We start from the raw sequence: 68,519 nt of genomic DNA on the forward strand, positions 1-68,519 counted from the left end.
TGCTCTCCTGAGCTTAGGGGTTAGATCAAGCTGTGCTTCTGTCCCTTGCAACCAAAACAGTGCTGCTTGCCAGACCAGAGAAGTCGATGTGCTAGCCTGAAGACTGCTATAAACAACTAGACTCTGAAAATGCTTGAACAAGGGAATCACGTGATCGTTCACAAACGTCTAGATTTGAGGCTGGGCCAGGAAGCAGCCTGTATGAAAAGACTAGAGGTGCGGGAGACTGACTTGCTGAATTTTTTTTCCTTGAGATATACATAGCCCAGGCCGGCCTTGACCTCTTGATCTTTCTTGCTTCAGCACTGAGAAGCTGGGATTATAGGCACAAACCACCATACCAGGGCCTTGATTTGCTGCATTTTTGACATGCCTCAAGAAGCAGCTGACATACCTGAATCTAGGTCCCAGGGGGACAAATCCAATTTTGAAGGAACTTAAGGGGCTGCTCCTGCCATCCTCTGCCCCCTCATTGGGGACTTGGGTCCAGCATTCCCTGGATTGTTCCATTGTCTTGCCTTTGGCTGTGTGCAGCTCTGATGCTTGCTCTGGGGCCCACTCATCACTGGATTCTCCTGCCCACGTGTTAGCTGAAGGGAAAACTGTCCTCTCCCTACCCCAGCCCACTCTCCTTTTAGGACCCAAAGCACGGTGCTTCCTCCTTCTTAGCACTTCCTTAGCCATCCCCACCCTCGCTGAACGTCCTCCGAACTCCTGCCACATCCACTGTCCAGGCGCTCGCTCAGAAGAGGTGAAGTTTTTCAGTTAAGATTATCAGTATTAGTTTGGGCAGTACCAAGTTTTGAACTAAGGGCTTCATGCTTGCTAGGCAAGCGCTCTACTGCTTGAGCCATGTCTTCAGCCTTCCCACTCCCCGGCCCCAACCCCTTATTTTTCAGATAGACTCGCTTTTTGCCCAGGCCAGCCTGGACTGAGATTCTATTTTACACTTACCAATAGCTGGAATGACAGGTGCACACCACCATGCTCAGCTATTGGTTGACATGGAGTCTCATGAACTTTTTGCCAGGGCTGGCCTCAAACCAAAATCCTCCTGATTTCAGCCTCCCAAGTAGCTATGATTACAAGAGTGAGCCATTGGTGTCAGGTTCAGGATAATTCACAATTGCCAATAGTAAAAGCAACTGAAATGTTCATCATGAATGAATGAACAAAGTATAATGAGATATTGAATGGATGCCTTGAAAATTGCTATAGTTCAATGGACTGGGTTCGGTGGCTTACACCCATAATATTGGCTATGGGAGAGGAAAAGATCTGGAGGCTAGCTTTGGCCAGCCCAGGAAAATGTTCCAGAGACCCCCATCTCAACCAATGGCTGTGTGTGGTGGCACAGGACTGGCCTCCCAACTCCAAGGGTAACATAAATATGAGGATCACATTCCAGGCTGGCATGGACAGAAATGCAAGACCCTATCTGAAAAATACCTAAAGCAAAAGGGCTGGGGGAGTGGCTCAAGTGGCAGAGCATCTGCCTAGCAAACACAAGGACCTGAGTTCAAACTCCAGTACCAGCAAAAAAAAAATCCACTAAAGTTTAAGCCAGGCATAATGGCACATACCTGTAATCCCAGCACTCAGGAGGCTGAAGCAGGAAGATCAAGAGGTCAAGGCCAGCCTGGGCTACGGAGTGAGACCATGTTTCAAAAAAAACCAAAAAGGTTTGGATAAGTGTCACTGAAAGGCATGTTTGTCCTTGGCTTGTGGTGCTGTTGGGATGTGGTGAAGCCTTGGAGAGTAGGTGGGACCTACTGGGAGGAAGTTAGGTCATTGGGGACACACCCTCAAAGGGGACTGTGGGAGTTGGGTCTCTTCCTCCTCCTGTCTTTGCTTCCTGGCAGCCATGGGGTAAGCAGCTTCTTCCACCACGTGCCCCTCACCCTAGGCCCAAAAGCAACAGGGCCAACCTGCCACGGATTGAAACCTCCAAAACATTGAGCCAAAACAAACCTTTCTTCTTTCTGAGTATCTTGGGTGTTTTGTTACAGTAATGAAAAGCTAACTAGCACCAAAAGGAAGGAAATTCTGACACGTGCTATAACACAGATGAACCTTTTTTGTGACACATCATTTTCTTTTTGGTGGGTTCAAACTGGGATTTGAACTCAGGGATTACAGCGTGAGCCACTTCACCAATACTTCTTGGTGTTGGGTTTTTTTTTTCTTTTCTTTTGAGATAGGGTCTCACACACTATTTGCCCAGGCTGGCTTTGAACCGTGATCCTCTGATGTCTGCCTCCCGAGTAGCTAGGATTACAGATGTGAGCCTCTGGTGCCCAGTTAAGGTATTTTAAATATAAGATATGGAAAATAACAATGCAGAGGCCCCTGTACCATTACTCAGCTTTAATAATTTTTAATAGTTTTCTCATGCTTGCTTGAGATCTTTTATAAGAATCTTTTTTATTATATAGCATTCAGTACCTACAATATTACGTATTCATTGTATGTAAGATTAAAATACACACACTCCAGGACTCACCGCATTCCCAACCTCAGTCTAGGCCTTTGTGCTTACCTTGGACTCTACTTGTACTCTTCGCATCGTGCCCTTATCTCCTCCTACCTGCACCCGCCTCCCCAAGAAACGTCATCTTGACTTCTTTTTTTATTATTCTCTCATTTCCAAAAGGAAGCCCGAACTATTGCTGCCTTCAGAACATAGTAGCTTCATCAGTCATGTGATTTTAACCTTCCATTTCCATGGGTTAGGAATTCAGGGGGTTCAGTGGGGAGATTCCTTTCTTTCACACAGCAGGTGGGTGGGTCTGGATGGTCCAAGTGGTCTGGAGCCTTGGTGGGCAAGGGCTGAAGAATGTCAGCCGGGACTGTTTCGTTTCCTGGAGCCCAGTGGTACAGTGATGGACTCTGGGGAGCCCAGATTCTTATCTGTTGGCTCAGAACTGAGAGAGAAAGACAGAGAGAGAGAGAGAGAGAGAGAGAGAGAGAGAGAGAGAGAGAGAGAGAGAGAGAATGCTAAGAGAGCCAAACAGAAGCTATAAGGTTTCTTAAGACTTCACCTTGAAACTTCCCTGCTGTCTGTAAGTGAAGCAAGGCTCTAAGGCCAGGCCTGATTCAAAGGGAGGGGAGCAACCTCCACTGCTTTGGGAATTAGGGTCTTACTATGTACCCCAAGCTGGCCCAGAACTCGCAATTCTCCTGCCTCCACCTCCGGAGTGCTGGGATTGCAGGCATATGCCCACAGCCCGAGATGTGAATTACTTTTCTAGTATCTTCCAACAGTGACTATTGAGTTTGTTTCTAGTGTATCTTTTTGGTGCAACAAAATGTTCCAGGTTCTCCTATACTTCTTTTTCCCAGACCTTGAATTAGCCACTTCTCCAAGGAGGCCTGGCGCTTGCAGTGGGAAATGATGCTTCAAGGTCGCGATCAGACCTTGCATATCACATTGCAAGTCACAAGCTGTTCCTTCCTTCTGCCTCTTACTCCCTCTGTCCTGCTCTGTGCTTCCCTAGCGCTCTGACTCACTGGGTCACTCACATTGTGCTTGTTCTGTACTGTCGGCCCCTCAAGAGTCCACACAGTGTGGTTGTGCTGTTGTTTTCCTGTTTCTGCTCACTGATGTACCCCCTCACACTGGTGCTTAAAACAGTATCTGGCTCATGGCTGGCATTCAGTAGCTAGTTGTTGAACTTCTGAAAGAATTGCATAAGCTCAGACTCAACTGGACCATACATTTGAGCTCATATATGCCAAATGGCCTCGTCACAGTAACAGAGGGTCTTTTGAGGGGACAGACTTTCAAATACCAATTCAATCTCTTTAAGATGATTGAATTGTTTTCAGATTTTCAATTTTTCTTGGTTCAACTCTGCTAAGTTTTGAAATTTAATTCTATAAAACTTTTATAATATTCTTTTTACCTTTTTTTTGTAGTGCTAGAAATGGAACCCATGGCTTTGTTTATGCTAGGCAAATGCTCTGCCACTAAGCTACACCCCCAGATCCTTCTCTTTAAAAAACTTAGTTATGAGCCGGGCATTGGTTGCTCATGCCTGTAATCCCAACTACTCAGGAGGCAGAGATCAGGAGGATGGAGGTTTGAAGCAAGCTCAGGCAAATGGTTCCACGAGACCCTATCTGAAAAACCCTTCACAAAAAAGGGCTGATGGAGTGGCTCAAGTCCCAATATCGGGAAAAAAAAAAAAAACCCTTAGTCATGGACGTTTTGGAAAATTCACATAAGAGGTGGACTTCAGTGGCTCACGCCCGTAATCCTACCTATTTGGGAGGCTGTTCAAGGCCAGTCTAGGCAAATAGCTTGTGAGACAACATTCCCAAAATAATCCCAGCAAAATGGAGTGGAGGTGTGGATTAAGTGCTGTAGACAACCTGCTTTGCAAGCATGAAGCCCTGAGTTCAAATCCCCAGGCCCACCCCTCCCCCCAAAAAATACAAAACACAGAAGAGAGCGTAGTATGACAAACTCCATATCCAGCATCAACAATTGTCAGCACGTGCACATTCTCGTTCTTTCTATACTTACCAAGTCCTTCCTATCCCACTGGATTATTTACATGGAAATCCCAATTATCCTAGCATTTTATAATAAACACCTATGTACGTTTAAAAGATAGGAGCTCTTTCTTCTAGTGTTTTTTCTTATGATCTTTGAAATCTCTATCACCTTTATAGTTACATGCCTTTTCCTTTTTTAAAGGGGGGTTCTGGGGGAATGGAACCAGGGCTTCACACATGCTAAGCGCGCGCTCTACCACTGAGCTACACTCCCAGTCCCCTTTGCATTTTTTTTTGTTTTTTGCAGTGCTGGAGCTTGAACTCAGGGCCTTCACCTTGAGCCACTTCACCAGCCCAATTTTTCTGAAGGGTTTTTGAGATAGGTTCTTTTGAACTATTTAGCCAGGCTGGCTTTGAACCACGATCCTCCTGATCTCTGCCTCCTGAGTAGCTAGGATTACAGGCATGAGCTCCCCTTTGCATTTTTAAATACTGTTTATGTCTTTTCTTATTTCCTTTTTTATTTTTTTTGGCAGGACTGGGGTTTGAACTCATGCCTTCATGCTTACAAAGCAAGCACTCTACCACTTGAGCCACACCTCCAGTCCATTTTGCTCTGGTTATGTTGGAGATGGGGTCTTGTGAACTATTGCTCAGGCTGGCCTTGAACGTCCATTCACCTGATCTCAGCCTCCTAAGTAGCTAGGGTTGTTGGCTTGAGCCACTGAGCCACCAGCTCCTAACTTCCTTTTTAAACCTTTAACTCTGACATAAGTTTAAACTTCATGGAAAAGTTGCAAAAATAGTACAAAGAATTCCTGAATATCCTGCTCCCTCACTTACTAGGGTTGCCATAAGAAGCACATCCTTCATATATAAAAAAAAAAAAAAGACCAGAAACCAAAATGCTCCAAAACTTGAAAGTTTCTGAGCACTGACATGCCACCACAAGTGGCAGATTCCACACCTGATCTCAGGTGACAGGTTGCCATCAAAATGGAGGTGTATCAAAAACAGTATATAAAATGTATGCGGAAGAAGCATTTCATGTTTAGACTTGGATCTCAGCCTCAAGATATCACATGGTATATATGCAAAATCTGATAAAATAGAAACCGCAAACACTTCTGGTCCCAAGCATTTCAGGAAAAGGGAGCTCAATCTGTATGACAGACTGGGTGGCTTAAATGATAAACCTTTGGTTTCTCACAGTTCTGGACATGGGGAGTCTGAGATGGAGATGTCAGCAGGATTGGTTTTCCCTGAGACCCTCCTTTGCTTGCAGTTCTCACAAGGTCTTCCCTCTGTGTGTGTGTGTGACTGTCTCTTAGCTTCCTCTTCTTACAAGGACACCAGCCACATTAGATTAGCATCCACCCCAATGACCTCATTTTAACTGAATCACCTCATTAAAGACCCTATGTTCAAATACAGTCACATTCCAAGGTACTGAGTTAGGGCTTCAACATATGAATTTAGGAGGACACAATTCATCCCATAACAGTGAGTCACTGGAAAAATTTATACCACAAGGTAGCAGCTTATATTAAAAGCAAAGAGTTATTGCAGATGAAGAAGATAGCCTTCTTCATCTGAGATAAAGCCACACAGGACTTGCTCTTTCCAGCACCAATCTAGAGGGCATGTTCAAAACGCGCTGTCCAGGGAAGTGGGTTCAGAGTCTCCTGGTCTGAGGCCACTCACGTCAACACATCCTGCTAGCAGCTGGCCATGGAGACTGAGACTCAAGACCCCTACAGTGAAACCAGGTTCACGTACATCATCAACCTTATCTCTGTGCAAAGCCACCCTAGGACAATGGTACAGCATCATTTATTACTCCAGATGTACAAAATGCAATGCTCAATCCATCTGTGACATAAAGAATGCTCTGAAGGCAGTGTTCGGTGTTCCCAGGGGTCGGTTAAGGGTCCCTGGGACACATGCAAGGAGCAAGCCTGCAAGCCTGCCATGCGAGCTCTCTCCTCACAACAAACCAAACACCAGTGCTAACCCCTGCCACTTGACAGGCTGGATGAGGGAGTGAGGGATAATTAGGAATTGGGTACCATTTTGCCTTACCTTTAAATAGGATTTATTTGTATTAATGGAAGTTATTCTTTTCCACTTATTTAATGGCAGTACTGGGGTTTAAACTCAGGGCTACCACTTGACTCACAACCATAGCCTTTTTCTTCTTCTTCTTCTTTTTTTTGCTTTAGTTCTTTTTCAGGTAGGGATTCACATTTTCGCAGCAGTTGGCCTCAGGCCATATATATATACATAAATATACATATTTTTATATCTGTGTATATATATACATGTGTGTATGCATATGTGTACATACATATATGTATATGACAATGAGGAAAGGGGAGAAGGCAGGCATTTGGAGCACATTAAAATCCCTCATTTTAGAGCAGAATGTGGTGGTGCACACCTGTAATCCAGCGTTTGGGAGAAGAAAGCAGGAGGATCTTGTATTCCAGTCCAGCCTGGGCTGCAATAGTGAGACCCTGTCTCAAAAGAACAATACCCCCCCGCCAATTCCTTATTTTCAGCTCCAGACTGCAGAGGAAATATCTCACTAAATTCTTTTCTCTCAGGGCTAAATACGCAAATTATCTATTTCATATCATTAGATGTTTCGTGGTGCCAGGGATGGAACTCAGGGCCTTGCACCATCTGGACAAATGCCCTACCACTGAGCTCCATCGCCAGCCCTGTCATTAAACTTTTTTAAGGTGATTTTGGTTCCCCCTTAAGAAGGCTAACCCTGTCTAACAGGTTTTTTCTTTCCTCTTTCCTGATTACAAGTAACAGATATTTGTAAAAGGCAATTAAACAATGCAGAAAGGAATGCTGTGTGCTAGGAAGTCCAAATCTTGCAGACCGGAGGTTGGGGAGAGAGGCAGGGCCAGGGACCACACATTCTCTCTCGGGCAGCTTCCTGCATCTTAGCAGCTGGGTGAGGGGGGCTGAGCAAAATGTTGCCATGGATAATTTGGCCCTATCAGACTGTCTTGCTTACTGTTTATGTCCTTGACTTATTTTTCTAGGAAAATACCTTTGAATGTGCATTTTGTTTCATTTTCAAATTTCTGGCTGTAGTAAAAAGTCTTTTTGTCAAATGTGTTACCTTTTTTCCTCCAAATCGCCGTCTTCTGACTTTGTGGTGTTTTCTGCCACTCAGGAGTAACTTTTACCGTATGGCCAACTGTGCCTCTGTTTCCACCACTGATAGCCTGCTTAGAAAGGCCTTTCTGCCCGCTTGCATTTTCCTGATATTACCATGGCTCAATTTTATTCTGTCATGTTTAAACTTTCAGGGTACCCACAAATTTGGGGCGGCAGTAGACATTTATTTAGTGCTTACAATGTGCCTGGCTCTGTGCCATGTGCCTTACACAGAACACCTGTGGAAAGCTCAGTCCTTCCAGAGGTAGGTGCTGGTGGGAGTCTTGTTTTCACAGGTGGAAAACACAGGGACAGGAAGGCCCAATGCTTGCCTAGGGCCACACAGCTGGGGAAACTCAGTTCTTCTGACGTTACAGCCTACACAGGGCTGGTGTAAGGATTTGAGTCGTTATATGTAAAGTTTCTGGAATAGACTAGGTGGTCAATGGGTGGTATGGGTTTTAAAATTATTACTGCACAGTCCTCATAAACATGATTTCTGGTGGCTGTATATATTATTTGAAAATATGGTATCTTTTAAAGTATATTTCTAAACTATTTCTTTTGAGACAGGGTCTCACTATGTAGCCCAGGCAGGTCTTGAATTTGGGACTCCTGTGCCTCAGCCTCCCATCCATATGCTGGGATTACAAGCATGCAGCACAGGGCCTGGCATAAACCATTACTCCTTCACAAGTATGAAAGGCCTTTAGGGTGCAGTGAGAATAAATAATATCTTTAAGAAAGAGCTGTGGGGCAGAGGGGAGAGATGGCCCAAACAATGTATACACATATGAATAAATAAATAATTTTAAAATAAACTAAGAAATTTGATGAAAAAAAAAAAGAGTTGTGGGCTGGTAGAGTAGCTCAAGTGGTACAGCGCCTGCCTTGCAAGTGCGAAGCCCTGGGTTCAAACCCCAGTAAAGCCACAAATAAATATATAAGATTATTAAATATATTAGGTAAATATATTAAATATTAAATCTATTAGTTAAATATATTAAATGTAAATATACGTTAGTAAATTTTGGAAGGACATGCACCAACATGTAAAGAGTGCTCATTGAACAATGGAAATCTAGGGTTTTAAAAAAAATCTTTGTCTCCACATTCTAGTTTTCTAGAAATGTTTATTTCCTGATAAAAATAGGCAAAAACCCACAATATGAACAAAATAATATAAATATATATTTATGTGAGTTTATTTATTTTTCTAAAGGCTATGAATGGAAGGAGAGTGTGCAGTACCTACAGGGTGGAGGTGATGTAGGGTCAGAGAGAACTTTCTTGAGGGTGGCTCTCAGGAGTGGAAGAGGACTTTCTTTCGGTGACCCACCAGGAAGACCATGAGGCTAATAGGAAGGGTGAATGGAGAGGGAGAGGGCGGCTGTCAGGAGCAGCAGGAGTTGAGGGGGAGCAAGGCCTGTGGGGAGGCAGCAGACTTACGTTACAAGGTATATTCTGTACTCATATGACTGCATGAAACACAGAGAGAATGGAAGCAAAGACAAACTGTTTACACTGGCAATGGCTGCATTTGATCTTGATTCTGTATTTTTATCTTATTTTTTTAAATTTTTCCCTCTCTACAGAGGCACACCTTTTTAAATTGGAAGGAAATATTATTTAGCCTGAAAGCAAAAACAGAAAATCTGCTTCTCACTGCAAGAGGACCCTAAGTTGGAGGTAGCTAGGGGCACCTCAACTTTAGGGATGACCTCTGCCACCCTGGAAGAGGGTGTGGCAGGGACACACGTCACACACAATTTCCAGGGCTCCCACTCTCCAGTCTTCAGTCTTTCTAGGAAATACTCAACTAAATACTTAACTTTTGTCTTAGGAGTCAAGTATGCAAATACTATATTTAGTATAGCAACATTTCAAAAATAATTTTGCAGTTCTGGGGACTGAAGAGGCCACACATTAGGCAAGTGCCCTACTGCTGAGCTCCAGCCCCAGCCCACTGTTTTATAAAGATTATTTTGGTTGCTTCTTAGAGGCTTGCCCTAACAAGTTTCTTCTCTCTTCCATGTGCCCCTGCCTGCAACTGATTACAAATAACATATCTGTAAACAAAGATCAAACAGTGCAAAAAGGAATAAAGCAGAAAGTCCTCTGGGCTGGAGGGTGCTGCTACTTTCTGTCATGCACCCCCCCTTTCTGATTGAACATAATTACCAAATTATTCCTTGCTTCTAAGAGGGATGCTTACATTTTACTGTCTCAGATATGGGGACGACCATTATAATCAATGACATTGGTGACATGGCATGTGTCATGTCTCCCAGATCCTCATTCTGCCTGCTCTTATTTCCATCGTGGCTGAGAGTGCAGCCAGGAGACAGCCCTCAGTGAGTGGACAATACTCTTTGGAATCACCTGTCTTAAAGCAAGCCACATAGCACTTCCTGGAGTAGCTGCAGCCAATGGCTGGTCAACCATTAAATAATACCCAATTCACTCATCACAAAGTAGGGCTATGCTGAAAGCCATTCAGGCTTCTGGAACTTCCTGTGGGCTTGGGTGAGGCCTTTGTTGTGATCAGAATGCAGCCCAACTTCTCCATGCCCCAGGACCCCTGCTTCCTCTCTTCTCTCAGAGTTTTGATCCCAAGAACACTCTCTAACAAACTCCCAGCATGCTCACCTCCTACTCAAGAGCCTGTTTCCCAGATAACCTAACTTGCACCACCCAGCTTAACGAGCAGTGTTTGTCCTGCTCAGTGGTACAGAAAATAATGGTGCATACAATTGATAATATCTTACAGTCAATGAGACACAAGGACATGGTAGGTTTATTAAAGATAAACATCTTCCCAGGATCCCCATTTTTACCTTAACAAGCACAAAACTGCACTTCCTGAGTACTTGAGACCACAGAGGTTATTTCCGGTTGCCTCCTGGACACCAATTCCTGCTTCTTCCCTCCTCATTGCATCCTAATATGCGTTCCAAGCGAAATGGACTCCAATCTTAGCTCCAGAAGTGGGCATGACTGGGCAAAAGGCAGTCTCACCCCCAATTGCCTGTGATTCTTGAGGGGATAGTGTTAACCACTATGAACAAAAAGTTCGCACAGAAGCCTTTCTCGAGGAAACTTGCACTGATTATTCTGGGCAGCCCTCAGCTGACCACGAGGAGGGCTAGCTTTTGCTTTTGCTTTTGCAGTGCTGTTGAGCACGTGCTGTACCACTGAGCTACATCCTCAGCCCAGGCCCAGCCTTTTTGGTTTTTTGTGGTGCTGGGGAACAACCCCATGGCCTCTTGCATACTAAGCACATGCTCTCCCTCTGGAGCTACAGCCCAGCCCCAGGGCCAGTCTTGAAATGAAGCGGGCACTCTGGGCAGCAGAACTGTGTGGTTGAAACCACATGGGTCCTTGGTATCATATTGGAGAGGTAGATGAAACTGATCAGGCCTGCGCTTCCTCTAATACTTCCTGCTTATGTTGCCAATAAACTCCTATTGTTAAAGCCCATCTGAGCTGGGCAATCGGATTGGAAGTCTAAAACATCCTAACTAGTACAAAGACCCTTAAGATGATGCCAAGCTACCTATCTGGCTTTCTCTCCTATCACTCCCCTCTACATCCTCTCCTCCCAAAACAGATTATACAAATCATTTTCTTGCACTGCCCTGTGATTTTTTTCAACCTATCCCTTTATACACGCAGAACTTCTGGCTGAAACCTTTCTCCTAGCCTTCCTACTTTATATCTACCTGACTAAACTGTGCCCCAAGTCTCATCTTAATGTTGTTTTTTCCAGAATGCTCCAGTCTTTCCCACTGTGTTCTGATAGTTCTTTAAATTCCCTCAGGCTTAGCTATTTCTTCCTCTGAACAGCAGCCTTACATTAGTCACTTGTACACTTGACCTTTATCTCATCGGGCAAGGATACTTTGTCTCAAGCTCCAAGTCAACTAGTGCCAAACCTGAGATACAGGAAGGCCCAGAATTATCCACTGAATTTGGCCTGACATGACCCTAGACAACTGTCTCTATGAAGGCTCAGTGACCCTATGTTTACAAATGGAAGCCAGGCATTGGTGGCTCACAACTGCAATCCTAGCTACTCAGGAGGCAGAGATCAGGAGGACCGCTGTTCCAGGCCAACCTGGGCAAATAGCTCACAAGACCCCATCTCTGAAACGGATTGGTGGAGTGGCTCAAGTCATAAAAGTGCCTGCCTGGCAATCGTGAGGCCCTGAGTTCAAACCCCAGTACCACAAAAATATGGAGGCAACATTTTCCCCCAAGTTCTAACCAAACAGTAGGTGCCCCCTGTGGACTTCAACCACACAGCACACCTGAATAACTAGAAGAAGGTTGTAACAGTCATCAGAATGTTTTCAGAAAGGTGACTTTAGAACAGCTAAGGTTTAGTAAGACCCAAACACAGGAAGAATCAGACAACTTTAAGGAAGGGGAAGTAGTTGGAGGTATAGCTCAGTGGTAGAACATATTTACTATGCATAAGGTTCCATCCCCAGCACCAAAAATACAGAAGAACAAAAGGAAAGAAATAGAAGGAAAGAAGGAAAAAAAATGAAATTGATTCGATTTCATTGACTGGATTCAATGAAACACAAGTATATTTTAGGTTTATTAAAACTAAATTTTTTTCATAATCCCCATTTTTACTCCAAAAAGAAAAAAAAACAAAAAAACCCTCCACTTTCTAGGTACTTGGGACCACAGAAGTTATTGTTGCCGGCCTCACTCTCCCTAAAGAAAACCTAAATAAACCTAAAATATCACTGGGTATTATCAATGGTATATTCCACTATCTCCCGTACCACCAAAAGGGCAGAAAGAAACATTAGGTAGGTGAACATCAAGGTTGTTTACACTGGCCCTGGCATCAGAGAGCTCCCAGTTTAGCCAGGGACCAGTGGTTCACACCTAAAATCCTAGCTACTCCGGATCCAGAGATCAGGAGGATCAAGGTTTGAAGCGAGCCTGGGCAAATAGTGTGTGAGACCCTATCTCAAAAAACCTCAACACAAAACAGGGCTGGCTCTGACTTATTTGACTTAAAACTAATATGAGAAAGGAGCGCCTAATTAGAATACAAACACTGACAAACCAAACTGTACTATAAGTAACACAGCTACATTGAAAGGGATGAGGAAGAAAAAAAATCACAAAGTGATTTGGGAAAACAGTGTTTTGATTGGATACTGTAAGGCTTAAGACAAAAAGATCTGTATATGTGTTTGTATCTGTTAGCATGAACATTTTTATTTCCTAGCTCTGTCCCTGGGAGGACTGAGAAGCAATAACCCCAGTAGCGATGAGCACCCTCCGCACTCAGATCCTGACTTCTTATTCCATTCCCCTATAAAGGAACCACTCCTCAGAGAAATGGCTGATTCTGGATCAGGGCAGGTAAAATACAAGATGAGCCTGTAATGTCCTGTCGTGCCAGAAACTAGGGAAGTACTCAAAGCAGGACAAGGTTAAGACAAGAGGGCAGAGGAAACGATGGGAAGATGGGGGCAAGAAATTCCAGGCAGAGGAAGCCATGTGTAATGTAACAGAACCTTGCATTTTGGAGCTCTCAAATAGCATCATAACTAAAGGAATAGAAAAAATGTCAGGAAAGGAAGTCCTACTGAAAAGCTACCAAGTTTGAATGTCACTGCAGTCATGAATCATAACGAGGAAGTCCATTATGAAGTAAGTGCATATTGTGTAAGAAAACTTGAGATTTAATTTGCGGGTTTATCAGTAATGCTTGAAGTTACAAATAATAATGAAAAACCATTAAAAATCATTACTCTTTCAAGTGGTTTGAAGTGTCCATAAAATTCACATTTAAAAATGGCAAAGAGCACACATAATCCTTCATGCTAGAAAGTTACTTTGTCTGAAGCTGCCCACAGGATCGTAAAATAAGCCAGCAGAAAAAAATCTGAAAGGCACATTGGAGCAACTCTGCAACAGTCTTCAAAATGCTGTTTAGTGCCAGCGGAAGTCAGTTTACATTCTTAAAGATCAGCTGTGACCCACAAAGCTGTGTTTCACATACAAGTCATTTGGAAGTATTACCTCCAACGGGCTTAATGCTTTCCTGTGTGTTATCAGTGTTTTAGTTTCTGCGCAAGGGCTGGGCACTCCTGGTTAAGTGGCAATGAATTAAGAGGGCAGATCCCTGGAATAAAATTGTCTTGGTTCCTCATCTGACACTTACAAGTTGTGTGATCTGGGAAAATTATGCAACCTGTCTGAACCTTATCTGTAAAGTTGGGATGATTAAAAAAACAACATAGGTATCATTAAGGATCAGAAGTGCTCAGTACAGTTCTACTGCATAATTCAATAAATGTTAACTATTCTTAATAACCAATATTTAAAGATTTTTATTTATTATTTTTGCTCAACGTGAAATATACAGTCTGTCCTCTGTATCTGTGGGGTCCACATGTTCGGATTCAACTAACTTTAGCTTAAAACTTTTTGGAAAAAAAATTGCATCTGTATTGAACATGTAGACTTTTTTGTTATTCTCCTCTAAACAGTGTAGTGTAACAGCTACTTATGTAGCATCCATGTTGTGCTATGTATTATAAGTAATCTAGGGATGATTTAAAGTCCACGGGAGGATATGCCATGGACGTCTCCACATAGGCCTCACAGACAAGGTCAACTGCAGCCCGACCTGTCTTGGAGGAATAGCCTTGTGATCCTCCCTGGAACACGATAACATAAGCAGTCTTGTGAGGAGCTGTCCCAAGGCCGTTTGTCACCCACCTCCCTATCTTGTGGGGGCTGCCATGAGGCAGTTTCTCATCTGCCTCCCTGGTTCTGGTAAGGCACGGGACTTTTGACCTTCCCTCTCCACTTACGGTACAGCTGCAGGCCATAAAATCATTTAGCTGGAGTCTGGAGCTGACTCCTCCATGACAGAACAACCCACTGTTCGCGTCATCCTGTGGGCCAGGGATGAGGGGAGCTGACACCATGATTTTCTTGGTCATGCTAAGTAATAAACTATCTATATACACGTTCTTTCTGGGCCAAATCTGTAGCAGAGTGGCAAGTCCAACCTAACAGCTGTATGTGTTGCTACTTAAAGGCAGCTTGGCTGCCTGACAGTACTAAGGACTGTGAGGAAAATAAATGAGGTAATTAACGGAAAGTGAGACTGTTAGGGAGGTCAGGGCAGGGTTCACCAAGGTGACCTGTGAGCCAGCCATGTTGACGGGGGAGGGGAATAGTGATAGGGAGAAGCAGCAGCAATTACAAAGGTCTAAGGCAAGGGGGAGATGGGCAGGTTTAAGGGTCTGTGAGCAAAGAGGATAAATAAGAGAAGTCAGCAGGGCTAATTATTTGTAGGCCCTAGAACAGTTTGTGTTTTGTTAGGTGTTAAGCAAGTGATATGATCTGATTTATATTTTTAAATTCTTTCGGCAGTACTGCCATCTGAACTCAGGGCCCTGTGCTTGCCAGGCAGGTGCCCCAACACTTGAGCCACTCCCCGGTCCTTTATTTGCTTTATTTTTTACTTGGGGTTGACTTCAGTCTGCAGTCCTCCTACCTATGACCTCCTGGGCTTACAGGTATGTACCACCATGCCTGGCCCTGATTTATATTTTTAAAACATCATCCTCACCCCTCCAAAAGAAAAACACTCAATAGAAAAAGTAAGATCATTCCAAGTGCAGGGTGGAGATAGAACAGGACTGGAAGAGTGGAGACCAGTTGGGAGGTCCTTACGGCGGTCCCAGAGAGAAGTGGAGGGACTCTAGGGCTTGCTTGGCATGCTTGTGGGGCAGCCATGTGGTCAGGGTAGGAGGACAGTAGACTCTCAGCCACTGAACTTCAGCTTTCACTGCAAAATGGGGATCCACAAGAGGGAGTCCAGCTGGAGCCACTCACTCTCACTCATTTTTTTCTTTTTCGTTTTAATTATTATACTATTTATTATTTGAAACAGGGTCTCGCTTTATTGCCCAGGCGCAAGTGATCTTCCCAGCTCAACCTCCTAAGTACCAGGGACTACAGGTGTGCACCACCACTCCAGCTCTAACTAAAGTTTTAATTAGGGACACTTGAGTTGCTGTGTAGACGGTCCGGGTGTGTGTGGGAGTGTATGTGTATGAGAAAGTGGGACAGGATGGAAACTGAAGACCAGGATGGAGGTGACTACAATTTGTAAGCCCCAGTAACCACACGGAGAGGAGTGATCTTGCCAAGAGATTCTTTATTACCGGGTGGGAGAGGGACAGAGGAGAGAGAGAGAGAGAGAGAGAGAGAGAGAGAGAGAGGAGAGGAGAGAGACTCGGAATGATCTGATTGGTTAGGATCTTATGGTTCATGCTGATTGGAGGTTAGGGCAGAAGGGGAATTCAAGCTAGACTTGAGGCAGGACCGTGACCCTGGGAAACAGAAGCTTAAGGGTACAGTAAGAACCGAAACCTATCGGCGCCATTATTGCTAACACAATTATCCAGGAAAGAAGAGATGGACAGTTTTGCACAGCAGCCTTCCCTCACTAAATCCTTCTTTGTACTAAACTGGTCATTGAAGAACTAGGAATCTCTTCCTCTGTGAATGAATAAAAATGTGCATAAAGCACTTAGCATAATATACAGCTGACTATATTAAACATATTAAATAGTAGTTACTACTGGCATTGCTTCTGAACCTGCTCAGAGGTTCTCGTGCCTTTAAATATGCAAATGCGATCTTCTCACTCCAGGCTTAAAACCCTCAAGGGCCTCCCCACTGTGGAATGCAGGTCTTACTCCTTGCCACTGCCTTCAAGGTCATCCGAAGTTTGGTGCAGGCCTTCCTCTTGTCTCACAGGTCTTACCACTCTCCCTCAAGCACCCCACCTGGCTTGTCACCATCTCAGCTCCTTTTGGTCCGAGATTCCTAGATTCCCCCTATATTTCCCTGTGGCTATTTATCCTCCATTCCCTATGAGGTCGCCTATGACCTTCCCTAATAACCACCCTATCCAAGGAATGGAGCCTGCCCCTCAGGCTTCTTCACAGCCTGATCTTGTTTAGAGAAGGACATCAACTGATTAACTTTCCAAGCTAATGGTAGAGCAGCAGTAGGCCAAGTTATTCACAAATATTTCATATATGAAGTTAAAATGAGGGACCACCAACATTTACAGATTTGACTCTAAGTATTCACAATACAGGAATGCACAAAAGGTTCAACACTCATGAATTCTGCAGCAAACTAAGCACCAACATTTTCTTGGATAGTAATATTCCTTAAATGGATGTTATGTTTCCCTATCTCCTCAAATCAACTTAGATAGAATTTCATTTTCTTTATCAGCATCCCTTATCATAGAGGGCTAAAATGCAAGTGAAGCCCTGAGGGATTACTGAGGTGTGACATTTATGACCACTTGTCCCTCTATCCTAAATGACCAAATGCAGCTTTTCCCAATTTTACCTACTGTACCTTAGACAGTTACCCTGAAAATGACTGCTGCTTCGCTCAACATCTCCTTTTCCCTGTCTTACAAACGATCTACATCTGATCTGTTGAAACTCGGTTAAAGAAATGAAATCATTAGAATTGTATGGTCCCAAGTTGGGTTAAGTAAAGGTCTGAGGGGTATTCTTAGGAAGGTTTCAGTTCACACATGGGATTCATGAGTTTGGCAAAGAGGTGTTTTCTTCTTGGCTGTTAGCTGGGTTTTGAGTTGGGTTGGGCAACCAGCTAAAGCACACATAACTACAAACTGAAGTGTTTGAGCAAATCAGAAGGGGAAAGAGATCAGCTTCTCCATGATGTTGTAGCAAGTATCAGATGGCTCTGGGTTTAAATCTTAGCTCTGCACCTTCTTGGAACATTCATGTTTTTAGTAGCAACTAAACATTTGCTATATGACAGACTACTGTCTTATTTTACCTGTACTATCACAGCTAATTAATCCTTCCAATGAGACTGTGCAGAAAATAGTCTTACCTCCATTAACCAGGTTCCAAAGCTAAGTAACCTGATGCTTCAAACCTAACAAGCAAGGATAGGACAGTCTAGCCCAGAGTCAGTCCAGAGCTCTTAGCTTTTCATTCATTCAGTAACACTCGTGTGAGTTCCTACTACTCTCTAAGGCACTGATAGAGGCACCTAGCACACATCACTGTGTAGGACAGCTGGTAGTGGAGGAGGTTCTGGAGTTTGAGGCCAGCCAGGGGTACATAGTGAGATCCTGTCCCCAAAACAAAACAAAACAAAAAAAGGGCAGAAAGTAGTACTTTCTCCTATGGCGCTTCCATTCTAGCAGGGCTAGAGGATGTAGACAAACGGTGAGAAATAAATACAAATGTAAATTATATGGCATGCTATTTAGGTTATACTACTCGAAACTGCCAACAGCAGCCAACTGTTTTTTTTTTAACCTACAAAGATAGTCATTTCATATGGTTCAACCCAACTGAAGGTGGTAGAACAATCAAAAAAAGAGTAAGGAGGCTCAGTAGTGGGAGCAGGGTACAGTGTCATCTTGGGTGTAGCCAGGTGGACCTCACTGAGGTGACGTTTCAAGGGGAGGAGATGACTCAGGAGTTATTCTGGATATTGCACTCAAATGAGGTAACATCAGGTTATGCTGATCAAATGAGGAACAGAGATGAAATATTCTATAAACTAGAATATTCTATTCTACACTAGGACTGTAGCAAATTATTTGGTATTATTTAAACCTCCCTATTTTGTGGCTGGGAATTATAGTAAACTTTGAAAGGAATAAATATAGACAGATTGCTGGCAAGGTTGCTGCATTTCATACCTCATCTAGAATTGAGAAACAATTAGGACTTTTGGTTCAAAACCTTTCTCCTCCAACCGGGTGTAGGTGGCTCACACCTGTAATCTGAGCTACCCAGAAGGCAGAGACCAAGAGAATCTCAGTTCCAAACCAGCCCAGGCAAATAGTTTGAGAGACCGTATTTTGAAAAATCCCATCACAAAAAAGGGCTGGTAGTGAAGTGGCTCAAGGTGGAGGCCCTGAGTACCCTAGTACTGCAAAAAAAAAATCTTTCTTCTGCTCCCAGAAAACAAAAAAGGTTTTGTTATTGTTCTTTGGTCAATAAAGCATTATCTACACAAAGAAGGCAAGAGAACATGCCTGGAAACAATCTTCTGAGATGCAGCTGAGATTGCAATCTGAACAACTTCATAGAATTGCAGGAGAAAGCCACGTTCCTGTGCACAGTCAAATGTAGTCAAGTGCACCATGTGTCTGAAGTTTAATGTCTCTGAAGTAGGTAGGAATTTTGCTAGCTCCACCAACCCATTCTGCCCGAAAATAGTTATTTGCTGTGTTTGGTAAAGATTATAATTAAACTCACTACTAAAACTTAAGGAAAAGGTAACCAACGGAAAGTAAGACTAAGTTAATTTGTAGAGAAACGATAGGCATGCAAAGTTTCTTTTAAAGAGACTGTCCTTATTTTTAAGGACTTTTACATTTAAGAATCCAAAAAGTGGTAATTTGTTTGGAATTTATTTATTTGCATTTAAAAGAAACTGTTGACAAAGATTCACAGAAATAATCTTGAGTAAGTGGAAAATACAGTCAACACTACTGAAACAGGTTTATTCGACTGAACAAAACCTCTTAGATGCTGTCACTGATGTAAAAACTGACTGCTTCTGACTCTTCTTAACACACGGTGGTATAATTAACAATATTCAATCACTTCTGTTCTTTCCTGAATATAAAAATTAAAATACCAATTAAAAAACTACTATATCTTCTCTTTAAATGTTTCTTACAGATACAATTTCAATATTATAATTTAATATTGGTGTAGTTTAAGAGATTTTTTTTTCATTCACAAGTTAAACAACAATCACCCAGAGGAAATTGATAATCTGCCTATAGGCTCATAGTGCAAATAAAAAGTTCAGGAATGCAGCAACTGATATTTCTAAAATATAAAACAGATAAAATCCTTAGAAGGTTCATGCAAAAAGCTTTACTAAGCAGATGGCCACAGAACTAGAACATTTGATAATTTGACTGGCGATGTCAATGGGACTCCTCATGTTTTTGGACTCAACTTGAACTCTCATCTTAGGCTTTGTATTTGGCTTTTCCAGTTTCACTAATGACACAAACATGCTATAAAATAAAAACCCAGAAATTTACATTAGAAAAGTGTACTCTGAAATGAAAGACGAGAATAACATTTTGCAGGGAATAAAGGAGAATGATGGAGGAGGTAAATTCAACTATTATAATATTGTAAGAACTTGTGTAATTGTCACAATGTACCCCCAGTACAACAATAATATGATAATAATAAAAATAGCATTTTGCAGATCTTATAAGAATAGTAGTATGCTGCCAGGTTTCTTGCTAAACAAACAGATGCAATACTATTGTGCTTTAAGACCAGTAACTTTTAGGGAGAGTGTTTTTAAAAACAAAGCAGCAGTTTGTCCTGTTCATTTGCTTTTTTGGTCTCAATTGTAACTTTGAAACACAAAAAAATGCAGGGAATTTTAGATACATCAAAATAGGGATATGGGTAAGTGGTTAAAAAAGATGGAGTAAAAAACCCGCTTTAGATAGTGCTAATGGCTGTAGTCTTCCCAAATCTTCCTCAAACCATGTTCACAAACACACCCATGGAACTCATGCCTCCAGAGTGGGAGGTAGGTATTTGAAGCAGAGTAAATTAAGAGAATTAAATTGGATCATTTATTTCTTGATTATGATCACATTTATCATCTGAAATAATAATGGGACAGTTACTGTATATTAAAACTGTTCAACTATTTCAGCCAGTAAGAAGTGTTACCCTAGCCTGGCTAAGTTCCAGTTCTAAGGACATCTGCACTTAACTACAGCTTTATGTGACTAATGGGAACCATCAGTCTGGTCAAATTATGAGGTGCTAGAAGGAGCAAACAATTCTCTTTCCTAAATTTTTATGTGGGTTTTGAAAAATGAGAGCGAGAAAAAGAAGCATTACTTACATTCAAATCCCTGAAGTATTCATTATAGTCAAGGGCATATCCAACAACAAATTTGTCTGGAATTTCAAATCCAACAACTAAGCAAAAAGAAAAATCACAATTTATCAATAGATACAGAAAACATTACTTATGAATCTAATACTTGCAAATGTGCCTTCTCTACAAATAGTCTCTAAAGTAGCTCTAAGCCATTTCACATAAAACTTCTTTAGGTTCAAGATGGCTAAATGATTGACAAAAAGTAATCTACTTACAGTCTGGCCTATATCCAACACTTCGAGAGGTCCTTTTCACCAGCAAGCTGTTAATTACAAAATGTGACAGGTGACATATGGAAAGATTACAGGACATAACAAAAAAGAAAACTAATGTTCCTAAATAGTGTTTCATCTACATTTAGTATACCATGGTTAGTATTAACATACCCAAAGAAAGACTGAAATGGAGAACGGAATCCTGGAAAGGGGCAGCAGTGAGTTCACACCACAGACAAGGCCCCTTGATTGATCTCCACCCGGAACCTGATGGATGGTTTTGAGAGCTGCATGAAGGGCAGCTGATCAGGAGAAAAAGTAGGTGGGGAGTGACAATGAGCAAAGATGAAAAGATCTCTGTCTAGAATCCCTGGAAATAACGATCCTTGAGCTGTAAAGAGTATGGCAGAGGTGAGTTATCACCTTTCATTATGGCTTTTTCACATTTGGCTTACAAAGAGAACTTTAGGCTAATAACAACTAGTATGCTAAGGGAACCATTTTTCTATTGGCACTGGGGATTGGCCCTGAGCCCTTGCTCATGTTTAGCACACACTCTACTACTGAGTTTATGCCCCCAGCTTAGAAGTTAAATTTTAAGTTAATAAGTTTTCAATTGTTTGGCTCTTGTTGGAAACATAACAGTGTTGAGTGTTTCTTTTTTCCTTTCTTTCTGTTTTTTTTGGCAGCACTGCGGTTTGAACTCAGGCCTTGCACTTGCTAGTCAGGCACTCTACCTCTTGAGTCACTCCACCAGTCCATTTTGAGTGTTTTTAAAATAAAACTGACTACACTGCTATTATTGGGTATTTATAGAAATCACTAATTTGCATATAATTTGCATTTGTATTTGATACAATTTACATAAGTAAACAAATTATAGTAAAAGTGATTCAGCAAATATAAAGTTAAATGTTAATAGCTTTTTCAAAAATTTTTATTTTTACAGGAAGTTGTAAGGAAAAAAAAAACCCACACAGGGGAATCCCTAGAATCCCTTTATTCACTTTCATCCAATGGCACCATGTTACTTAACTGTGGTAGATTACTACAACCAGGACATGGACATTGATGAACTAATTGATCTTGGTTTCACCAGCTTTATGTGTGTGTTCACATGTTAACAGGCAGTTTTATAGGTTTGTGTACAGCTTTAGGCATGTGTGGACTCGTAATCACTACCACAATCATCACACAAGGCTCCCTCTTGTAACCCCTAGCCTCTGGCAACCACTAATCTGTCCTCCATTTCTAGAATTCTGTCATTTCAAAAAGGTTGGATAAATAGATTCATACAGGATGCAACCTTTCAATATTAACTTTTATTGGCACAATTTCCTTAAGGCTCATCTACTTTGCTACATATATATCAATAGCTGGTTCTTCTTTATTGCTGATTAGGATGGCATGGATATACCACAGTAGGTTTAATCATTTGGTTGCTTTTAGTTTGGGGCTATCACAAATAAGGCTGCCATGAACATTCATTTACAGATTTTTTTTTTGGACAGTACTGGGGTTTGAACTGAGAGCCTCACGCTTGAAAGGCAGGCACCCTTACCAATTAAACCATTCCACCAGCCCTTTTTGTGAAGGGTGTTTTGGAAATAGGGTCTCTGAAACTATTTGCCTGGGGCTGGCGTCAAACCTCCATTCACCTGATCTCTGCTTCCTGAGTAGCTAAGATTACAGGCCTGAGCCACAGGTGCCCGGCTCATGTACAGATTTTTATGTGGACACAAGTTTTCACTTCTCTGGGATAAGTGATCAGTAGATCAACTTCTGGGGGTTTATGGCAGTTACATGTTTAGTTTTAAAAGAAATTGTCAAACTGTTTTGCAGAGTGGCCATGCCACAGCTTTTTAGTTGTTGCTGATACTAGGATTTGAACGCAGGACCTTGTGCTCTACCACTTGAGCCATGACCCCAGCAGCTTTTTAATTTAAAATTTTAATTTAAGTTAAAAAATTTGGTCATTCTTAACCCTGCACTGAACAAAAATAAGATTTATTCTTTTTATACATAAAGCACAGATATACATGTAAAACTTCCATATATCTATAAAGTATCTGTGATACTAAAATTTCATTGTGGAAGAGAGTTTAGGGGAAAAAGGTCAAAAGCCACTGATGTAGATCAACTACATTACTAAGAAATGACCTACATATTCTTTGAGCACATCATATCTCCACCAACACAAAAACCCACTGATGTACACTTGTACTAGCTACCAGAAAAACCCAGAAGGACAAACTAGTGACATATAGCTCATTAGCAGGCTTACTTTGATCCTTTAAAAGAGGTTTATAAAAAACAGTTAATCAATCAGGAAAAATGTTAGATCACTATAGGACCTCTGCATGAAAAAAATCACCAACTGGGCAAAGATTCAAAAATAAAAAAATATAATTATAAAAGTAAAAAAGAATTCAAACCCCAAAACAAACAAACAAAAAACCAGATGTTACTTTTAACCAAACTTAAAGTGGTAAACACATTAACTGAGCCAGGTTCCCTGGGTTCAAATCTCATCTCTATAAGCTTACTAGCCCTGTATCTCAGTATTGTTACCGGTGAAGTGGGAATAATAATGCTACCCGAGACTTGTTGGAGGACGAAACTATAATTACGGATAGACACAGAACTGTAAAAAGCAAAAGCTAAACAGCCAGATATAGCCAAGAGGTGAGGCTGCCTTAGAAAAAAAGGAAAAAAAAAAGGAAGTAGGCACTGTAAAATTTCAATATGGACATAAAACAAGATTCAGCATTTATCACTGCTCAATTCCAGGAGGTCCAGATCTTCAGGGCTGATCCCCTTTCTTACTATTTCATCACTTCATTAGGATCCTTGGTCTCAATTTTGCAAGGAGCCCCAAATCCTGTGCATTGCTACTCAGGACAAGTTAATATATATAACATGCTGAAAAACCAAATGTTAATAATAACCACCTTCTATACGGAACATCTTCAAACTTAATAATGGAACAAAATATTCTAAAAAATATGTCTGTACTGAACATATGCAGATTTCCCCTTGACATCATTTCCTGAACAATACAGCTTAACTATTTACACAGAATTTACATTATGTATTATAAGTAATCTAGAAAGATATGCACAGGTTATATGCAAATACTATGCCATTTTATGTAAGAGCTTGAGCACCTGGGGATTTTGGTGTCTGAGGGATCCTGGATCCAATCCACCATGGATACTGAGGGACAAATTTATTAGGCAAGGAACTGGCTATAGTGAAGGGCTTTATTAATATACAGCAAAATTATTTACAAAGGATATTTTCTGAACTTTGAGATTTTATTATTTTTTGAAGATAAAATGACAACTGAGCGTATCCTTACAAAAAAGAAATCATTTGTAATCTTCCAAGTGAAGAAAATATTCTATTTCATAATTCATACATACCTTGCAACCTTAACCATCTTTGGGTTATACTGCTTGACCAAGGAAAGCAAAGTTTGCATTGTTTTTCCAGTGTCAATTATATCCTTTTGAAAAAGAAAAGACATTTAAATGGTAAATGGAGGGCGCACAGCTTTAAATTCACAGTCACTATTCAAACAAAAAATACCAGAACCCCAATGTTCTGGTATTTCCCTGAGACATTAATGTCGTTTTTTTTTCAGGACAGTAATTCTCACCAAAATTCACTCATTGAGATAGCCAAAAATCTGTAAACCATCTGGCACTCAGCAAGCAATGAGATGCCAGTCCCTAGGACTAGATTTTATATGCATAAACAGGTGAATAATGGCAAATTTTCATGTGTGTGGCAAAGTATTGTACATGCACATCTTTTGTTTTTATTTGTTTTTTTTTTTCTGAGATAGAGTCTTACTTTGTAGCTAAGGCTGGCCTTCTCCTTGTGATCCTCTTGCCTCAACCACCCAAATGCTGGGATTATAGGTGCATGCTACCACACCCAGCCATATGCATGACTTACTGAGAAAGTTATGATGCTGTCTTCTTTCTTAATAAAAGTACTTTAAGCTGGGCTCATACCTGCAATCGTAGCTACTCAGGAGGTAGAGATCAGGATGACTGTGGCTGGACAAATAGTTTGTAAGATCCTATCTCTAAAAAACCCAAAACAAAACAGGGCTGGAGGAGTGGCTCAAGCAATAAGAGTGCCTGCTTAGCAAGCGTGAGGCCCTGAGTTTAAACCCAAATCCCACCAAAAAAAAGAGTACTTTAAATTTTTCTTCATAAATTCAAGACAGGAATTGTCTACCCCTCATTTTGAGAAACACTGCTTTGCTGTAGTGGGGTCTGAAATTGGGGCCTCAAGCTAGAGAAATATTGCTTGTATTATCTTTAAAAGTATTCAAATTAATAAGGTTTTACCAAATAAAATGACTTTACATTAAGATGAGTCTTAGCTATTCAGTCAAAAGTAGGATATTGCCCAGAAGAAACCCCTGAGACCTGAACCCTAATGCTCTTCACTGAAAATATACTTCAAAAATGGGAAAACACAGGTGTTGGGGGTATAGCTAGTGGTAAATCCCTTGCCTAACATGTACAAGGTCCTGGGTTCGATCCCCAGCACTAGAAAAAAAGAACCCTAAAAACCAAAAATCAGTGTCAGTCATGAGAAAGATCAGGTTTGGAGAATTGTGAAAAATGAAGATTTGGGGATGTGACAGGTAGATTGCTGTCCTTTGGTGTTCAAACTGGAAGAATCTCTACCTCTTGAGTATGATGAAGATCCATGAAAATGACTGGAAAAGAATCTCCCCATGATTTGATTATGTTATACAAAACAATTACAGCAGGTTATAGAAAGATTCTCCGGCTGTTTTTGAAGAAGCAAGCTGCTATACTGTGAGAGGGCCATGTATCAGGACATGAGGGTGGCCTTTAGCAGCTGAGAACAAACCCTTGCCAGCAGCCAGGGAGAAAATGGTCCCTCAGTGTGCCAATCGTAAGGAACTGAATTCTGCCAACAACCTGCATGAACCTGGAAGATGAGCATGAGCCTTAGGTGAGACAGACACCTTGGTCAGGCCTGACAAAACCTTGTACCAAGGAAGTACAGAAACATGCATGAGAATGATACATTGTCATGCCTCAAATGGGGCTTTAGCTATATTATGTCTGATTTCTTTTAAAAAATGAGATCTGAAGCAAATTTGGCAAAATGTTAATACATGGGTGTTTAATATACCTTTCTGTGAATTCCAAATATTTCACAATTAAGGGGTAGAAGTGTAGTTCAGGGGTAGAGTGCTTGCCTAGCGTTCATGAGGTCCTGGGTTTAATCACTAATACTGCTAAAATTTTTTTAAATTAAGATGTTTTATAATTAAAATTAAAATAAAAAAGCTCCAAGTGAAATGAGAAGGGAAGCGATATCAAAGGAGGCTTTGTGTAGGTGACTTTTGAGCTGGGTCTTAACAAGATTTAAACATGGGATAAGAAATTTAAAGAGAGGAAGAACATTTGAAGCACAAGAAATAAAGAGCAAACTGAAAATAACCCCAATGACTCAACTGAAGGATAGAGAAAATTTAGTATATTCAGGCAATGGAATATTCTTAGCAATAAAAAGAATGAATATTGCTACATTCCATAATATGGATGAACCTCAAAAATACTGAGCTAAGTAAAAAAAAGTCAAGCATAAAAGGCATATTCTGTATGATTTCATTTATATAAAATACCTAGAATAGGCAAATCTTACCAGTTTGCTAGGGGTTGGGGCAGGAAGAAATTGGGGAATGATGGATAATGGGATCAGGTATCTTTGTGGGGAAAGCTGATTATTTTTTAAAAATAAGGACAGTTAGACATGGTGGTGCATGCCTGTAATCTCAGCACCTCAGAGGCAGGCAGATGGTAAATTCCAAAGCCAGCCTGGGCTATGTAAGTCAGACCCTGTCTCAAAGTCAACAGTAAAGCCTGGGGTGGTGGTATATACCTGTACTCCCAGGACTCAGGAGGCATAGGCAGGCAGATCATGAGTTCAAGGCCATCCAGGGCTACATAGTAAGACCCTGTCTCAAAACAAACAAGTGAAATTTTAAAAAATAAATAAATGTGAAAGAGAAATAAGCAACAAACAATCATGGGCAGAAAAATGATGGTAGAGGCTCTAGGAAAGATAAAAAAGTATAGAGAAAATGAATGCAGATGTTGGAGAATGAGGCCACGTGGTAATGTATGTTGAGATCACATCGAAAAATTATAAATAACTTAAAGACTAAAGAAAGGGGCAACGAAATCTGAGTAGAGTATTGATCACAAGCCATGCTTTAGAAGTTTGCAGAACTCAGTAAGGCAAAAGATTTGAGTAGGGAGACCACAGACAAAACAAAGAGGCATAGGATATATTAACTTTTAAACAGTGGTAAATGACCAGGGGAAAAATAGTATTGAAGACAGGAAGTTGAAAGGTAGAAATGTGGGATTTTATATAGGATGGTGGAGAAGGTGACTTAGGAATAAATCAATGGTTCTTATACTTTACCATGTATCAGAATCACCTAAAGATTTATTGGGTTCTTTTTTTTTCCAAAAAGATCTGTTAAAGCACAGCTTGCTGGGCTTCATCACAGAGGTTTTGGTTCAGTAAGTTCTTTGTTGATGCTTTTGATCTAGGGATCACCCTTTGAAAACCAATGAGCTACAGAAAGTAATGATCTCATTTTTTTTTGGTGGTACTAGGGGTTTGAACTCAGGGCTTCACGCTTGCCAGGCAGGAGCTCTATAGCTTGAGCCATGCCTCCAGTCCTGATTTGAATCTTTACTCCACCTATTACCTGGTAACCTTGGGAAACTGGTTAACCTCTCTGTGGTTGTTTCTTTAGCACTTAGAATAGTGCCTAGCAAAGCAGGCACTTGATAAATTTGGCTATTATTATTACATTCAAAACACTTTAGAACATAAATGGAAAATAGTATGTTGGTTATAAATATTCTGTTACAAGAATATTTATAATATTATATCATTTAATGTAAAATATCTTAATATAAAATATTCTTTGTTATATAAGAACTACACTTCAAAGACAAAATTTAAGTAAGATATGGTCATAACTAGTTTAGAAAGAAAAATTTCAAATCAAAAAGAGGTAGGAAAGCTGTCAGAGTGGCTCAAATGGTAAAGCATGTGTTTAGCAAGCATGAGGCCCTGAGTTCAAGACTCAGTGCCACCAAAAAAAAAAAAAGGTAAATACCAAAATTTTCCCATTATCAATAAATCACTAAGTAGTCTTCTTCTTTATTTGTTTTTTTCTGGTGGGACTTGGGTTTGAACTCAGGGCTTTGCACTTCAAGGCAGGTACTCTACTGCTTGAGCTATACCACCAGTCGATTTTGCTCGGGTTATTTTGGAAATGGGGGTCTCGAAAACTATTTGCTCTGCGCTGGCCTTGAGTCTGAATCCTCCCGATCTCAGTACCTAGGATTACAGACCTGAGCCATTGGCACCCAGCTGTTTTCTTTTTTAAACGCAGGATATCTCTATGTAGCTCAAGCTGACCTCAACCCTGAGCACCTCCTGCCTCAGCCTCCTGGGTGCTGTGATTACAGGTTCCCATCCCTCCCTGCCCACCTAGCCCAGCTTCACTAAGTAGTCTTTACAAAACATAAGTCCATCATTAAAACTGGTGAGGAATTTCTTCCCTTGGTTTACCTTTGGGATGGTGCACAATGAATTAGAAAATCATAAACAGTGTATTTAAATGTAGAACTTACTTCAACAATCAAGACATTCTAGAAGAAAAGAGAGAAATGAAAATTAGTATGCTGAATCAGATAGTATTTCCAATTATCAGTAAGATCACAACACAAAAAGTTCTAAGGAAATTACTCCAATTCTTGTTTTTAAATACTTTTACTATATTATATTAAATCCTACTTGAAACAAGTAGGCTGTCTGTTGGGATTTAGAAGTCCTTATTAATACTAATATTTTCATAAACAAAAACTGACACGTGTTTTTATAAAAGCTTTTGTTAGGCAAGTTATGAAATTTCTCTGTGCCTTGGTTTCCCATATGTAAAATGAAAAACTTGAACTAGCTGCCCCCTGATGTGTCTTCTGACACTAATATTCTAAGAATTATAATCTGTACAATACCTCTAAAATCATGTATTTAACTTACTGTACAGAATCCAATTCAGAATTCATTTTCCCATTAGGCTAAAACTAATATGGATGTGTCGATATTTTTAGATTACATTAAAGAAAGGTATCAATACTTCCTCCCACCATAAACCCTCACCCCACTTTTTACACCTCAGAATTCCATAGCAAGTCCTTAAAAGAAAATACCACGTAACAATTACATACTAAAATAGAGAAAGGTTCTACCTGTTTTTATGCTACCTATAAGAATAAGGCAGCATTTCACATACTGGTTGTAATTGTTGCTACAAGATTTGTACTTATATCCAATTCCTACTATATTCTATCATATAACAATAGCATCAGAATTTTAATGTTCTGTATATTCTTCCAAGCTAGGGCACACAACGTCCACTGATTTGTATGAAAGATCAGAACTTTTTTAAACCTCACCTTGTTTAATCTATATTGTTCTGTGTGTTTTGTAACATTTACAATATTACTATCATAATTCATATGTAATTTATAAATACACCTATTAGGAGTAAATGCTTGAAAAGAAATTTTATTGATTGGGCATGCAAATAAGTTTGGTGAATTACTGCTCACGTATTAAAAGTAAACGTATAAGCAATTAAAGCTTCAATTATTTCCATGTCTCAAAGCAGCTTAGCACTGGAGGCAACATCTCGCAAGCCTAGAACAGTCTAAGAACAGAAAGAAGCAATGCTAGCCCAGCACTTCGGGCAAGCCAGTGACACTACTTCTCTCACTGTGACCCATCCTCGGTGAAGCAGCTACTATAGACAACTGCAGTCTACCGATAGCCTATTCTCTAGCAGGAAAAATTACATTTAAGGTAGAGCTCAGGATGGGGAAGAAAATGAAAGATACAAAAACTGGGGGAAATCTAAAGGCACACAACAAATGAATAACTGGTTTTTTATTTTTATGAGGCCTTAGTAAACTCTAATTACATTTCAAATACATTAATATGCTGATAAGAAGCTATGTTACTGTTTAAATGAATCCCAGCATAGTACAAGGAATACAGACACTGGAGTTAGATATTTGTTGGTTCAAATCATGCCTCTGCCACCTAACAGTTCAGCAGAACTGAATATACTCTATTAATGGACCAGTAATTGTTTCATCACCTACTATGTGGTTTTTTTCTCAATATTTCCTCTACCCTAGCTAGCACATCTGAAGGCTACATTATTTCTATCAGTAAAAGGCTCGCTGCAGTAGTGATAGCTACTACAATGAGACAAAATTGTAATCTGGAAAAAATCATGGAATTATGAGACAGAGAAACTGATCCCAGTCTTGGCTCTAACACTAAGTAGCTGCCCAACCTTGATTCATTCATAAGCATAGACTTTATTAGTATAAGACAGTTTATACAAATTAACATTCAGAGAGATTAAATATCTGTCCAATACAAAACTGTAGTACAGTACAATTTTAATACATGAATGAGAATTGCTACCATTGAGAGCTTATTTTATATCAAGTAGCTACATCCTTATTTAATAAGTGAAAATAATGAGGCCCAGCAGTCAAATGATTTACCTAAAGTAATAAAGATAGGCAAGTGGAAGAAAAGGGATTTGAACAAAGGTGCATTCAGGATCCAAAGCCCATATTTTCAAGCATTAACTGGGGGAAACATTTATATTTGTATATATGTGCACACACATTAATGTCCAAGAAAGAAAAAATGAAGTTTTAAATGATCCTATAAGTCTCACCACCAAGAAATCACTTAATTTCTATTTTTTGATTTTTCCATAATTAATGTGTTCTACCGGGACTAACATAAAAGTTTTTTTCAAAACAGAGACCTGTTTAAGATCACAGAGCTATGTAGTGGGACACAGCCATTAGGTAGAAAAGACAAGGTCGAATTAAATCACAGAAGGCCTTGAAAGCTAGGCCTCTTCCAGCACTAAGAACTGATTGTAGGAGTAAGGGCTTCAAATGGCTTCTAAATATGGACAAAGCACACTGAAAGTGAAGGAAGATAGGGCTGGCAGTGGTACACAGAATGGACAGGAGAGGGAAAGAACCAACAGATTATTTCTCCTCTGAATTATCCAAAAGATGCTGATGTCAACATTAGGTTGGCATGACCCTGGTATGGGACCACAGAATTTTATGCAAGTATTGTACGTTTAAATTTTCTTATGGATACTCAGTCAAGTAAAAGGTAAACATTAAAATCTAAAAGTCAGAGGAAGAAAAGAGGTTTGGTGCCTACATTCAAATTCAAGCTCCTCCACTTACTAGTTGTGTGACTTTGGGACTATGAGACAGTTTTTGTCTTATAATTCCATGCTGTTTTGCAAACTGTAGCTCTATTCCTTAATTTCCTGATCTGTAAAATGAGGATATATTCTCCCTCACTGGGTTGTAGTGAAACTTTCATGAGATTAATACTTTTATACTTGGCACAGTGTCTGCAAGTAAACATAACTGGAGGCAAAAAAGTAGCATTCTACCATTTATTTTAGATTATTTGGAAATTTTTTCAATGTTATGAAAAGAGTATTTAGGAGCTGGGGATGTAGCACAATGGTAGAGCACCCACTTAGCATTCACAAAGACTTGGGTTCAATCTCCAGACTTCAATAATAGTATTCAAATAGCTTCTTAATACCTCTATTATTTTCAGGTAAACATAATCCTTAATAACCAATAGGTCAAAGAAGAAATAAAAAAAATCAAAAAGGAAATTTAAAAAATATTGAGACTGCTAGGCATGGTGGCACACACCTATAATCCCAGCTATGCAGGAGTCAGACTCTATCTGAAAAAATAATTAAAGCTAAAAGGGTTGGGGGTGTGGCTCAAGTGGTAGAGTGCCTGTCTAGCAAGCACAAGACCCGAAGTTCAAACCCTTAAAAAATGTCAAGACAAATGACAATGGAAACACAACACAGCAAAATAAATACTAGAAAGAATACTGGAAGAATTTTCACATATTAAAAAAACATATTTCTTAAAATAGTCTGCTGTAGATCTCTACATGTATTATATCACTCAATCCTCTTAACTCTAAGGTGGTTGCCATTTTCACCCCCACCCTGCTGGGATCCCTTTGCAACACAGACAGATTAAATAACCTGCCTATCGTGGTAACAGGATGCTGAGCTGGGTTTTGAATCAAAGCTGTCAGACTCCAGAACCCACACCTTTAACTGCTATACTACACTATTTTCTATCTTTTAAGAAATTACATGAGTCTCTATTTTTAAAAACAAGGCTATCTCCCTCCCCTTATATTTTCTAAAGACCCCAAGTTAGATCACCACAGAAGTAGAAAGCAGACTTTTACATTTAATGATGAAGTCTTCTGTCTTTTGGCTATCCAACCTAGGAAAAGATAATTAACCTAGACTGTTTTCAAGGCTTAAATAACCCTTGCTTAGTTATACTACATAACCCACCTCTTAGCGAATGACTGAAAGCAAAGTGTTAATAATTGACTCTTGGTATAAAGTATTCTTTCCTTCCTCTTCAAAATACATACCTTTCCAGTTAAAGTTGAAAGATCATCTCCACCGATTACTTTTATGTCCCCTGTTGACTGGTCATTCTGGTTAAGAAAAAAACCACACCATATATATGTATATCCTTATGTATATGCAATCACTTCAAATTATCAAATGGAAACTAGAGGATTTAAGAAATTAGCTATCTAACGTCCATAGCATTATGATATTCTAAATGATATGAATTATAAGAATTATAGGTAACTTTCAAGTAGAGATTAGTAAAAATTAATATGTCCTAATTAGCCATTACTGAGTTGATATTTTTAAGAATCCTAAAAATAGGACACATCCATTTTTGAGTGGGCAGTATTATAAAAGCCACCCATCATCAGTTACAGTCACTTCTGAACCACAAAGGAAGTTATTAGCATGACAGGTATCTGGTTCTGTCCCTGTACCACTCCCATGAGTCAAGCAAGTTGTAAGGGCTGGTCTAATCACATCCAACTCCAAGGATATATTCCCCAAAAAGTGTAGCCCAGGCCCAGATCATCTTCAGCATTGTCTGAGAAACCAGGTCTTATCAGTAATCCTTTAAGGCATACCTCTTTGGCTCTCATTTTTCTGCTACCACAGAATCCAGCAGAAACCCTTACAGGAGTTTAAAAAGTTGGAATGCTTAACACACACTGGTGGTAACAGTTGGTGGTAATGACCATAATTTGGACATGCTGGATTTAAGAAAGAAAACTGGAGTGAAGACGGGTGAATGAAAGAGCTTAGACTTTCCCTACCAGATAGTAAATCATACCATAAAGCCACAGCAATTACAGTGGCATGGTACCAGCACAGTAATTGACAGAGATATCAAGGAACAAAATAGACTCCAGAAACAGACCCAGAAACATGTGAGAATTTAGTATATAATAAGATGGTATTTTGAGTCAGTAACAAAAGATGAATTATTCAATAAATGGAATTTGGTCGACTACTCATCCATTTGGGAAAATAAAGTATGGTCCCTACCTCGCAGCATGCATAAAAACAAATTCCAGATGGATTAAAATCTAAATGTAAAAAGTAAAGCCATAAGTGGACTGGAAGAAAATGTAGGAGGATTTTTTTCCCACATTCTTAGAAAGGGTAACAATCTAGGCATGACATGAACCCAAACTGAAAAGATCTATGACAGATATTCCTAATACACACTGGGCTCCAAAATAAGAACCTACAGGAAAATGGAGAACAAATAAACATAGACAATTTATAGAGTTCCATAACGTATTCAGTGATACCTATCTGGCAAACAAATATTCCAACAAAGTGATTCTATTGTTCACCCATCCACATTCACAAAACTTAAGCCTGATGATACATTCAGGGGCAAGAAGCACTCTTGTTGATGAAAGTACAAACTGGTGCAACTCTTGAAAAGGATATAGCAGCAGCTATTAAAATTGTAAACATGCATGACATTTTGGTCTAGTAATCCCACTTCTAGGAATTAATACAAAAAATTCACAAATATGCAGAAGTATATTCAAGGAACTTCACTACATCAATTATTCATCAAAAATAACCAACATGTCAATTAACAGGGAATTACCAAAATTAATGAACTTACTATATACAAAACTAATACCATGAAGCATTAAAAAATCTGGTAACCTAATACATACTGAGATGGAACAATACTAATTAAAAACACTAATAGTAGACCAATGTGTTGTCTTTGAAATTATTTTTATTTCATATTTAAAACTATTTCTTATTGGGCTGGGCATGATGGTATATGCTTCCAATCCCAGCACTCAGGAGGCTAAGGCAGGTGGATTGAGAGGTTGAGGCCAATCTGGGCTACCTAGTGAGACTGTCTCAAAATGGGAGGGGATAGGTGGGGAGAAGAAAAGTCTATTTCACGTTGGGCTGGTAGAGTGCTTGCCTAGCATGGATGAGGCCCTGGATTCTATTCCCAGCATGGAAAAAAAGAAACCAAAAAAACTCCACACAACTATTCCATGTTGTGAACTAATCTATGACTGCAATATGATCTTGCATTATCACTTCTCATCTTAGGGAAATTATAGACACCCCTTATTCTAACTAACTTAAAATCCAGCATTTTCAACATACAAAATTGATTGATAGCAAATGAAAGAGAATTATATAAAACCTAAAGCTTTAGATAAAAGTGAATCATTTTAAATAATTTCTACTGTAAGCCTTGGTAAACTGCGACCTCTTCTGTGTACATGTGGTATTACAGTCCAACTCCAATTGAATCAATCCTTTTTTAGAAGACAGGACAAGAGGAGTAAATATCCAAGAGCTCAAGTGTGGCGTCATGGAAGAATACTCATGACCCAAAGGCTGTGATGACAGGGTAAGAGACAAGAGAACTCCAAACACGCAAGACACTGCTGCTCTACTTCCATTCAAATTTCTACATTCCTGTTGGCCCCAAGGTTTTTTAGCTCATGTTTCTCCTAAGGCCTTTTTCATGAGACCTTTTATTTTTATTATTTTTAATTAATTAATTATTTCTTTTTAATTGTTTATTCATTTATTCATATGTGCATACATTTTTGGGCCATCTCTCCCCCTTCCTCCCCCTCCCCCCACTCTCCTTCCCCCCAGTCCTCCTCGTTTCTAGGCAGAACCTGTTCTGCCCTCTTCTCATGAGACCTTTTAAAGGCAAGATAATAAAAAGATTCATTTAAGAGTAAGTAATGGTACAGTCCACTTGCTGGAATGCAGGTATAAGTGCCCAAATTGTACACGAATGGCATCTGAGAATCAACCTCACCTGGGTAGCCAGAAGAACTGCACCAACCTCGCTCCCTCCCTTCCTATCTGGAATAAGCCTCCCACTGTATCCCTTTGCCAAGTGCCTCTTATATACCTCATCTACAGTAAATTTTGGAATGACACGATTGGCATGGGTGAAGGAAGAGCCCCGCCTTTAGAGTTTCTCTACCCATTCCCTCCCATCCCTTCTCTTCACTTCTTTCAGAGTGTCCAAGCTATCCATTAGTGTCACTGTCAACTACCTGTAATTTCTAAAGAAGCTCTTTGGGTCTACAGATACATATAGCCTTAGCAACTGTGTTTCTACTTTTCTACCTCTTGAAGTCGAGGTGAAAAAATGAGAACAATAGGAAAGAGTTTTATTTATTCCTATTTTTTCATCCTGAAGAATTTTGAAAACCATTAAGTAGGTACAAGAACTCCAGCTTTGGGACTCGGGATGTAGTTCAGTGGTAGAGTGAGTGCTTAGGATTCTCAAGGCCCTGGGTTCATCTCCAGAAACTTTTTCACCTGAGGCCTCACTATTTTTTATTAATTATTTTAGTAAAAAGTCCTACAAAACTAAAATAAAACTCAAAATGAGGAAATGCATTTCTGTAATCTCAACTGTTGCACTTTCCTAAGTATCACAGAGGCTTAGGAACAAAAAAAGTCAATGAATACACAGTACTGTATTTCACTGTTCTAAGCTATACATTTGAACTTTAATACTTATAAAATCAATGCTATTACAATTGATGGCACCACAGAACTTTAACTGGAAGTGTTTTCTTTCTTAGCAGTACAAAAATAGTGGTAAGTTTTAATCATTTTTAATGAAATATAGTATTTGGAATCCTCAGGCTATTTCTAATCTAGGCACTAGGTAAATATGATCTTGCTTAGCAATTATGATTAGGAGTATATATATCTATAATATGTGTGTATGTCTACAGAGAGAAAACTCTTTAAAATATTACAAATATTTTATCAATATCAATGTTACTGATTTTAAATTTTATGGTTTTATCAGTTTATATGCATTATAAACTGATAAAGCTGTTGCATTATTAAATAGGTTAGAAATGTTACTTCAAATCAATAGAGATTATCTGGATAGTTTTCTTAATTTCTACTGTTTCATAGTAAATCTACACAGAATTTCACATAAAACATAATATTTTTCTACATGAAAATTAACATAAATAGGCTTTGCTTGTTTAAGATTTCATGCTTTTTCATCAGTTTAGAGTTCAGCCCAGTAATTCTCTATGATCTAAAACTAATATGGAAAAAACTAAGAGAAAATGGAATTAAAATGTCAAAGTGTTTCTACTGCTCCAAATTGCTTTTATATTTTTAAAAGTAAAATATTAAAATACCATTTTTGCTTTTTTTCCTGTCCAAAAAAGAACATTCTGCACAAATTCCCAGAAATGAGTCATAAAGTAACAAGACTTATTTTTTATGTCTCTGGGGGTGCAGTTAGAGGCTAAACAAGACCATAAAGATAAATCATACCATGGACTGACTACAAGTACATGTCTTGACTCTAAGCAACAACGTTAAAGGATGACCAGCTATACTGCCAGCAGTTACACGGAAAGAGAATTAAGTCCTAGTGCACACTATTAGCCAATAAATCAGTAACTTTTATTGAGTAAGAATTTAATTTGTGCTTAAATCAGTCTTTCATTGAAAAAAGGCTTTAAAAGGAGCTTATAAATAGAAAGTAACATCATGGGCATGAAGGGTTAAGCAGGATAAACGTCTAGGATACTATTTAAATGGTTGCTCTGCCACCTAGAGGACTGATGAAAACATGGAAAAACCTCTCAGTTCCTTGCTTCCATGACAAAAGAAAAGAAACAATGGTTATGCCACCAAAAAGGATCGGACCCCAAGCACATGCAGTCTATTTACTGTTTGAATAGAGCCCAACATATGCCCAAGAACAAGACACTAAGAAGGTTCACCACTCAAAAATAGTACAGGAAAGCCAGGAGCAGGTGGCTCACACCTGTAATCCTAGCTACTCAGGAGGCAGAGATCAGGAAGATCATGGTTCGAAGCCAGCCCAGGCAAACAGTTCACAAGACCTTATCTCGAAAATAAACCATCACAAAAAAAAAAGGCTGGTGGAGTGGCTTAAAGTACAGGCCCTGAGTTCAAACCCCGGTACCAGACACACACAAAAAATAGTAGCGGGAGCTGGTGGAGTGGCTCAAGCAGTAATGCACCTGCCTATCAGGTGTGTGCCAGGCCCTGAATTCAACCCCAGGACCACCCAAATATTAAAAAAAAAAACAAAATAGTGGAGGCCACAGCCATTCAGGGTATTTCCCAAGTAAGTGTTTCCAATGCTTTTGTACTTCCCAAGCTATATGTGAAGCTAGATTACTATGTGAGTTGTATCATTCACAGCAAGGTTCAGGAATCGATCATGTAAGGCCCAGAATGGTGGAAATCTTTGCCCTGATGTAGACTTGCTGGTGCTATCCCATGAACCTCCACCAAAGCCATGTAAGGAGCTGAGTCCTTAAGACCTGAAGAAAAATTATAGTCTGGGGGAAAATAAAACGAAAATCTAACTGTAAAAAAAAGAGTGGAAAAGGTCAAAGACTTGGGTCATTCAAATAGATGATTAACTGAGAGAATGAAGGCTGAAAGTTAAATGTAGATGTGTTCTTATTCTCAATAAAAACATGAACAAAAGGTGAGTTTCTACAAAGATGGATTACAAAACCAATTCACGAAACAGCATAAACTAACTGAACATTTATTCTAATCTTTGAAGAAGCTAGGAGAAATCCCTACTTTAAAGGAAAATGATAAGTCACAGAAAACACAATCCTAACATGAAACCAGAAACAAAATAGTCTGGAATAATAAAAATCAAACATTCACACAATCAAAGAAATTGTGGATGACAAAATTCACAGGTAAAGATCACACTGATTCTGCTTCGCCCCAATGTCAATATTCTGAAGTATTTTCAGACTACGTAACACAGAGTATCTAAGAGTCAAAGTGGTTTCTGCTTTCTGGGAAACAATTGTTAACCTTATTAACCAGACCTTGCTCTAAATGACTTACGATTCCCCTCAAACCAATCTAGCTTTGAGGACAGTTGCCACCAATAAATATAGTTTTTTAAAAGGCTCTCCTCCCAGTGTCAATAGCAATTTTTAAAAAAATATGAAAACAAAGCCAGGTGTAATGGCTGTCTCCTGTAGTTCCAGCACTTAGGAGGCTGAGAAGGAAACATTGCTTCAATCAAAGACTTTGAGATCAGTCAGGGCAACATAGTGAGACCAAAACCAAAAATCAAACCAAAATAAGAAAAGAAACATATGGCGCCGGTGGCTCACACCTGTAATCCTAGCTACTCAGGAGGTATACATCAAGAGGATCGTGGTTTGAAGCCAGCCTGGGCAAATAGTTCACGAGACCCTATCTTAAAAAAAACCATCACAAAAAAAGGGCTGGTGGAGTGGCTCAAGTGACTCAAACCCTAGTACCACAAAGAAAAAAAAAGGAAGAAACATACATACAAACGACAAAAAACAATTATATAGCCTCTCAATGATTAGTGTGAAAAAGGCAATGTAATACTCATTTTGATGTAAAATACTAATGAAAGTTAGAAAAATCCCACTGTAACCAAGTGAAATGAACATAAAGTATAGTTTGCAGAGCTTCAAAGAAAACAAAAGCAAAACCAGAGTTGTCATAAAATCAGGTATCATCTATACTTACACAGTAGCTCTTCAGTCTGATAAAATCTACAGTCATAGGAATGGATCTATCACTATTTCTATTCAGTGCTTTAATGTAATCCAGGAGGTCGGCAAAGAATTTATAGCCCCCCTTGAGCACACAGAGGGCTACAATGTGATGGCCTCCCATTTCTTTCATCACATCTCGAGCTAGCCTTTCAGTCCTGTGGAAATAAAATCAGGGATTGAAAAGAAAGTTCCATACATTTAAGCTTTATAACAACCACCTCTTAAGCATCAAACTTTCATAAAACACATCCATTGTCCCAATGAAGGACATCCTTGCTTCATAAAGCAAAGTTAAATTTGTTTTTTGGATTTTTTTAGACAGGGTTCATTTATGTAGCTCAGGGTGGCCTCAAACTTGTGATCCTCCTGTTTCTACTTCCAAAGTACTCAGATTACAGTCATGTGCCAACATGCCCAGCTCAAGCAAAATTAAAATTTGATGTCCTTAAAAACCATGCACACTATGACATCATAAATTTTTAAATGTAAATAAAAACAAGCTATCATTTCACTTATTAGAACTATTACACTGGCAAATTGATTATGATACTGATCTAATATACAAGATAACAGAGAGTGTAAGGAAAGGGAACTCTCGTATATCATCAGGAGTATAAAATGATACAACTTTTTGTAGGATAATTTAACAGTATCAAAACATTCAATAAACACCTTTCCTTTGAATGCATAATTTTCACTTGGATAAAGGTGAGCAAGTGCCAAAAGGTATGCAAAAGGATATTCCCTTTAATATAGTCTGTAACAGAAAAATCATGGAGAACTTTTTTAAAGTGTCCATCTAGTGAACTGGTTAAATCAGTTATGGTTCATCCATAAATGGAATGCTAAGCAACCTTCAAAATTTATGTAATATCTAGCTGGGCACAGTGGCTGAAGCCTGTAATCCTCTGTAATCCTAGTTACTTGGCAGGCGAAGATCAAGAGGACTGTGGTTTGAGGACAGCCCAGGCAAAAATTTCCTGAGACCTCATCTCAACCAATGACTAGGTGCAGTAGTACATGCCTGTCATCACCAGTTACTTGGGGAAGCACAAATAGGAGGACTGCATCCAGGCTGGCTGGGGAATAAAGCAAGACCCTATCTTAAAAATAATCAACACAAAAAGGGCTGAAAGTGTGGCTCAAGTGGTAGAGTGCCTGCCTAGCAAGCACAAGGCTCTGAGTTCAAATCCCAGCACCGCCAATAAATAAACAAATGATAAATAAGTGCTAATATAAAAACTAGTAAGTTTCAGTACTATATGATAGTACATACATGTGTTCATGTGCTAAAATATGTATGTGCATATGCACATTTACATATAGTAAATGCGCACAGTTAATGTCTACAGAGGAATGTGTACAGGAGGCTGAAAAGAGAACTATATATTCCTTCTCATTTATAGTCTCCATAGATAGAATGCTCCATTATAGTACACTAACATATTATAATTTAAGAGTAAACAAAACAGAACAGCCAGACATACAAGGCAAGTATTGAATACCAAGTAAAAATTTTCCACTGTAATTCATTTGAGGGGAAATTTTCAAGTTAGACATGCATAACAATGAAAATCTGATTCAGTCCCAGCTCATTACCCTATTCGGGACAGAGAAATCAAAGACATTGACTACAGTTCATTCTTCCAACTTCCTTTCAATGCTTACTTTATTCTCCTCCCTACAGATTCCCATTACCCCATGATTTATACTCTTTCCCCCCGCTTCTTTTTTTGCCCCTGCAAAGAAGACTAAAAATAAAAGGCATTTATTCATTAACTAATTGGCCTGGTTTATATTCAAATATCAACTACTCAAACAATTGCTGGCACTTGAAATTAATACAAGAAAAAAATTAAAAATTTCTATTTAAGATCTTACTAACCTGTCCATAATTAGTCCATGAGGAATAAACACCTTTTCCAAATCCTCAGCATAGTGATTAGGTATACAAAATAAATCTAGGTCATAGCCTGGTTCGTCATCACTAATCTGAAAAAGAAATACAGCCATTTCAAATCAGAGCACTACAAGATGCAAACACTTGATTGGATTTACCTGAGAAATTCGGTATGAGACGGTAAGAAGAACTTTGTAGTTATGATAAGAAATTACACTTATGTAAGAAAACTCTATGTCTTAGAAATGAATCGTTATGAATGTTGAAGTGAAATTTGTTTTAGGTCGCAAAGAGAAAAAGAATTTTTAAGGAGGTAAGACATGTGGCATAATGCTGACAATATTTTCCTTTTCTTTTTTTTTAGGTTTGGCACTGGGATTTGAACTCAGGGCCTCACACTTGCTAGGCAGTACCCTTACTGCTTGAGCCACTCCACCAGTCCTTTTTTGTGATAGGTTTTTTTTGAAATAGGGTCCTGTGAACTGTTTTGCCCAGGGGCTGGCTTTGAACTGCAATCCTCCTGATGTCTGCCTTCTCAGTAGCTAGGATTGCAGGCATGAGCCACCAGTATCTGGCAGCAACCATAATTTTAAGAAAGGGTGCAACAGGCTCAAGTGGTAGAGCACCTGCCTAGCAAGCATGAGGCCCTGAGTTTAAACCCCAGTACTGCAGGAAAAAAAAAAAAAGAAAGACCAGATCGATGAGCGGAGTGGACGGAACAAGTTCCTATCCCATCTCCCCGCTCCAAAAATCCATTGAATATATTGTCCTTAGATTGAGGGCGTTTCAGATATTAGACTCCTAAGAACAGATACTACACTTGATCTTAGCCAAAAGGCTGAGAAGCAGTATTGCGATTAGTTTTTAAAGTATTATATATGCACATATAACAGAGAAAAATGAGTAAAACAAAATCATAAAAAACATTACCTTTGAGAGTGAGGTACAGTGATTTAATTTAGTTCTTTATATCCAAAAAGTATGGAAAATATTTGAAAGATATATTAAATTAAAGCAAAATATTCAAAGCTTATTTAGAGAGATAAACAAGGAAGAATTATAATACTCTATCCCACATACTCAAGACTAAGTATCTTTTGAAGCACATTCACGAAGCTGGTGATACAAGCTCTGGCAGTTTTAAGAAATACTGGTCTGATAAGACTGATAACATTGCACTGGAGAACATCATTCTGAGCGAGGTTAGCCAGACTCAGAAGACCAATAATCGTATGTCTTCCCTCATACGTGGACTTTAGATCAAGAGCAAATACAGCAAGGGGACTGGACTTTGGTCACATGATAAAGCGAGAGCACACACGGGAGGTATGAGGATAGACAAGAAACCCAAAAAACATGATAGTATTTGATGTCCTCAATGCAAAGGAACTAATGCAGAAACTTTAAAGCGACAGAGGCCAATAGGAGAAGGGGACCAGGAACTAGAGAAAAGGTCAGCTTGAGAAGAATCAACTTAGAATGCAACACATATGTACATGAAAGCAATGCTAGGAATCTCTATATAGCTATCTTATCTCAACTAGCAAAAACCCTTTTCCTTCTTATTATTGTTTGTATTCTCCCTTCAACAAAATTAGAGATAAGTGCAAAACGGTTTCTGCCTGGAAGTGAGAGGGTTGGGGGGAAAAAGAGGGGGTGGGAGAAAAGGAATGGGGCGGAGAAATGACCAAACATTGTATGTACATATGAATAAACAAACAAACAAAAAAAAGAAATACTGGTCTGGGCTGTTGGCGTGGCTCAAGTGGTAGAGCACCTGCCTACCAAATGCAATGACCTGAGTTCAAACCATATCCCATGGGAAAAAAAAAAAGAAAGAGAAATATTGGTCAAACCATAATTAAATCTCATTGTATCAGTTAACTACTACTAAGCACTTTCTCTTTCAGTTAGCATTATATGAATGCGTAAAGGACAAGCAGTTTGACTTCTAATTAATTTTTTTAATATATAAATAATATAGTAATATTTACAGGATCTAGTTTGTTGTGTTTTTTTTTTTTGAGATAGGATCTTGCTATATAGTTTAGGCTGGTCTTGAATTCACAATCCTCCCAAGTGCTGGGATTATAGATATGCACCATCACACCCATCTCAGAATTGAGTTATATTTTGAGTTTTCTACTGTTGGAAAATTTGAGGTTTACACTGTCTCTTTTTCAGTCCCAAAAGCTCCACATTTTGGCAGTACTGGAGTTTGAACTTGCACTTGCTAGGCTAATACTCTACCACTTGAGCCATACACGCAGCCCCAAAAGCTCCCTTTTGAATTCGGACATGGGTGGGATTATTTATTGTCAGGTCTGCCCATAGTACCCTGCAGCAGGCAGAAATCAATACTCATTTGTTCTTAAACACACACGTACTACTTTTATAAGCAGAAAATTTTCCTCTTCTTGGGAAAAGAAGATCATACCAGGTCCTCTAAGATTAAGTGCCAATGTATCTGCTAAATATTAACTTCATGTTTGTATCTGAACACATTTACTACCTACAGAATGGAAATATGACACGTGTGTCATATATAGGAACATTCTAAAACTATTTCACAATAAGCAAGAATTGCTTTTATAAATTTATAAGCTGAAATTTAGTTTAAGTTTTGGGAAAAGAATATAGACTGTGCTCAATTTTATAAGATGATGCAATAAACACTCATGTCAGGCTCAATGGAATGTATTTGTATCACCTGACAAGAACAAAAAGCTGCCATTTCAAAGTGCTTTAAAACCAAGAAAATCAGAGCATCAAAATGACTTCCCTGAAACTTACTCGCCCCTCTCTCCCAGTCACTCAATGCTTCTGCCACAGGTTCAAACCATGACATACCCAGAACTCTTCAAAGACTACAGCATCTATTAAAACGGTTCAGTGCTGGGCTGGAAGTGTGGCTTGGATGGTAGAGCACCTGCCTAGCAAGTGCGAGGCCCTGAGTTTAAACCCTAATACTGCAAAAAAAAAAAAAAATCTTGTTTCCATAAAAGCCAATGGGACTTGCTCAGAGTTCATCACAGACACACAGTCTAAGAATACAGTCAGATCAGCAGGGATGTACTCCAAAATAGCAATTCCATCACTGTCAATACACCAAATTGATTTCCAATTTAAAAATTTTGATTTCTAACCAAGACAGATTCATAAGTCAGAGCGTTAGGTTTTCTTTATAGATTCCTAGATTTTATTTTGTTCTTTTGAAAGATTTATTTATGGCTTTTTATTTCAAGCATAAAAACATGTTACTACAACTCTTCCCAGAAGGCAAAAATAAAAATTCATCTATTACAATTTACTATACATAAGTAGGGTATACTTATGGGGCTCCTAATTTAAGAGATTATTGGTTATGGATGGATAATTGTCAGAATTTGGCAATAAATAAATGTGGGTTTATTTTTTTGTCTACCTGTGGATGTTCAAAAAAATCATAATATAAAGTTAAATAAGGAGAAATTCATTTAAATGAAGATGAGGTACCAACTTTACACTTAAAAGCCCAAAGCCCCCTTAATTCATAGTTTATGATCAAATGTTAGAACACTAACTTTTAAATAGTGAGAACATTATTCAGAGCCTGTATTCTGCGGATGGGGATGTAGCTCAGTGGTAGAACATGTGCTTAGCATGTTAAGAGGCCATGGGTTTGATCCCTGGCATCACATAAACAAAAAGAACCTGTGTGTGTATGTGGAGTACGTACACCCACACACTGAGGACAAAATATACAGGTTCTTGTTTTTGTGTGCTGGGGACTAAATCCAGGGCCTCACACATGCTAGGCAAGTGTTCTACCAATGAGCTTTACCCCGAGTCCTAGAAGCTGTATTCGAATGTTTATTGAGTACCTACTATGTTGTACATACTAGGAAGTATTAGATAAATTTGACATCGATACCCTCAATGAGCTTACAGTGTAACCCATGACATGACATGCATACAGGTAACAGTGGATTGCTACTAAAAACAAAAACAGGTAGTGCTATGGTCATGTAGGCGAGAACTCAAACTGGCTCAGAAGCCTAACTTGCACTTGAATTGTTCACATAATACAAAACAGATGTAATTTGATAAATAGGAACTTGGTTTTAGTCATCTAAAACACTGTAACGTCATCTTAGACAGGTTCAATAACTTCAGTCTCTCCAAGAGCTAGATGGAAATATACTTGTTGGCCTATAATCTTAACTATTTGCCAGGGCTGGCTTCGAACCATGATCCTCCTGATCTCTGCCTCCTGAGTAGCTAGGATTACAGAATTATAGGATGTGGCCTATAATCTTATTAGCTCATTTGTCCCATCAGATAGTTAACAATCCAGTGGCTGCTTTGATAGGAAGGGATAGAGTTAGGGATTGCAATATACTCAATTACACAGACATTCCACATCCACCTTGATTAGGGCACTGTGCAATAGATTTTGTGAGGGAAACAAGGATGATTCTAAATTTACTGCCCTTGAAGAGCTTAAAATCTAGTGGAAAAGGCACACATACATGCAACTATACAGCAAATAAAAAATTGTAAACCACACCAAAATTTAATTCAATAGCCCAAAACACGTGAATTGTTAAATGCAGTAGTATATGCACTAAAGGTAAACTTAAAATCCAAGGTTACCCAGCACCTATGATTCCTTCCATAAGCAATACCAAGCTTAAAGTAGTCATTATATTCTCTTGCCTGGATTATAAACAAGTAAAGGAGACCACCATGTCTCTAACACTGAATTAGCTTTCAAAATCAACGAGGCAATAGCAGTACCCAACTTTCTATATAAATATAAACCACATCTGTTTTATTACGTGTGACTTGGTGTTACAAATGGTTATTAAAACACCTTCTAAAAGAACTATTAGTTTGCTCAGACTGCCATAACAAAATACCATAGACTGGGTAGCTTCAATACTAGAAATTTGTTTCTCCCAGTTCTGGAGACTGGGACATCCAAGATCAAGGTCCCTGCAAGGTAGACATCATTATGAGGCTCTTCTCTTAGCTTGTGGGTTTTCTTAGTGTGTTCAACAAGTTCTCTAGGACCTCTTTTACAAGGGCACCCCACCCTCATAACTTCATCTAACAATATTTACCTTCCCAAGGCCTCATCTCCAAATACCATCAATTGGGAGTAAGGGCTTCAATATATGTGTTTTAGTGTGTGTGTGGGGGTGGGGGGGAACACAGCATACAAATGCTCATTCTACAAGCACTCAACATAAAAACAGCTAGAGAAGCCAGGCATGGTAGTATATACCTATAGTTTCAGCACTCATAAGGCTAAGGTAAAGAAGAGTGTGAGTCTGAGGCCAGCCTGGGCTACATAGTAAGACCCAGTCTCAAAAAATAGCTAGAGAAGATCACTAAATGGTGATCCCTGGGACAAGGGTGCAATCCTAAAATATAGGAGAAGAGTTCTAGAGTGGCCAGAAGTGGTAGTAAATAAATGAAAACATAGTTTCAGTCCAGATCCACTATGGCCATTTCTGGTTGAACTGGAGAGCAAAGACAGATTATTAATAGCTGAATTACTTACCATTACTGAGACAGCTCAGATTCTGACTGCATCTCCTTAGAGCTCTAGAATATAGATCTCAAATTCTAACCTATTTGTGATAAACTTGTCAGTGATAAAATATATACCTTTTGAAATCTATACTTTTGCTCTCATAAATTATTGAAATAATTTTACTTTCCAGTAAAATTGGCGCTATAAATTCTTTTTGGGGGGGAGGGGAGGGCAGGTCTCACTATGTAGCCTAGGCTGGTTTTGAACTTGTGACCCTTCTACCTCAACTTCTTGAGTGCTCACATTACAGGTGTGTGTCACTATGCCCAGCATACTTAATAATTACAGGTGTCACATCTGTAATAATAGCCTCCATGTGAAAATTTTGTGGCTAATACATAAAATTTCTAATTACAAAGATAGATTATCTAAAATTACAGTAAGCAAGGAAATTAAACTAAGCTTTAATACAACTTTACAACAATAATTCATCATCTGCTTTAGTTTCTTTCAGGACAAAAATGGCAACGTTCCTGTGTCCAAACAAGACTAAATGGAGCTGGGTTCCAGTGGCTCACGCCTGTAATTCTAGCTACTTAGGAGGCAAAGATCAAGAGGATCTCTGTTTGAAGCCAGCCCTGGGCAAATAGTTTGAGAGACCCTATCTTTAAAGAACTCATCACAAAAAAGGGTTGGTGGAATGGCTCAAGGTATAGGCTCTGAGTTCAAACCCTAGTACCTCAAAAAAAAATACTAAACAGAAGTGAGTCTTAAAATGAACTATGGGAATTAAGAAATGTACAATAGAAGAGCACATTTGATTTTATTCTTGGTAACCAACATTTCCAAGCTGCATGGTCATAAATTTTACCATTTTACACCAAAGCAGATAATACTCCACACCCTTGGGATAATTGTGTTAACTTTGGATATCATAAAACCAAAATTCTGATTTACTGATGCAGATATTCCTAAATGTGAAAATAATTTAAACTAGTAGTATGTTCACTTCTAATTTTGTATCGTTCTTACAAATAAACTACATATAAATTTTTCTTGCCTTCCCATTTAGGAGTTAAAACTATTACAAGAATTAAAATAACAATCTTTACTATTCAACCCATGGATAAATTATTACCCTCTAGGCAAGTGGGTCTATAAATAGCATACATGCAAGGACATGAATTAACCCACACCATAACCTTTCCTTTTATTAATATGCATGGTGGAATAATAGACATATTCAATCTGTACAAAAATTACATCTATCAGCTATCTTTTTTTTGTGGTACTGAGGTTTGAACTCGGGGTCTCACGCTTGCTAGGCAGGCACTCTACAACTTGAGCCACTCCATCAGACCTGTTTGATGTTGGGTATTTTCGAGATAGGGTCGTGTGAACTATTTGCCAGGTTGGCTTCGAACCTCGATCCTCCTGATCTCTGCCTCCTGAGTAGCTAGGATTACAGGTGTGAGCCACTGGCACCTGGCTCAGAAGCACAATGCTAATGATAGTAGTTTCATAGAAATTTGAAGTGTTTGAGTGCTTATTAATAGCACATTATTTTTAATGTTAGTAGTTTGGTAGTCACCAGCAGGAATATAACAGTTGACTCATCAAAATACTGCTATTAATGATAGTGAGTGGCACTTTCACGTGGTATATAAATCTTATTGAATTCACATAATACAGATTTACAGTTATGGGCTGGTGGAGGGGTTCAAGTGGTAGAATTGCTCAGCATGCCTGAGGCTCTTAGTTCAAACCCCAGTATCACCAAAAATAAATTTAAAAAATAAAATTAGTTAGAATACAGAAGCACACCTTCAGTATCCCCTTATTATAGGGGTATGTGTGTGTGTGTGTGTGTGTGAGAGAGAGAGAGAGAGAGAGAGAGAGAGAGAGACCTGGCCCATTTACTGTCTAATTACTACAGAAAAGTAAAAGCAAAATTCCACTGGGTGTGGGGCCACATATCTGCAGTCCCAGCTACGTGAAAGGCTGTGACAGGAGGATCACTAAAGTCCAAGAATTTAGGGCAGCCTGGGCAACATAGCCAAATCCTGCATTAAAAAATAAATTAAAAAATACAAGAAAACTTCAAGACACCTCTTCTCTGCTATCTGGTTGGTCCTTTTCCCACCCACTGCAATACCCAGATACAAACAACGGACAGAAAACAATTAAGATGGATCTGTAGTATGTATGACACAGTACTCAATTCACAGAACAGAAACCTCTAAACTGAATTGCTCCATTTCTTGGCAGTCAAATAGAGTAATTTTGCTCTCCACCTACGGCTAATGTCTGTTTAAATCCTATTGATGACAATGATATGGTTGTGGACAAAACCATGCACCATTTTACCAATTCTGAAAAAAAGTTATTAACAGATGGTGGTGGTAGAACAAGTGCTTAGCACGTGCAATTCCCTGAGTTCAAACCCCAGCATATGCACAGACACAGAGAATCATTAGCACACCAAGCACCTGTAATCCCAGCACTGGGCAAGCTGAGGCAGGAGGACTGGGAGTTGGAGGTCAGCCTGGGTTACAGCATAGCGAGATCCTATCATAGAGAGACTCACTAGCAAGGCAAGATTTAAGTTCAGTTAGGACAGTACTACATTTCTAGCACTGTCATCCTGAAATTCAGAAGATATAGCCACATAAAACCTATCTGATACTTCACATTAATTTACAAACATGCAGAAGCTTTTTCTAAAACAAGAGTTACAAGCAACCTGGGCTGTATCAGGCAGATCTGGAGGCCGATTTCATCAGTAATCTGAGATAAATTATCTTGGGCCTCCATGGTCATACCCCTTAGTGTTTATCTACCTAATAGAGTGCCTATTAAGTAACTTTAGGGCATTAGATAATGCCTGCAAGCACTATTCACAATAGCCAAGTTATGGAAACAGCCAAGATGCCCCACCACTGACGAATGGATTAAGAAAATGTGGTATTTATACACAATGGAATTTTATGCAGCCATGAAGAAGAATGAAATCTTATCATTCGCAAGTAAATGGATGGAATTGGAGAACATCATTTTGAGCGAGGTTAGCCTGGCCCAAAAGACCAAAAATCATATGTTCTCCCTCATATGCAGACGTTAGCTCAAGGGTAAACACAACAAGGGGACTGGACTTTGGTCATATGATAAGGCAAGAACACACAAGGGAGGTATGAGGATAGGTAAGACACCCAAAAAACTAGATAGCATTTGTTGCCCTCAATGCAGAGAAACTAAAGTGTATACTTTAAAGTGACAGAGGCCAATAGAAGGGGACCAGGAACTAGAGAAAAGGTTAGTTCGAGAAGAATTAATTTAGAAGGTAACACACACGCACAGGAAAGCAATGCAAGTCAACTCCCTGATTAGCTATCCTTATCTCAACTAGCAAAAACCCTTGGTCCTTCCTATTATTGCTTATACTCTCTCTTCAACAAAATCAGAGATAAGGGCAAAATAGTTTCTGCCTGGTAGCAAGGGGGTAGGGGGGAAGAGGGAGGGGACAGGGGGAAGGGAGGGAGAAATGACCTAAACATTGTATGCACATATGAATAAAAAAAAGATAATGCCTGCAAAATATGTATTTCAATGCCTGAGACAGAGTAAGCACTTAATAAATACCTACTCAGTCACTTCTTAAATTGGAGGTTAAGATTAGAATCTGGGACCAGATAATGTAGGTTCAATTAGTAGTAGCATTGCTGAGTGATTTTAGGAAAGTTAGTTAACTTTTCTGAGCCACATAATTTTTTTTAAAGAACAAATCTGTTAAAATAAGTTGAAGGGCTTAGACCAGTTACTAGAACATAGTAAGCACTATTTCAGTGTTTGTTATTGCTAACGTGCAGACAAATTAAGGGAAGGAAATTTTAAAAAAGGAACAGGAATTTGCAAACTAAAAACATAATGAATTTCTTGATGTTCAAACAAACCTAACATCCAGTTGTAACAATTCTAACTAATTCCCTGTATACTGGGGAAGGCATCACATCCCAAAGCTAACAGCATCTGTACAATTTCCTGGAGAACTGGATAAAAATAATAGTCACTACCATTTGTTGAGTACTCATTACTATACCATTTTTTTTGTACAGGTTTGTAGGTTTGAGTGAGAGCCTCTCCGTTTTTAAAATTTACTTATCCTCCTCTGCTCTAGTGCCTGGGATCTAACCCAGGGCCTTGTGCATGCTAGGCAAGCCTCTACCACTGAGCTACACCCCCAGTCTCTCCAATTTTTTTTTTTGTGGAACTGGGGACTAAACTCAGAGCCTCGAGCATGCTAGGCAAACACTCAACCACTGACATACATCACCAGCCCTTCTCCTCCTAACAACTGTGTGACCAAACCTGTGTCTATTAACTTCTTTGAGAGTTAAAATTTCTCCTTTTGTAAAATGGTAATGATGATCATACCATTGCTACAGGGTTGTTTTCAAAACTAATTAGGACTGTATGTAAACACAATGATGGCTACAATTCCCAGTCAGTACCTTGCAAGGCTTATTTATTCACAAAGACTGTCTTATAATCCCTTCAATACCACCTGCAGCCGCCACCTCAGAAACACACAAGATTACTTTTTTTTTTTTAATTTATTTATTTTTTTTCAGAACTGTGTTTATTTTTATTTTTTTTCTTTTTCTTTTATTATTCATATGTGCATACAAGGCTTGGTTCATTTCTCCCCCCTGCCCCCACCCCCTCCCTTACCACCCACTCCGCCCCCTCCCTCTTCCCCCCACCCCCTCAATACCCAGCAGAAACTATTTTGCCCTTATTTCTAATTTTGTTGTAGAGAAAGTATAAGCAGTAACAGGAAGGAACAAGGGTTTTTGCTGGTTGAGATAAGGATAGCTATACAGGGCATTGACTCACATTGATTTCCTGTGCGTGGGTATTACCTTCTAGGTTAATTCTTTTTGCTCTAACCTTTTCTCTAGTACCTGTTCCCCTTTTCCTGTTGGCCTCAGTTGCTTTTAAGGTATCTGCTTTAGTTTCTCTGCGTTAAGGACAACAAATGCTAGCTAATTTTTTAGGTGTCTTACCTGTCCTCACCCCTCCCTTGTGTGCTCTCGCTTTTATCATGTGCTCATAGTCTAATCCCATTGTACACAAGATTACTTTATTTGCACCTCTACAGTGTGCCTATCAACCACTTTTAAGTTTTAGGTTTCCTTCCCTTTCCCTACTTCTCATGTGCGTGTTCTGGCCTTAGCGTGTGACCCATGTCCAATAATATTACTGCATTTGTTTTAGGTCTAAAGTCCACATATGAGAGAGAACATATGATTTTTGGCCTTCTGAGCCTGATTAACTTCTCTTAAGATGATGTTCTTCAGTTCCACCCATTTACTTGTGAATGACAAAATTTCATTCTTCTTTCTGGCTGAGTAAAATTCCATTGTGTATAAATATCACATTTTCGTAATCCATTCTTTGGTAGTGGGGCATCTTGGCTGTTTCCATAACTTGGCTATTGTGAATAGTGCTGCAAAAAACTGACAAAGGCCACTATAGAAGGTGATCGGGAAGTAGTGAAGAGGTCTAGTAGAGATGAACCAATTTGGCTTGTAATACATTTGTGCATGGAAGCAACACTAGGAATTTCTCTGTATAGCTATTTTTATCCCAAGCTAGCAAAAATGCTATGTCTTTTTTATTTCTCTTATGTTTTCTCTTCAACAAAATTGGCAGAACAAAAGAGGGCAGAACAGGTTCTGCCTGGAAGCCAGGGGGGTTGGAGGGTAAGGGGACAGGGAGGAGAGGTGGCCCAAACAATGTATACACACATAAATAAGTGTATAAACTAAAAAAAAAAAGAAAGGGGAACATTTGTACATTTCTAGACCTGTTTATTATTAGGCATAATTCTAATTTCAAAACCTAATAAAGACATTCTAAGAAAAAAAAAAAAAGAAACACATAGGAAAACTAAAGCTTAGAGAGGTGAGGATACCCAAGGCCACACAACTAGTAAACAGTCCCAACAAGTAGGATTTCAGGTTAGGCTCCATTAAGAATCCTGCTTTTTACCTTAAGTACAAAGTCTAATATGAAACAGAATCTTTTCTTTCTTAGGGCTCAAGTAGTTGTTTACTCATTCAACAAACCATCATTGGACACTTCCTACAAGCCAGGCATTGTGGTATATGGTGGAGTTACAGTGGTGATTCCTGCCCCTATACAGCTTAAGAGTTGGGGCTGCAAATCGGCGGTGGAGTGCTTGCCTGGCATGAGCAAGGCCCTGGGTTCCATGCCCAGTACTGCAAAAAATAAAAATAAAAATAAAGTTTGTACAAGTGGGAGATGCAATCAACAGGTAACTCTTAAATCAGCAATGACAATAATCACAGTAAAGCAGGTGTCGGAAGCTTTGGCTAGTTTAGATCAGAAAGGTTGGAGGCAGCAGGTTGGCTAGTGTTTTTTTTTTTTTTTAAAGAACCAATGAGAATGGAGGCAAAATATCAAGAGGCTGTCTATTAGGGATGTCCTTGAGCCTAACGACCAAATTTTCCATTTTTTTAATCCCTTGCAGCAAGGAGCATGGGATTCAGACTCCGAGCTTATATGAATTTAAGGCCCTCTACGTCTGGGACCGAGGGAAAACGGTCCGTGTTTGCACTCGTTTCTTCGTGTGTAAAATACGCATGGTTATCGTCCCCGGGGCTGTCTGGAGTCACTGAAGCAATGCGCATTCCCACAAATATGAATTATAGCACCTGCAGAGCTAAATGCGAAGCCGGGTCCCCACATGCCCTCCCATGCGGTCCTTTTCAGGGCTGAGGCTCCCTCCCTACGGATCTAACCGCCAACCCCCGAACTTCCAGCGAAGTCCGCCCCCTCCCCCAACGCTCCCACGCCCTCACCCCGCCAGCGATCATTCCCGAACCAGCCCTCGGCCCCTCCCCACAGCACGCTCGCAGGCGGCACATGTCAACCACAACGCCATTTCCACCTTCTCTGCCCACACGCAGCCCTCTCTTCCTGGGCTCTGCTAAGGGGAGACCCAGTCCTGGCTCTGCCATTCCGTCCTCCCTGCCGCCCCTCGTGTGACGTCAAGCCAAATCAGGGAACCTGTGACCGCCCCCCGGGCTTCCCCAAGCGACCAATGTCCAAGTGCGCAGTGCTGGCTCCGCGCCTCAAGGCAGGGCCGCCGCCGCTCTGCGGCGTGGGCCTGGGACCCGGCAAAATTGCTCACCACGACGCTGGGGCTGCAGGTCGCCATAACGGGGCCGGCCGACGCGCCGGCTGACCGCAGTGTGAGGAAGGAGCCGCGGAGATGGAGGAGGCGGTACGGCGAGGCGCGGGAAAGCTCAGATGTTCACGCGACACTCTTCTGCGCTTCAGCAACCGCTAAAGCTGTGGGAGCTCAGGCCCCGCCCTCGCCCCGCCCCTCGCCCCGCCCCGCCGCCAGCGCCGTCCGCGTGCTTTCCGGCGCGCCTCCGCCGGCGCCTAGTGGCGTCCACGCTTCGCTAGGGGGCCGTGGGAATTTTCTTCCAATAAGTAGCGGACGCTGCCCTTACGCAGCCGCTCATCCTCTCGCTGTGTGCCAGAGGGTCCCCAAATTCCCAAACCTGCCTCCGCCAGCATTTTCTTAGTGCTCCAAAATGGGCGCCAGCTTTGCGGGTTCACCATGTGATCCTCAAGCAAGGCGTCCCCATTCCAAGATCTTGCACTACATTGTGGCTTCTATTTTCTTGAATCGTGGCCGAGTTCTTTCCAAAAGTCCTTACCTGGTTGAAGGAATTTGAGCCCTAGAGGCCTAGAACTGCCAGATCTGGGTACAAATTGCTGCTTTGTAATCTGCAAATGAGACTCCGAGCCTCTTTTTGCTTCAGTAAACAAAATAAGCATATTAACAGTATATTAACGGGATCGTTGGGAGGATTAAAAAATACGTGTCTGTATGCTTAGTTTGGTTTTTAATTTTAATTTTTATATTTTAAAATTTTATTTTTGATTTATCGTGCATTAATATACAAGGGGATTTCATTGTCATAATTCCATATATGCGTACACTGTACCTTCAACAACTTCAGCCCCTTCATCACAAATTCTTATTGGAAAACAGTTGGGCAATTTTTTTTTTTTTGGTGGCAGTGGGGTTTGAACTTTGAGCTTCACAACCTTACAAGTCAGGTGCTCTACCACTTAAGCCACTCCACCAACCTTATTGGAAAAGAAAATCTTTCCCTACATACTCTCAAGTAGGTCAGGTGAGCCATCAACAGCTGCTTCTCTTGAGGCCATTCCTGATGTCCTCATCTAGAACCCACAATAGTTTCCACACTTAGACGGTGGCCTCCCTCTTATGAAGGATAATTGAGGGATATGAGATATATGTGATGTAGATTTGTGAAACTGGCCAAGTGATTGTACTTCCCTGAACCTCAGCCTCTCTTCCATTGCAAAAAAAAAAAGAAAGAAAGGAAGGAAGAAGTAGTCTCAGGTACTCTGGAAGTAGAGGGAGGAGGATCGTCAGAGGGCAAGAGAGACAAGCAAGAACTCAGTTCAAAAAAAAAAAAAAAACAATGATAAATCTGGGCACCAGTGGCTCACGCCTGTAATCCTAGCTACTCACAGGGCAGAGATCAGATCAGGAGGATAGCGGTTCAAAGCCAGCCAGGACAAATAGTTCAGGAGACCCTATCTCTAAAATACCCTTCACAAAAATAGGGCTGGTGGACTTGCTTAAGGTGTAGGCCCTGAGTTCAAGCCCCGGTACTGCAAAAAAAAAAAAAAGATAAACCAATAAAATAAAAAACAGAGAATAATTCCTGCTATGAAAGGTTAGTATGAGAATTGTAAAAATAATTATGTGAAGTATCTATTTTAGTTTGAATGTGTGAACTTTACACTTCCTTAGTTTCTCTGCCTCTTGTCTGTCGGCGGGGGGGGGGGGTGGGGTGGGTGGGCAGTAATGCAGAACATTCTTGTGGGCTTTGAACTGAGAAAGGTCCTGAATTCAAATTCTGATTCACCACTAATTAGCATTGTGATTTTGGGCAAGGTCCTTGATCTCTGTGTGACTTAGTTTCCAGATATGTCAAATAAGGATATTATCTTCATCACAGTGTGTGCAGAAGTACCTAGCAAAGTACTTTGCTCAATATGTAATACTAACTTCGTGTGTTCCATTAATTTTGCCTTAAACAGTTCTTTACACTATTCCTCTAGCCTCTAAGACTTCTTATCCATTTTCCTGTTGATGGATATTTGAGCAGTTTCCATGTTTGGGGTTTTACAAATAGTCCTGCTATGAACATTTGTTTACATATCTTTTGTTGAATGCATGAATATATTTGGTATTTGGTACTAATATGAATCATATTAGTATGTTTTCATTACTTATCCTTTTAACGAACATTGCACTCCATCTGAAAGTGAATTCTGAGAACTTCCAATTTCATATATTTGACCCCTGACACCTGTGGACTTAACTACCCATATTTCCTTCAAACCCAGGGCCTCCTGCATGCTAGGCAAGCACTGTACCACTGAGCTTCATCCTCAGCCCCCTCATTTCCTATATCAGGTACTCAACAATTCAGAATCCTTCCAGCTTGCTGTTCCTTTCTACAAATCCTTTAATATCAGATAATCCTGATTTTTAACACTAGATTATTTATGGGTTTGTTTTGTTGTTGTTTTGTTTATGAGACAGGGTCTTGCTATGTAGCCCAAACTGGACTTGAATTTGCAGTGCTCGTGCCTCAACTTCGTAAGTGTTGGAACAATGGGTGTGGGCCACCATGCCTGTCTTTCTGTTTATAATGGAACACAGACAACAGAGTACAATCTGCAATATGTAATTTTTATTTTTGGTGGGACTGGGGTTTGAATTCAGGGCTTTGCACTTGCAAAGCAGGTGCTGTACCGCTTGAACCACACCTCCACTCCATTTTGCTCTGGTTATTTTGGAGATGGGGTCTCGAGAACTGTTCGTATGGGTTGGCTTTGAACCTCGATCCTCCTTATCTCAGCCTCCCAAGCAGCTAGGATTACAGGAGTGAGTCAGTGATGCCCGACCTGTAATGCTTTTCTTTTTGCAAGTGAAAAGTCTGGTTCATATATTAATTTTATAATGTGGGAGGTTTCACTGTGACATATTCATATTTGTATATAATTCGATTATATTCACCTCCTCTATTACTATTACTATTATTATTTGGCAGTACTGGGGTTTGAACTCAGGGCCTCACACTTGCTAGGAAAGCACTCTACCACTTGAGCCACTCTGCCAGCCCCAGTATCCTTTTTATTTTTTTTTTTTTTTGTGGTTCTGGGGATGGAACCAAGGGTCTTGCACCTGCTGTGCTCTATCACACACCCAGCTCTAGAATATATTTTCATAGTTTTACTGTGATTCCATCAACTAGATGAAAAACTGAATCATTATTGGAATTAATCATCACACTAGTTAATTCCACTGGTGCCCAGATATTTGATCAAACATTATTCTGGGTGTTTCTGTGAGGGTATTTTTTGGATGAGGTTAGCATTTAAATTGGTAGAGTTGGAGTCAATCAGATTACCCTTCAAATGTGAGTGGACCTCATCAGCTGATGACCTTCATATAACAAAGACTGACCTCCCTTGAGTAAGAAGGAATTCTGCCAGCAAAAGGCCTTTGTATTGGAACTTCAATTCCTCCCTGATGCTCGAGCCTGCTGGCCTACCCCATTAAACTTTGAACTCCCCAAGCCTCCACAGTTGTATGAGCCATTTTTAAAAAATCTCTCTCTCAATACCCAGATATAGCACAGAGAACCTCAATAAATAGAACTGATTTTTTTTAATTGAAGAACCCAATGACAGCAACACATAACCAGCATCATTTAATTGAGTGTGGACTTCTGTTAATAGAGGTACTCGTTAAAAATATTGTTTCACTTTTCATCATGTGCAAAGAAACCTGAAATGGAAAATGACCAAATGAATTTTGACGAAAAGTCATTCAATCTAAACAAAATGATTCACAGAGCAATGCGTTAATGTCCTCTCGGCAATGGTGCCTCTTAAATCATCATCTTTAGGTACGGTCTTCTTCAAATAACTATAAACCTTTGAAGTGTATGCTAATGCTTTCTTTCTTGGAAGATAAATGTTTTGTCGTTTGCATGTCACTGTGCCCTGAAAGTGGATGATGTATGTAGACAAACGTTTTATGCACATTATATATCATATATTCAACATCAACTTTCATGACAAATTTAGTGGATCATTTTTCATCATGTATGTGCTTTAGTTTTTGAACTTAAATTCTGAAATACTTGACTGCACATTTTTAAAAAGCATTACCAATCAAGCAAATAATGAATTGTACATTTGCACCATGTAATGAAAGACATAACCATTGGTCCAAGGGCATTCAGACTACCAACTATATGTTCTGTGGCAAGACTCTTGTGCCTTTATTTCCTGAATGCATTTTACATATCTGTGAGTACAGAATTCCCTGAATCCACTGACCTACTGGCGGCCTGCCAGTTTCCTCTATCGTGGAGGCTTTGGCGTTTGTAAAATGAGCTGGTACAGCAGTTATTCAGCAAGGGATACAATGGCCAATACTCCTCCCACCCCCTTCTGGGACTGGAATGAGTTACTTGTCCCTAACTCCTGGAGTCGGGGTGCCCTTGTTCTGTTACCAGTGAACATACTGTATGCTGTCCTTGAAAGAGGCATATTAGTTATACTGCATTTGGAAGCAATTAGGAAAAGGGGAAAGGGTTACCATTGGTTATTTTTGTTTAGACTTGGTTCTCTGTGTATGCATCTCATAAGTTAGCATATAAGAACAAGGCAGAAGCTGGAATTAAAAAGTTGCAGTCAGGCTGGTGGAGTGGCTCAAGTGGTAGAGTGCCTGCCTAGCAAGCACAAGGCCCTGGGTTCAAACCCCAGTACCGCAAAAAAACTGTAGTCCATCAGACCCATCCTGACTTATTTCAATGGAACTTCTACATTAATAATTAAACTTCATTAGAAAATGAAAAAATCTGGAACAAATGCTAAGTTGGACAAAATGTTGTAAACCCAGATATAAACTGGGACTGTCCGAGGCAAACTGGGACATTTCTCTCTGACCACCCTAATTCTGCTTCCAACTCATGGAGACCTCTGGTCTACCACCCTGCTCCCAGCTTCCCTTACTTCTAATTCTGATTGGACCCTACCTAAGCCATTGTCTGGATGCCCTTTGTATCCCTGACTCAGCTCTGTCAAGATGGCTAAGCCACACCTTTGCTCTACACCACAGCCCGTTTTGTGTACTAGGCTACTGAATGCAGATGGAGAAAATCCCACAACCAAAGTCTGGTATCTCTACAGATTCCTGTGCTTCAATCTTCACTGGGGCCTTAACACACCTCTACAATCCTTTTCATGTGCTTGGTCAGCTCCCTGTCTTTTATTGTGAACATTAAGTTCCCCATAGCAATGTTCTGAATATTTGTCCTCATTTGACCCCCACTATTTGCACTCTTAAAAGATAGCTTCTCCCTGTTTCATGTGGTGTGTAAAAAAAAGATAACCTCAACCCATTAATTTATGAAGAGACTGGAGACTCTAGCATGAACCACATGGATTTCATTCTATCCACATCTACACTGCTTCTTCTCCACTTTTCTCCAGACCCAGAGGTGAGGAGTCCCTCTGACCAGCAGATGTATTTGCACCCTATATTTCTGGACTAGGATCCAATCCAGGAGCACATTATTAACTCTTCTTAGTCTCCATTATTCTGGAAGATTTCCTCAGTCTTTGTCACACCCTTGGCATTTTTAAGGGAACTGGCAATTCTGGGTTTGTCTGATGTTACCATGTGATTACATTTCAAGTGTTCCATTTTGAACCAGACATACAATGGTAATGCTGTGTCTTCAGTGCTTCACATAAGGCGGCATGTGTCCATGAGAAGTACTGTACTGGTGAGGTTACTAGTTCAGAAGGGAAAACAGGACATGGTGGCACCTGCAGAGGCTTTAAGTCATTTTGTTTTGTTTGTTTGCAGTGCTGGGGCTCTAACCCAGGACCTCACACATGCTAGGCAAGCACTCTACCACTGAGCCACATTCCCAGCCCTATAAGGAGCTCCTTTTGATCACGGCTGAGGTTATGTTAAAAGATGGCTTAGGGTGGGTCCCTACATAATCTCAGGATGGGGCTGGTTGCCAGAAAGATCAAGTGATTGAAGGCTGGAACTTTCAGCCCCACACACCCAACTCTGGCAAGTGGGGAGATCAAATTCTATAAAACTCCTGAACAATAAGATTTCACGAGCTTCCAGGTTGCTGAGAGATGCTGGGAGGATAGTGTGACCAGAGAGGCCATGAAATCTCCATGTCCCCTCCCCATACCCTGCTCTATATATCTCGTCCATCTGGCTATTTATCTACATCCTTTGTAATATCCTTTATATTAAATGGGTAAACCTTAGTGCTTGCCCAAGTTCTGAGAACTGTCCTAGCAAATTAATCAAACTTGAGGAGCATGTCTTGGGAACTCCCGCATTTACGGCTGGTTGGTCAGAAGTACAGGTAATGACCTAGGACTTGGAATTGACATCTCTTGTGGAATTGAGCCCTTCACCTGTGAGATCTGATACTATCTCTAGTATCCGCTGATGTCTTCTGCAGAATTTCTTAGTGTGTGTGGGTGTCCACACACATCTGGTCACAGAGATGATCTGTACTGTGTTGAGTGAGTACAAAGTGGGATAAACAGGTTTTTTTCCCCCTGTTATGGTATCTTATACCCAAACCATCTTTTGGGGTCTCCTAGATGCTTGCTATCAGCAAAGGTTGCTCCCTCATCACGACCCACAATGTGGTCTCACAAGCAGAAAAGGGATAGGGTGTGTGAGAAATAATTAGGTATGGGCTGGCGATGCAGCTCAGCAGTAGAGTGATTGCTGAGCACGCTCAAGGTCCTGGGTTCCATCCTTAGCACCACAAAGAAAAAGAGAGAAGAAAAAAAATTAGGTATGATATATATTATTTTTTTGGGCGGGGGAAGGTAGAGAAAGAAGGTTTTTTTTGCTTCATATATTCTTAATGAACTCAATAGTGGACTTTAATACTTTAGGCACACAATGTAGGGAAAGCTGCCAAGTCAAAGGAATAAGTGTTCATTGCTTTATTTAGGTTAGCATTATTGTATGAAATTATATCTTTTCAAACAGAGCAGTGACAAATTCATGTTCATGTGTAAGGCATAACAAGGTGACTATTAACAAATCAACTTCAAAGCAGATTTTCTTGCTGTTTAAAATCTCTCTATTGGTCCATTATAGCACACACTGTCAAGGACAGGTTTTTACAACCTGAAGATTTATCTAGGCCTTCTCTGTTCATAATGTATTCTTACCCTCAGAGTTATCACAGACTATAGTTATAAGTTGGTCCATTCACTCATGTACTATTTTCAAATAGGGTATTCTTTTGTCCTCCATTCTGATACTTTCAGTTAAGAATAGTCATCTGGTCGTTCAACGGATGGCCTCTGCTCTCCCTTCACAATTTTCTAAAGGTCCCTGCTACAAATTAGACAGACCTGTGATGTCCAATATAGCAGCCACTAACCATAGATGACTATTTAAATCTAAGCGTAATTAAAATTAAGTCAAATTTAAAATTTGGCTCCTCAGTTCTACTAGCCACATTTCAAATGTTCAACAGCTTACTTGTAGTTTAGTGGTACTGCATTGGACTGTGCAAACACATAACTTCCATCACTACATAAAGTTCTATACAGCTCTGGGCTAGAAGTGAGTCTTCTAGAAGGAATGACAGGACATTCTCAGAGCCTCAATAGAGAACTATTGTAGACACTGGCTTCTCAATGTAATGATACTGCTACCAGGTGCCTAAAACTGACAGTCTTGTTTCACTGCACCTAGGACTAGGGATTTCCAGGACTATTTAAGCCCAGAAGCAGGTGGCTTCCTACAGTATAAGGAAAATAAAACAGGACTGAGTAAAATTCACAGAGGAATCTAGTTGTGGCAATTTGTTTGAGAATCTTATGAATATTGTTCTTTTTTTTTTTTTTGGACAGGTAAGTTGCAGTTTTATTTTTATTTATTTATTATATTATTATTGTACTGGGGGTACATTGTGACATAAAAGTGCTTACAATATATCATAGTTGAATTCACCCTCTTCTTCCATCACTCTCCTTTATCCTCCCTCCCCCCACTCCTGTAATAGTTTCAGCAGGTGTCATTTTTCCATTTTCATATATGAGTACATAATATTTCCACTATACTCACCCTCTTCCTTCCTTCTATCCTCTAAAAACTGTCCTTTAAATTCTATTTTCTAACAGGCATAGACAGCCCCCCCTTTCCTTGCTGTACTCCCATCCTTCAGTTTAACAGTATGTTGCTTTTTTTGGTGCCAGAAATGAATCTAGGCCCTGACACATCTAGGCAAACGCTCTACCACTGAGCTACACTCCCAGTCCCCTCAGTACCATTGATATGGCCTCAGTTAGCCTTGGAGTGATCCACAGGGGGAAAAGACTGCAATAGCTGAGCCTTGAGGCAGGAACCAGGGATTTTGTATCCTAAAATCATTGCCTACCCATGAAGAGGTGGGGTGTAGTCTCCTGCCTCCACCAAGCAAGTAACCAGTGAAAGTCACAGGAACGTGACTCTAGCTGGTAAAAGGACCTGAGCAGACCACCAACAGCATCTACTACACCCAGGTCCATAGGCTACATGAAATAGATACCACTGAAAATGAGTTATGGGACTGTATTGGGAAGTATCTTCCTAATATAAGACAGCTAAAAGGAATAATATTAATGTGATATTATATAAATAATGTTAATAAAAACTATATGCTATATATTAAGATTATGCCTAATTTCCACCACTTGTTAGAAAATTTAAAAGCAACTGATTAGGGCTAGGGATGTAGCTCAGTGCAGAGCACATGCTTAACATGCTTGATGCCACAGGTTCAATCTCCAACATACCCTGTCCCCCTAAAAAAGCAACTGATAAGCAATGTATGAATTTATTGCCTAACCAATTCCTTTTTAAGTAACTAAATTTCCTAATAATTTGTTTAGCAGAACACAGATAAAAATTTAAAAACTACATGATGCAGAAATGTTTCTACTTCCCTTGTGTATGAACTTAATTTTTTTGTGTGTGTGATGCTAGGGGTCAAACCCAGCACCTCACACATGCTCTACCACTGTGCTACCCCTAGCTGTGTGTGAGCTTTTTTTTTTATTTGCTTATTCACATGTGCATACATTGTTAGGGTCATTTATCCCCCCAATCCCCTGCCCCTTCCCTCTCCCCCACCCCCACCTCACTTCCAGTCAGAATCTGTTCTGCCCTTATCTCTAATTTTGTTGAAGTGAAAACATAAGCAATAATAAGGAAGACAAAGCGTTCTTGCAAGTTGAGAGAAGGCTAGCTACACAGAGAGATTCCTAGTATTGCTTCCATGTACAAATGTGTTATAACCCAAGTTGATTCCTCTCTAACTGTCCTTTTCACTAGTTCCTGATCCCCTTCTCATATTGACCTCAGTCATTTTAAGGTTTCTGTATTAGTTCCTCTGTAGTGGGGACATTAAATACTTTCCTGTTTTGGGTTTCTTAGCTATCCCCCTACCTCCCGTGTGTGCTCTCCTCTGTGTAAGCTCTTAACGGCAGATTATCTGACCATTTTCTAATAATCATTTACAACTGTATTTTATCTCCATTACTTCAATTACAACTCCCAATATTCTTAAGTGTTTGGGGACATTCACATTATCATAAAACTAGATAAATGAGCATATTTGATTTTAGGCAGTTGATTAGAATTTCCTGTCAGACAATATATAGAAAATATTTTGACCTCAAGATGATTTTAAGCAAAACCTCAAGGTCATGTGCTTGTGCCCTCATCATCTGTGGAAATTTACATAGCAGGAAACACTTGATAGTATTTACCATGTAGAAATTTAAATACTGGATGTTTGAAGTTAATCAGGGATTAGTGTTAAAAATTGGGGGCCTCAATAGGAGTACTGTGATTGTATTTTTAAATACCTTTGTATTTTAGAGATATATAATGATAACAGATGAAATGATATCTCTGGGGATTGCTTCAAAGTACCATAGTGTGTGGGGAAGGGATATAGGTAGAGGTATAGGTGAAAGAGGATTGGAAATTAGCTGGTAACTAACTGTAGAAGCTGAGTAACACGTTCATGATAAACCCTTTTTGCAGGGCATTTAGAACTGTGAATCAAAGGGCTTTTTAAAAATATGCACAAAACTCTTTGACTTAGGAGTTTCTGTTCTAGAAATTTTTCTTAAGGAAATAATCAGATGGGAGAAAGCCATATGGACAAGAATGATCATTTCAATGTTATTTTTACCCACACATCTTATAAGGAAAACAATGTTGAGCCAGCACAGTGGTGCTTGCCTGTAGTCCCAGCTAATGGGGAGGTGGGGAGGTTGGGGCAGGATTGCTTGAGTCCAAGAGTTCAGGGCCACCTGGGCAACATAGCAAGACCCCAGTCTCTCTCTCTCTCTCTTTCTCTCTCTCTCCTTTGAACCCAAGGCCTTGTACATGCTAGCCAAGTGAACTACCACTTGAGCCATGCCCTCAGCCCTTTTTACTTAACTATGTTTTTTTTTTTTTGAGACAGGATCTTGCCACTACGTGCCTTTGTGTCCTTTATAGGCATGGTCCACCATACTGGGTTAGACCTGTCTCTTAAAAAATGTTACTTAAAAAAAGGAAAAGGGAATCTAAGACAGATGAGGGCAGGAGATACAAACAAAAAAGTGACAACTGAAGGATAAAACAATTCAGAAGGTCAATTTCCTCTATTCTGGGTACATGTCTGTGGAAAAGGAGAACCACCTTGAGAACTGGAGAGAGAGTTCTTTCTAGTCCATCCAATCCCAAAACAGTTTGTACTCTTGCCTCAAGAAGCATTTTTTGTTGTTGTTGTTGTTACTGTTTGGTTTTGGTTTTGGTTTTTGCAGTACTGGGGTTTGAACTCAGGGCCTTGCACTGCTAGGCAGGTGCTTTACCACTTGAGCCACTCCACCAGCCCTTTTTTGTGTTGGGTATTTTCAAGATAGGGTCTCATGAACTATTTGCCCAGGCTGGCTTTGAACCACAATCCTCCTGATTTCTGCCTCCCGAGTAGCTAGGATTACAGGCATGAGCCACCAGCACCCAGCTTGCTTATTAGTTTTTCTTTTCTTTTTTTTGTGCAGTGCTGGGATTTGAACTCAGGGCCTACACCTTTTACCACTCCACCAGCTCTTTTTTGTGATGGGTTTTTTTCAAGATAGGGTCCCACGAACTATTTGCCTGGGCTGGCTACAAACCGCCATCTTTTGATCTCTGTCTCCTGAGTAGCTAGGATTAGGCGTGAGCCACCAGCACCTGGCTTGCTTGTTAGTTTTTTGAGAGAGGGTCTCACTATGTAGCCAGGGCTGGCCTCAAACTCTCAATCCTCCTGCCTCAGTCTCTGAATGCTGGGATTACAGCTGTGTAACACCCAGCTCAGATGTGGTTCTTTAAATATCCTAATCGCTTTCCCAAACTTACTTCTGTTACGTGAGTTTGTTACTCCTAGGATTTACTCTTCTTCAAACAGATTTCCCCAGACTTTTGCTCGTATGCTTAACTTAATAGATTAAAAACTAAAGAAAAGTTGCCCTAGTAAACATTTCAGCATGTGTTTTTTGCAGAACTGGGGATGGAACTCAGGGCCTTGTGCATGCTAGGCAAGTGCTGTACCATTGAGCTACATCCCCAGCCCAAGGATATTCTCTTATAAAACTATAAGACAGTGACTTCAAATCAGAAAATTAATTAACATTGACACAATATTATGTAATATTCAATTCGTATTTACATTTAATCAATAATTCCCAAAATATCCTTCATTGCAAAAACCAATTTTTTGGGGGTGAGTGGAATGGCTCAAGTGGAAGAGTGCCTGCCCAGAAGTGTAAGGCTCTGAGTTCAAACCCCAGTACCTAAAAAAGAACAATTTTTTCCCAAATTGGAATGCAATTGAGGGTTAAGCACTAATTTTACCTGTCATGTATCTTTACCCACCTTTAATTTGAGAGTTTATCAGCCTTTGGTTTTCAAAACTTTTTCCTGAGGAGTTCAGGCCAGCAGTTCTGTAGAATATTCTTCAGTTTGGGGGTGTCTGCAATTTCTTCATGATTATATCAGTACTATTTGCAGCAGCAAAACAGCAACAATCAAACCTGGAAACTATTTCCCCCATGATAGGGAAATGATCAAGTGAACTACGACACATCCACAAAATAGACTATTATGCAGTTAATAAGAATGACAGAGTATATTTACTGGCATGGGAATATGTTTGTAATTTAAGTGGGAAAAAAACCCCGCTTACAACTTAATAACTAAAAGGATTCCATTTAAAAAATAATCATAGTTGTATAATTTTTGTCTGTTTTTCTCAGAGAGCATCTATGTAGTGCAGGCTGGCCTTAAACTCATAATCTTCCTGCCTTACCCTCCTGCATGCTGAAATTACAGACATGCACCACTACACCTGGCTTTTTTCACAGGTTTTATGAGTAGGCATGATTTTTTGTCTCTTTTTTTTCACTAGACAAGGACTACATGTGTCTACATGTACATAAATACACTTTAACTTCCCATGTGGGCCAAGGTTTGACTCGTCTTTACCACGTGTCACTCTTCATAAGCAAATTGGCTAATCAAGTCCATTACTCCTTGTCATTATTGGCTTCAGCTTCCAATTTCTCTCAATTCTCTTCCACTCGTTTACCTCCCTGGGGCTTACAGTTCATCCCACCCTTACAACTGGAAGTTTTTTCTTTGCCAAGGAAATACCAGATTTGGAGAAGATTCCTATTAAATTTCTGCTAGCAGGTAAATGGGTAGAGAGTGCATGTAGAGACCCAGCTGATGGAATGACTTTTCAATCTTGGTCCTATCATCTAATACATTACTTCTGTTCTTGAATCACCTGCGTAAGCAAATTAGCTGAGGACCAAGTGACAGCCCTTTGACTGTCAGGGGCATCAAAGAGTCAAGAAGTAAGAACTAGAAATACCCATTGGTTTTTACAACAGTCATGGCAAATTTTGGTAGAGCAATTTTAATGTAGTTGAAACATGGAAGTGGTTGGGTAGAAGCAAGTACAGTGGGGTGAAGAACAAGCAATAAAAATATGAAATTGAAGATGCGAAGTATGGACTGGGCTTTTTCAAATGAGATTCGAGGGTAAAAGCTAGAATTGGGAATATAAGTACAGGACAGTATGTTGGGGCATAGGGGAGTCTTGAGTGTTCTTTCTTAATCGTCACAAGTCTAGAAGTGGAGTTCTATTTTTATCAGTATTTTATAGATGAGATAATGGAGGTGGAAGGAGATTCAATAAATTAACCAAGCTTACATGGAATCTGAACCCAGGCCACCAAAATCTAAAGTCTATATGCTTATGTTTGGAACCGTTTCTTAGTACAATGGGAAAAACAGGTAAGTAAAAAGGACTAGACTGATAAGGAGAACCTGAGATGAAACACTAAATATCTGTGGTTGCCATCAAGAACGCCACCAATAACAAATGTTGGCAAGGATGCAGGGTAAAAGGAACCCTCATACACTGCTCGGGGGTGGGGGAATGTAAGCTATGGAAAACAATATGGAGGTTTCTTTAACAACTAAACACAGATCTGCCATATGATCCAGCAATACCACTCCTAGGGATATACCCGAAGGAATGCAACTCAGATTATTCCAAAGGCACCTGCATACCCATGTTTATTACAGCACTATTCACAACAGCCAAGCTATGGAAACAGCCAAGATGCCCCACTACCAAAGAATGGATTAAGAAAATGTGGTATTTATACACAATGGACTTTTACTCAGCCACAAAGAATGAAATTTTGTCATTCACAAGTAAATGGATGGAACTGAAGAACATCATCTTAAGAGAAGTTCATCAGGCTCAGAAGGCCAAAAATTGCATGTTCTTCCTCATATGTGGATTATAGACCTAAAACAAATGCAGTAATATTATTGGACATAGGTCGCACACTAAGGGGAGACCATGCACAGGAGGGAGAGGGAAAGGGAAGAAAACCAAAAACTTGAATGTGGTTGATGTGCTCACTGTAGAGGAGTGAATATAGTAATCCTGAACTGGCAGAGACCACTATGGCAAGGGGACTAGGAAGTAGTGAAGAGGTCTGGTAGAGACGAAACAATTTGGGTGTAATATACATGTACATGGAAGCAATGCTAGGAATCTCTTTGTATAGCTATCTTCATTTCAAACTAGCAAAAATGCCATGCTTTTCTTATTATCTTTGATGTTTTGTCTTCAACAAAATCGGAGAACAAGAGGGCAGAACAGGTTTTGCCCGGAGGTGGGGGGTGGGGGGAGGTGGTCCAAATAATGTATACACATGTAAGTAAATGATAAAATAAAATTTAAAAAATACATCTGTGGTAGCACCAGTCTCCATTGTTATGACTCTCCCTAGTGGGCCATCTTTGCCAGATGTAAGGGTGGGGTGCACTGGAAATGGGAGTTAAGGCTGGTAGTATCAAGAGGTAATGGAGGTGATTTACCATCACATCCAAATAGAGTAGTTAAAGAAGGAAGGCCAAGAATTTCCCAGTAAAGAAAACTAAGGGACTAAAGTTCTAATGAACATGGGAACAGAATAGAAGTTAGGAATCTGGGAAAAGGTTAAAAAAAAATGAAAGTGGAATCCACACCAGCTTATCAGCAGTAGTAATAGAGGATGGATCAAAGGAGAAAGTGATAGATACTGAGGAACTTAGAAGCAAGTGGATGTGGAGATGGAAGTACACAAATTGGAACTCTACTGACTGACTGTGGCACTACCAAACAGCTAAAGCTCAGGTCTGGAACTCATGCTTGAGTAGCCAGCAGGTTGGGTAGAAATGTCCAAGAGAAGAGTTGAAAGCTTGGAGCTTCAGTGAGTGAAGGATATCCATGCGGAATAC

The 68,519-nt window shown here is 39.9% G+C and overlaps 1 protein-coding gene and 1 non-coding gene across 3 annotated transcripts; both read right to left on the minus strand.

The window, feature by feature from the left end:
• Positions 1-19,143: 19,143 nt before the first annotated feature.
• Hprt1 (hypoxanthine phosphoribosyltransferase 1) lies at positions 19,144-53,884 on the minus strand. 2 transcript variants are annotated; one of them, XM_074064456.1, is made up of 9 exons: positions 53,697-53,884; positions 40,945-41,051; positions 39,031-39,214; positions 32,520-32,585; positions 28,613-28,630; positions 24,320-24,402; positions 20,895-20,941; positions 20,641-20,717; positions 19,144-19,367 (listed from the first exon to the last, which is right to left on the minus strand). In XM_074064456.1, the coding sequence occupies exons 1-9, from the start codon at positions 53,721-53,723 to the stop codon at positions 19,338-19,340; spliced, it is 639 nt and encodes a 212-aa protein (XP_073920557.1). In that variant the 5' UTR covers positions 53,724-53,884; the 3' UTR covers positions 19,144-19,337. The 2 variants fall into 2 exon arrangements, with proteins under 2 accessions (XP_073920557.1, XP_020040450.1); XM_020184861.2 differs by having other exon boundaries at positions 19,144-19,780; positions 53,697-53,881.
• LOC141419982 (U2 spliceosomal RNA) lies at positions 41,610-41,809 on the minus strand. Its single transcript, XR_012444706.1, has one exon. It is a non-coding gene; the product is annotated as a U2 spliceosomal RNA (small nuclear RNA).
• Positions 53,885-68,519: the final 14,635 nt, after the last annotated feature.

This window comes from Castor canadensis, chromosome X (assembly GCF_047511655.1).
Source record: "Castor canadensis chromosome X, mCasCan1.hap1v2, whole genome shotgun sequence".
NCBI classification, from domain to species: Eukaryota; Metazoa; Chordata; class Mammalia; order Rodentia; family Castoridae; genus Castor; species Castor canadensis.

What these genes read in the sequence shown, in the direction of transcription:
- Hprt1 (XM_020184861.2), bottom strand. Translation starts at nt 53,723, where the DNA reads ATGGCGACCTGCAGCCCCAGCGTCGTG. An exon ending in CCTGCAGCCCCAGCGTCGTG is followed by an intron (nt 41,052 to 53,696) that starts GTGAGCAATTTT and finishes TTTCTTTTTCAG; the next exon opens with ATTAGTGATGACGAACCAGG. An exon ending in CATGGACTAATTATGGACAG is followed by an intron (nt 39,215 to 40,944) that starts GTTAGTAAGATC and finishes TTATTTCCACAG; the next exon opens with GACTGAAAGGCTAGCTCGAG.